This window comes from Coregonus clupeaformis, chromosome 8, assembly GCF_020615455.1.
Source record: "Coregonus clupeaformis isolate EN_2021a chromosome 8, ASM2061545v1, whole genome shotgun sequence".
Classification (NCBI taxonomy): Eukaryota; Metazoa; Chordata; class Actinopteri; order Salmoniformes; family Salmonidae; genus Coregonus; species Coregonus clupeaformis.
This window is the reverse complement of record NC_059199.1, coordinates 53304278-53362673: the sequence shown is the minus strand read 5'-3', so window position 1 is coordinate 53362673 and position 58396 is coordinate 53304278. Positions and strand designations below refer to the sequence as shown.

Genomic DNA, 58396 nt, shown 5'->3' with positions numbered 1-58396 from the left:
AGAAATCAGCCAAGACCTCAGAAAAAAAATTGGTTGACCTCCACAAGTCTGGTTCATCCTTGGGAGCAATTTCCAAATGCCTGAAGGTACCACATTCATCTGTACAAACAATAGTACTCAAGTATAAACACCATGGGACCACGCAGCCATTATACCACTCAGGAAGGAGACGCGTTCTGTCTCTTAGAGATGAATGTACTTTGGTGCGATAAGTGCAAATCAATCTCAGAACAACAGCAAAGGACCTTGTGAAGATGCTGGCGGAAACAGGTACAAAAATATCTATATCCACAGTAAAACGAGTCCTATATCGACATAACCTGAAAGGCTGCTCAACAAGGAAGAAGCCACTGCTCCACAACCGCCATAAAAAAGCCAGACTACGGTGCTGTGGGGCTGCTTTGCTGCAGGAGGGACTGGTGCACTTCACAAAATAGATGGCATCATGAGGAAGGAAAATTATGTGGATATATTGAAGCAACATCTCAAGACATCAGTCAGGAAGTTAAAGCTTGGTCGCAAATGGGTCTTCCAAATGGACAATGACACCAAGCATACTTCCAAAGTTGTGGCAAAATGGCTTAAGGACAACAAAGTGAAGGTATTGGAGTGGCCATCACAAAGCCCTGACCTCCATCCTATAGAAAATGTGTGGGCAGAACTGAAAAAGCATGTGTGAGCAAGGAGGCCTACAAACTTGACTCAGTTACACCAGCTCTGTCAGGAGGAATGGGCCAAAATTCACCCAACTTATTGTGGGAAGCTTGTGGAAGGCTACCCGAAACGTTTGACCCAAGTTAAACAATTTAAAGGCAATGCTACCAAATACTAATTGAGTGTATGTAAACTTCTGACCCACTGGGAATGTGATGAAAGAAATAAAAGCTGAAATAGATCATTCTCTCTACTATTATTCTGGCATTTCACATTCTTCAAATAAAGTGTTGATCCTAACTGACCTAAGACAGGGAATTTTTACTAGGATTAAATGTCAGGAATTGTGAAAAACTGAGTTTAAATGTATTTGGCTAAGGTGTATGTAAACTTATGACTTCAACTGTACATACTGCATGGATGTCCTTCCTACCATTGAGTCATATTTGTTTTACTTCATGGGGAGGTTTCACAGTCCCAGATCTGCAGTACCAGTCAAAAGTTTGGACACACCTACTCATTCCAGGGTTTTTCTTTATTTTTACTATTTTCTACATTGTAGAATAATAGTGAAGACATCAAAACTATGAAATGACACATAGTGTAAAACAAAGCAAAATATATTTTATATGAGATTCTTCAAAGTTGCCACCCTTTGCCTTGATGACAGCTTTGCACACTCTTTGCACATTCTCTTTGATGTTATGTGGCTATTTTGCTTCAACTGGTCCTGGGGCCCTTGTTAAGGTCAACGGCATCGTGAACTTTACCAAGTACCATTGCCTCTGCTAGGAGGCTGACACTTGAGGCAGACAAAATATATCAAGGATCTGGAAAGATTCTGTATGGCAGAATGGTCTAAGATCCCTCCCAACGTGTTCTGAAATCTCATAAAACATTTTAGAAAAAGTCTGTGTTGGAGTTTTGAAAACAAGGCTGACAATGATTTTGCCCCCTATCTTTTTTTACTTTTTATTTTTACTTGTTAAACAAAATATATTTCTCTGAGCAATTGTATTAATATAAAATAATATAATGTCCCTTTCTTTTTTGCATACAATATACTGTATCTCAGTATTTGTATTATTTATTTTATACAGTCTTTTTTGCTAATCTTTATCAAGGGTGCCAATAATTATGGACCTAGCTGTATCTGTTTCAAAGTATTTTGAATACATATGAGTACATACAGTACATTCGGAAAGTATTCAGACCCCTTTCCTTTTTCCACATTTTGTTTACGTTACAGCCTTATTCTAAAATTGATGACATTACATTTTTTCCTCATCAATCTACACACAATACCGCATAATGACAAAGCAAAAACAGGTTTTCAGAAATTTTTGCAAATCTATTAAAAATAAAAACCAGAAATACCTTAAATACATTACATAAGTATTCAGACCCTTTGCTATGAGACTCGAAAATGAGCTCAGGTGCATCCTGTTAACATTGATCATCCTTGAGATTTTCTACAACTTGATTGGAGTCCACCTGTGGTAAATTCGATTGATTGGACATAATTTGGAAAGGAACACACCTGTGTAAATAAGGCCCCACAGTTGACAGTGCATGTCAGAGCAAAAATCAAGCCATGAGGTCGAAGGAATTGTCCGTAGAGCACCAAGACAGGATTGTGTCGAGGCACAGATCTGGGGAATGGTACCAAAATATTTCTGCAGCATTGAAGGTCCCCAAGAACACAGTGGCCTCCATCATTCTTAAATGGAAGAAGTTTGGAATCACCAAGACTCTTCCTATAGCTGGCCGCCCGGCTAAACTGAGCAATCGGGGGAGAAGGGCCTTGGTCAGGGAGGTGACCAAGAACCCGATGGTCACTCTGATAGAGCTCCAGAGTTCCTCTGTGGAGATGGGAGAACCTTCCAGAAGGACAACCATCTCTGCAGCACTCCACCAATCAGGCCTTTATTGTAGAGTGGCCAGACGGAAGCCACTCTTCAGTAAAAGGCATATGACAGCCCGCTTGGAGTTTGCCAAAAGGCACCTAAAGGACTCTCAGGCCATGAGAAACAAGGTTCTCTGGTCTGATGAAACCAATATTGAACTCTTTGCCCTAATGCCAAGCGTCATGTCTGGAGGAAACCTGGGACCATCCCTACAGTGAAGCATGGCGGTGGCAACATCATGCTGTGGGGATGTTTTTCAGCGGCAGGGACTGGAAGACTAGTCAGGTTCAAGGGAAAGATGAATGGAGCAAAGCACAGAGAGATCCTTGATGAAAACCTGCTTCAGAGCGCTCAGGACCTCAGACTGGGGCGAAGGTTCACCTTCCAACAGGACAACGACCCTAAGCACACAGCCAAGACAATGCAGGAGTGGCTTCGGGACAAGTCTCTGAATGTCCTTGTGTGGCCCAGCCAGAGCCCGGACTTGAACCTGATCTAACATATCTAGAGAGACCTGAAAATAGCTGTGCAGCGACGCTCCCCATCCAACTGACAGAGCTTGAGAGGATCTGCAGAGAAGAATGGAAGAAACTCCCCAAATACAGTTGTGCCAAGCTTGTAGCATCATACCCAAGAAGACTCGAGGCTGTAATCACTGCCAAAGGTGCTTCAACAAAGTACTGAGTAAAGGGTCTGAATACTTATGTAAATATAATATTTCCGTTTTTTATTTTGTATACATTTGCAAACGGTTTTTGCTTTGTCATTATGGAGTATTGTGTGTAGATTTATGAGGGGGGGGGAAATAATTGTATCCATTTTAGAGTAAGACTGTGACGTAACAAAATGTGGAAAAAGTCAAGGGGTCTGAATACTTTCCGAATACACTGTATATGTTGTAATTTGTAACCTGGTCTTCAACTAGAGTTTCCAAAGAGCAGTACTCTTTCTGAAATGTCAGGATATTTCCCTCAGTCCTTTTTCAAATATTTACAACTTTGATTTGTCCCTGAATATGTCATTCAGCCCCAGTCATTCATGATATCAGCTGCTCCATATCAACTACCCCTGAAGGTCACACTTTATTTGGATAGGCCAGATAGTCCATCTGTAGATGCTCTACAGATGTTCATACTATCAACAAACTGTATGTTGACAAGCAACCACTTGCTAAGGTTACGGTTAGGGTTAGTGCTAGGGTTAGGATTAAGTTTAGGGTTAGGATAAGGGTTAGGGTTAGTAGGTAGTTAGTTGAAATGTTACTGATAGTCTGTAGACTATCCAAATAAAGTGTTACCCAACTGAATTCCATCTCACTCTTTTTGATCAATAACTTGAATAATCAGATGATATCATCCAGTGAAATGGCTAATGCCGCACTCAGACTGTTCTGTGGGACTGACCATAATATGTGTATCAGTGTTGACATAGTATTATAATTGGTATGTTGTGTGAATGGTGGATAAGTAGTTTTTTCTAACCAGCTAGCAACATTTTCAGACAAACAGGGAAATGTACAGTATATGAGAGTACTGAGTAGTAACAGGTTATGTAGAGAGAGGAGTTGTGTTTCTCTAGCTAGGCCAGGGGCCTAATGTAATAACGTTGTGTACCCACATAATATGCCCCAAAACATGCTTGCGCCAGTTTTCACGCAAAAGTTGGCGTTTAGAAAAACTGAACTTGAGGTGAGAATGTGTTTATCCTCCCGCAAACTTTAGACTATGCATACGCACAGTGATGCAACACATGTTGATTCAACACTTCAAGTTTTTCAAATTAAATTATTATACAACATTTTTGCCACCAACAGAATGCTATATATATGGGGCATACAACAATCTCAGCTCTGTAGATTTTGCTGCGAAGAGACAGAATCACTAGATCATTTATTCTGGTATTGCCCCTATGTAGCTTGTTTCTGGTCACAGGTTCAGGAATGGTTAAAAAATCACAACATTCACTTAAAATGTAACTTACAAATAGCAGTGTTGGGCGATTTGGAACACCATAGTCAGTCAATAAATAATATAATAACACTCGTAGGAAAGGTTTTCATCTGTGGATACTATACGATTAGAAAGGTTCAATATTTATGTCAAACATCACAGCACAATTGAAAAATACATGGCACGAGGGTGGTCTATGGTGATAGGTGAGATGGGCTGAGAGTGGCTGAGGGGTGGGATTAAAGCGCTTTTGTTTGGTAATGTATTATTGTTATGTGATTGCTTTATATAAAAGTACCATGTATGTAAAATGTATGTATATGTAGCAGAAAAGCTGTGAATAAAAAAATTCAAAATATATGTGAAGAGGGATGGGTTAATATTTGTTTTTTTATTTTTTAAAACAAAAAACAACCTCCAAAAACATTTGATCAAGTTTGCCATTGATATTTCCTTTAGAAATACTGTCTTGGCCTAATTCCAAAAATGTCCAAAGTATACAGCAAATAAGGGTGTTATTGTCACCATAAAAGGTGAATGATGGGCGTTATTCAGGCAGAGTTATAATGCTCCTTCACGCGTGCACAGTTTTCCGACAGGTCTGATTTATAATAGGAAACATGCGTATGTATGGCGTGCGCCATTTCAATATTTCTGTGCGTGCGCAGTCTTTTCGGAAATAGCGCAGGCAGATATTTAGTGTAAAATTTACGCAACGGTTATAAATGAGGCCTCAGGTCCTTATATTGTTGTCTGTAGAAAAATGCAGTGTGTTGTGTGTGTTAGCAATGAGGTGAGCAACAGCAACAGAAAAGGTACTGTATATGGATAAGTACAGCGGAAGGCAAAACTGTGGCTTGGTCATAGCTGTTCTCGAACATAAACATACACACAATAGACATTCATTAATTCACTGAACAAAAATATAAAAAAATATGAACGCAACATATAAAGTGTAGGTCCCATGTTTCATGAGCTGAAATAAAAGATCCCAAAATTGTATATACACACAAAAAGCTTATTTCTCTCAAATGACTGTCTGTAATAAAGCCCTTTTGTGGGTAAAAACTCAGCCTGGCTCCCCAGTGGCTGGGCCTGGCTCTCCAGTGGGTGGGCCTGGCTCCCAAGTAGGTAGGTCTATACCCTCCCAGGCCCACCCATGGCTGTGCCCGTGCCCAGTCGTGAAATCTGTAGATTAGGGCATAATTCATTTATTTCTATTGACTGATTTTCTTATGAACTGTAACTCAGTAAAATATTTGAAATTGTTGCATGTTGCGTTTATATTTTTGTTCAGTATATATATACAGTACTAGTCAAATGTTTGGACACACCTACTCATTCAAGGGTTATTCTTTATTTTTACTGTTTTCTACATTGTAGAATATATGTGAAGACATCAAAACTATGAAATAACACATATGGAATCATGTAGTAACCAAAAAAGTGTTTATATTTGAGATTCTTCAAAGTAGCCACCCTTTGCCTTGATGACAGCTTTGCACACTCTTGGCATTCTCTCAACCAGCTTCATGAGGTAATCACCTGGAATGCATTTCAATGAACAGGTGTTCATTTGTGGAATTTCTTTCCTTCTTAATGCGTTTGAGCCAATCAGTTGTGTTGTGACAAGGTACGGGTGGTATACAGAAGATAGCCCTATTTGGTAAAAGACCAAGTCCATATTATGGCAAGAACAGCTCAAATAAGCAAAGAGAAACGACAGTACATCATTACTTTAAGACATGAAGGTCAGTCAATCCGGAAAATTTCAAGAATTTTTAAAGTTTCTTCAAGTGCAGTCGCAAAAACCATCAAGTGCTATAATGAAACTGGCTCTCATGAGGACTGCCACAGGAAAGGAAGACCCAGAGTTACCTCTGCTGCAGAGGATAAGTTAATTAGAGTTAACTAAACCTCAGATTGCAGCCCAAATTGTTGTTGTTTTATTCTTACTTTTTTTGTTTAAAATAAATGCACTGTTGGTTAAGGGCTGTAAGTAAGCATTTCACTGTAATGTCTGCACCTGTTGTATTCGGCGCATGTGACCAATAAAATTTGATTTGATTTGATTTGATCTGAAATGGGCTCAACATCAACTGTTCAGAGGGGACTGTGTGAATCAGGCCTTCATGGTCGAATTTCTGCAAAGAAACCACTATTAAAGGACACCAATACGAATAAAATACTTGCTTGGGCCAAGAAACAAGAGCAATGGACATTAGACGGGTGGAAATCTGTCCTTTTGGAGATTTGTGTCTTTGTGAGACACAGAGTAGGTGAACGGATGATCTCCGCATTCGTGGTTCCCACCGTGAAGCATGGCGGAGGAGGTGTGATGGTGTGGGGGTGCTTTGCTGGTGACACTGTCTGTGATTTATTTAGAATTCAAGGCACACTTAACCAGCATGGTTACCACAGCATTCTGCAGTGATACGCCATCCCATCTGGTTTGCGCTTAGTGGGACTATCTTTTGTTTTTCAACAGGACACTGACCCAAAACACACCTCCAGGCTGTGTAAGGGCTATTTGACCAAGAAGGAGAGTGATGGAGTGCTGCATCAGATGACCTGGCCTCCACAATCACCCGGCCTCAAACCAATTGAGATGGTTTGGGATGAGTGTGACCGCAGAGTGAAGGAAAAGCAGCCAACAAGTGCTCAGCATATGTGGGAACTCCTTCAAGACTGTTGGAAAAGCATTCCTCATGAAGCTGGTTGAGAGAATGCCAAGCATGTGTAAAGCTGTCATCAAGGCAAAGGGTGGCTATTTGAAGAATCTAAAATCTAAAATATATTTTGATTTGTTTAACACTTTTTTGGTTACTATATGATTCCATATGTGTTATTTCATCGTTTTGATGTCTTCACTATTATTCTACAATGTAGAAAATAGTAAAAATGAAGAAAAACCCTTGAATGAGTAGGTGTGTCCAAGCTTTTGACTGGTGCTGTATATATATATATATATATATATATATATATATATATATATATATATATATTAATTTTTTTACAAGCAATTCCCAATCTTCTCTCTTACTTAAACTCACTCCAATGCCATTTTTAATACCACCCATTTGACTAATAATGAAAAAATAACATAGTCAAGATTTCTTCTTTCTTCTTCTTTTAATATTATTACATTTTTTAGGTTGTTCATTGAATTATACAGACAAATTAGCCACACAAGTATGTTTGATTGTATTTTGTTATTCTTTAACTTTTTTATGTTAATGATTTCTATTATTCTTCCTTTTTACACAAGAACTAACACACTGTTGTCTAACTTGTGCTCTAACTGGGACGGGAAACTAACACTTCACGTAGTAAAACAAAATTGTCCAAAATAAAGTTGGAAAAATAATATGATCGAAGGAAAAACAAGAATAAACAGAAAATAAATGGACAAATGTACATTCACACAGCCCTAGTCCACTCAAACAATAAGTTCCACCCCCTTTTCTTGGTAAACTATTAAGCTTCACCCGTTTTCTTTTTTTTTGGTACACCATGCCAGATTGGTTGATTCTCAATGCAAGACTGGGAGGAGCCTAATCATTCCTTCTATTCTTCAGTCTTCATCACCCTTCTCCTCATCGTCAACATAACATTCCTGTTAATATCTAGAAATATCATCACCATCACCACCACCATCATCATCAAAATACCCTTCTCATCCGACTTAACCTCAGATTCTTCAATATCATCAACCATCCAACCCGCTCTACTAAATGTATAAGAAAGTGATGTAGGGGGAGGAGCTCTGTAGAGAAACGGAAAGAAACAAGCAAACCTCAAACAGGTTTGGAAAGTTCAAAGTCATACTTTTTTTAAATGCGACATACGCCATTATGAATGACTGCGCACAACTACAGAATCCAAACAGACAAGCACACACTCTCTCTCACACACACACATACACACACACACAAACTCAAAAACATACACACAGCTCTCTAAGTGTTTTTTGTTCTAATTGGGTCCTTCAACAGTGTGTTCTGTCCATTGGTTTGGATCAGGGCAGTGTTGAGCTCCACATGGATGTGCTGCTATCGTAATACTTTTAGTCTTTTAGGTTTTAAATCATGATAATATTACATTCCTAGAAAACAGTTATGAGCATAGATTTTGAGTCTATAACACTTCAGCTCTAACTGTGATTCGTACACACAGAGAACAGTTCCTATAGTACAACTGCTGGGCGGCAGGTAGCCTAGTGGTTAAGAGCGTTGGGCCAGTAACCGAAAGGTCGCTGGTTCGAACCCTCGAGCTGGCTAGGTGCAAATCTGCCGTTGTGCCCTTGAGCAAGGCACTTAACCCTAATTGCTCTGGATAAGAGTGTCTGCTAAATGACTAAAATGTAAAATGAGCGTGGACAGTCAGGATTCTAGGTTTAGGGTTCAGGGTGTAGTAGCTGGCTATACCCTGTTGGCAGATCATAAGAAGGTCCAATGGGACAGTGGGTGTCCTTTCCTCACCTCTCCTCTTAACATTTAAAATTTTTAGTCATTTAGCAGACGCTCTTATCCAGAGCGACTTACATGATCTTAAATTGTGCTTAGAAGGTTTGAGAGCTTTCAAATAAACATACTTACAAACAAGCACACACACAACTTAAATAATGCCTTATTCACACTCTCTACCCAGTACCTTCCACTGCATGACAGAATTACAGATAGCATTAATTCCCGCTCACATCTTCTAGAACAATAGCTCCTACATAGGTCCTACTTCAGACATGCTATTGGTTCTCTCAGCTGTCAGTCTGACACACAGACATGCTATTGGTGCTTTCAACTATCAGTCATGATCAGTGCATCACTCTAGGGCTATGCAACACCTACATCTAGCGATCACACAACACGTACAGCATGCTTGTTCAAGAAGGTATTAGCTAACTTATCTCTTTGATATGTTAGTAGTGTATGTATGCAGGTACACGTATGTCATCATAAACCCAATAGCACAGTGACCCCCAAAGAATATGTTATTTTTACAGGGTCAGCCATAGTAGTAGAGAGCCCCTGGAGTAAATTAGAGTTAAGTGCCTTGCTCAAGGGCACATCGACAGATTCTTCACCTTGTTGATGGTCAAGTCTGGAACTGCCATCAGCATTGGAAGCACTTGTTACTGATTTACTAGTATAGGAGTTCACTCACTCTAACAAGGTCACTCTTCATCATCCGTCCTCATCTTCATCATCATCCTCACCCATCAGTTACATCACAAACACACACACGTACCAACAAACTCATCGCATATAAAAGAAAAAGGAAACATCTAGTCTATTTTCACATGGGCTGAAATCAGATCAGGTATAGATACTCCACACAGTCAAATGACCACACACACACACCCTACCCGCCCAACCCAAGCCCCTCATGGGAACAAAAATTACAGTCACTTTTAAACAGGGCCAATGGAAGAAATGATCTACCTGGCAACAGCAAGGAGGAAGTAGACTCTCACTGGCCGTTGCTATGGTTAAGGATCAAGTGACCAATGAGAAACTTCACGCCTTCACTGAGGCAGGTTACAAAAATAAACAATGTAAAATAAACAAAAAAAAACCACTTTTTTTATTAGAGTTGACAGACACACATTTTCAGTTTAAGTATTTCTGCTATAGTCTTTTTTCCCTTCTATTTCATACTTTAAAAATAAAGAGATTTAAAAAATAATAATATTACTATGACATTATTGTCATTGTCATTATTAATAGTGTTAATATCATCACAATCTTTCCCATTATCATAATTATTACTACTGGTGAACACTAAGGTGAGATCACTACAGGCCATTCCACTCTCTAGGTTAATAGGCTCTATTGGCTGCAGATGTTCCGATAGAAGGAGAGAGAGGACTGGCTGACGCCCCTAAAACGCCCTTTCCTTGCTACCCTTTTCCCTATATTCCCTCCCTTGTTCCTAAATACTTCCTTTTTTCGTTTATCCATTCCCTCTATCCTTCGCTTTCTGGGTGAAGAGATTCATAAATGACAGTGTTTAAGTAACTGTCTTTCACTCTCCCTCTCCTTTACATTCACGTTCCCAGAACACACTCTCTCTCTCTCTCTCTCCCTCTCTCTCTCTCAGCTGGTCCTCCGCCCTCCACCCATCCCTCTCTCTCCATTCCTCTCTAAATCCACCTCTCTCTCCATTCCTCTCTCTATCTCTCTCTCTCTCTCACACACAAACTCTCATTCTCTGTCTCTCTCTCTCTCTCTTTCTCTCTCTCTCTCTCTTCAGCAGGACACCTCCATGGTATGGGAGGGGCTGGGGGGCATCTGCCCACCCTGAGAACTCTGAGACAGGGTACGAGAACGCTCGCGCTCCCCCTCCATGGAGTACGAGGAAGACAGCGAGGTGGTGCGCGAACGAGACAGACGGGTCATGACGGACGATGCCACTGTGGTAGAAGGAGAGGGAGCAAGAGGGAGGGGGAAAAAGAGCGAGAGAGGGGGAGAGGGAGGATAATTCGATTAATACAGAGAGACAGTAACACAAAAGGTCACAGTAGGTCGTCATAGCCACATATTACAAACTAAGGCAAACTTACTGTAGCCCATCCCCTGGATGAAGTACTTGAAAGCCTCGGTCAGTTTGCTGGGCTGTAAGCAAACACAGAAGGTACATTACATTTTATCCATAAAATATGTTATATAAAATCGATATTTGTACAATAACATGGACATGCAGGAATTACAATAGTTACTGGATGGTTAGTTGTATTCATCATGATACGTGCTGTATTTCTGTATTGGCACCACAACACATGTTAAATTCACAACTTGTGTGAACTAAATATATATATATATATTTAACGACTTGGCATGTTTAATGTGTCTTACCTGGGTAAGCTGGGGAAGACCACCAGCATCTGCCATCTGAGGAAGAAGATGTGGATAATTTAGTGTTTAGTAGCAACTGAATGCCTGAGGAAAATGGCTTGTGTGTGTGTTTTTTTTTTTGATGAATGAGGGGGTGATGAGTACCTTGAGGAATGAGGTTGTTGTTGGGTCCAGTTTGCTGTTGCACTCCACCTGGTGGACATGGAGGGGAAAATGTGAATTAATCAACATCACTACATTCGCTTTACCTGGGTGTGTTCGATGGCTACATGGTTGGCCTACATTAAAATATATAATGTAGAAAACGTACAGCAGCCTCCTCATAAGGTGCCTGATCCCCAACCACCAGCATCACAGGACACCTGAGAAAGAGAAGAGACAGAGAGATAGATTGAGAGAGACAGAGAGACTCTTAGGTATATTCAATGGAAAGAGTGAGAGACCTATTCCATACTATTGTCACAGCAGATGTAAGTGGTTTGATGGTCCTCTGTAGCTCAATTGGTAGAGCATGGCGCTTGTAACGCCAGGGTAGTGGGTCCCCGGGACCACCCATACGTAAAACATGTATGCGCACATGACTGTAAGTCGCTTTGGATAAAAGCGTCTGCTAAATGGCATATTATTATTATATTATTATTATGGTGAAATGCTTACTTGAAGTTACTGGTACGGTCAATGATCAGATCTCTGCGGCTGGAAAAGAGGAAAGGAAGGTTACACTATTGTAGGTTTGTTAGTGTGTGTGTGTGTGTGTGTGTGTGTGTGTGTGTGTGTGTGTGTGTGTGTGTGTGTGCATGCGTGCATGTGTGCCTGTGTGTGTGTGTGTGTGTGTGTGTCCAGTGTGTGTGTGTGTCCAGTGTGTGTGTGTGTGTGTCCAGTGTGTGTGTGTGTCCAGTGTGTGTGTGTGTGTGTGTGTGTGTGTCCAGTGTGTGTGTGTGTCCAGTGTGTCCAGTGTGTGTCCAGTGTGTCCAGTGTGTGTGTGTGTGTGTCCAGTGTGTGTGTGTGTCCAGTGTGTCCAGTGTGTGTGTGTGTGTCCAATGTGTGTGTGTGTGTGTCCAATGTGTGTGTGTGTGTGTGTTCAGTGTGTGAGAGTCCAGTGTGTGTGTGTGTGTCCAGTGTGTGTGTGTGTGTGTCCAATGTGTGTGTGTGTGTGTCCAGTGTGTGTGTGTGTGTGTGTCGGTGTGTGTGTGTCCAGTGTGTGTGTGTCCAGTGTGTGTGTGTGTGTGTGTGTGTGTGTCCAGTGTGTGTATGTGTGTCTGTGTGTGTATGTACCTGTTGTAGCCCCTCCAGAAAAGCTCGATGTTGATGAGGTTGGGGGCTTTAGAGATGCGATCTCTGTGTGACTTCACCAGGTCTGCATTAGCTGACATCTCCTCCTATAAAACAAGACAGAAATGATACAATAACAATGTGAGTTTTATAAGATCAAGAAAATAGCTCCATAGTCAAAAAACACACATAGGGTTCCAGTCTATGATAACACACACAGACTTTGATACCACCCACGCACACACAGACACACGCACACATATGCACGCACGGGCGCAAGCACGCACACACACACACCTGACTGAAGAGATGACTCAGGATCTGCTCTGTGAGGGAGGATGTCAGGGTAGTGATCTGGAGACAGAAAGAAAGAGAGATAGAGAGGGAGAGAGAAATAAAGGGAGACAGAGAGAGAGAGAGAGAGAGAGAGAGAGAGAGAGAGAGAGAGAGAGAGAGAGAGAGAGAGAGAGAGAGAGAGAGAGAGAGAGAGAGAGAGAGAGAGAGAGAGAGAGAGAGAGAGAGAGAGAGAGAGAGAGAGAGAGAGAGAGAGAGAGAGAGAGAGAGAGAGGGGTATAGTTAGGACAAATCAATAACAGCTCAGTCAATATCATATGTACAGTAAAACCAGCATGAATACAATTCCACTATGTATTTTCCTCATCTAAATGTTACTTTATCAAATGGTCAAAATCAAAATATCCCATTGTCCAAGACAGTAATGACTGTTTATTAACTGCTAGATCAAGAGTAATGGATATATGTACTGGTAATTGAGTATCTACTTGAATTGTAATGTAGATGTCAACACAACAACACAGAAGAGTAATGGTGATATTGAATAGGATATTGGATTGATATTGAATCTAAAAGTCAAATTGATGGAAATGCTGCTAGTACTCATGAACATATTCAAAAATCCTCTGGGCTTCTGAGTGATGATAATGATAATATTTAATACTAATCTTGCCTGTATTATACAGATGTAGGATCTTAATTTGATCACTCCTTTGTTGCTGAGAATTTTCCTGCATGGCAGGAAATGCAAACTTGTAGTATATTTGAGTCTTAAAAAGGCTAAAGTTTGTAATTTCCAGTATGGCAAAGTGGCTCAAATTAAGATTAAGCATATTGAAGAGACAGTAACCTTCTGGGCAGCCCAGTCCATCCACCCTCTAGCCTGAGGGTCGATGTTGACGAGAACGAGACCTTCAACTGAGTCTGGGTGGGCCATCTGAGAGGGCGGAGGAGAGAGAATGAAAGAGAGAGAGAAAAAATAAGTAAATTGTACATTGAGACTGTTGAATTGTATGAATTGACAAAAAGAAGCAAGCATTGGTATACACTGTGGAGAGCACCATTAAAAAAAATGTTTTAGTCATTTTAGCAGATGCTCTTATCCAGAGCGACATACAGTTAGTGAGTGCATACATTTTTCATACTGGTCCCCCATGGGAAACGAACCCACAACCCGGCCGTTGCAAGCGCCATGCTCTACCAACTGAGCTACAGGAGGGCCACCATATAGCAAATATATGCTAACCCATGTTAGTTCAATGCACAGACTACCAAGAGACTGCATAACAGAAGCTAACAGAATGGTACACTGTGATTTTTCACAGGGCAGCTGTATGAACTGATACATGGGGCAGTAACATGACAAGGTGAAATCAGACACTCACTGTGAACCTGGAGAGAATGTAAGCCCCAGCTCCCACTCCAACTCCGATGACAGTACGGAAACTAGAACAGTGAGAGAGTACAAACTTAGTGACAGATATTCTATTAGTGCCAACATGTCTGTATTGCAGATGTTTGTGAATACTACGTTATAAAATAAAATAACGATTACGGTGGACATGCTGGTAAACAAGTGAGTATTATGTAATGATGATGAAATAAGTCTGATTCACTTGAAATATGTCAGGACTGCAGGGATCATCTCTGCAATTTGTTCCATGGATGGATACTGGTATCTAAAAAACATGAGCGGGAACATATGTTTATTAAATACACACACACACACACTCACACTCACACACACTAGGCGTAGGCGGTATACTGTACATAGTGAGGTATTTTGAAATACTGACTGTATGATTTTCAATACCGTCAACAAAAATATACAAAATAAATTGAGCCAGTCACATGGTATGTTTTCTCACATGGAGCAAACGGAAGTTTCAAGATAAACTTGAAATTCAATACTAATGTTTTCCAGCTAAACGTTAACTAGCTATCTAAAATGTGCCAAATACATGTCCTCCTGCTCAGGGCTCCAGCTATCCATTTGGTTTGCTAACTTGCTAGCTATAGGTGGCTAGCTTGCAAGATCAAGCTTAATGGTTACAGCAGAGACAATCAATCTCCTCCTGGATCAAGTGTGAGTAGCCTTTTGAGATAGTTGTATAACTTTATGAGCTGGGTTGTCTGTCCTTGCATTTAGTTTATGTTTGCTTGCACTTGTTAGCATTAAGCTAGCGTCCGCTATGGGAATTCCCTAGTACTTTGTTAGCATAAATTTTGTTTTTAAAAAACGTTTGGAAAGAAAAGGCGCCCCTGGTGTGCACTAACGTTAATACCGTATGCCCCAGTATGGTACAGTAACAGTATTATAGTTTTTCTCAATTGCTAAAACACTCAAATCCATTGGCTGAACAAAGTTCTCAGTTGCCTGGACTCATTTAGCTAATTATGCAGTCTGTTGTCAATACCTTAAACTATTTCACATGGTAAAACACAATTTGCAGATCTCACTTAGACTTTTCAGCAAAACTCTAAACACATTCTCATTCTCAAAACACATTCTGCACTCTAATGCACATGTCATCCATACTGGTAAACACAAGTGGCAACAATCAAATACAAATAGAGAACACATGTCATTGATTGAACACAACCACTCAAAATTGATTTAACCTGTGTCAAATGATGCGACACAACCAATATAAGCCAGTTCAGAGAGCAAACAGGTTGTTGAAGGTGGGAAGGAGAAAGTCTGAGAATGGATAGAAGAAACAATGTGAGAGGACGAGGACGAGTGCGTATGCGAGGTGGGCGACGAGGAGGAAGAGGAGGAGGAGGGCAAGAAAGAGGAAGAGGAGGAGGAAGAGGAAGAGGAAGACAAAGAGTGGAAATATCTGATGAAATTCGAGCAACAGTCATAGACCATGTTCTTGTCCATGGACTGACAATGAGGGAAGCAGGACTTTTGTGTCCACCATAGTAAGGACATTCAGAGAAGAGAACAGGTACAGTATACTACTGTATTTTTGTAATTGCAAATGTACTGTACTACACTATTTGCAGCTGTTTCAATAGACATTTGTAAAGTTAATCACTGTATGTATTGTACTGCATGAATATGTTTTGTAACTGCACAGCTACTTTTTGTAGAATTGCAAGGCTGCCACATGCAGGTGGAAGGACAGCTATATTCATTCAGGAGCAAGAGGCCGTTATAGTTGGCATGGTCCTTCAAGATAATGCAATACGACTCAGAGAAATCCAGGAACGAGTGATACAAGACAACACACACTTCCAGGGAATCGACAGTGTGAGCATTTCCACAATTGACCGTGTCCTCCATCGTAACAGGATGGGAATTAAACAAGTATACAGAGTACCTTTTGAGCGCAACTCACCAAGGGTGAAAGAACTGCGAGCTCAGTATGTGCAAGTTAGTGTACATTCAGAAACATTTACTGTAATCCAGATTGTCTACAGTACTAACACATACTATGTGAATGACATTACTCTTCAGTACATACAATGTATGTGAATCAGAAGTGCATACAGTAGGCCTAATTGTACTCTACAGTATAGCACTGTCTCTGTACGACTTACAAAATCCTACATACAGTATATTGTATTTCTACACAGACAATATTTGACTTGGAATCCTTGGACAGACCCCATGAGTTCATCTTTGTCGATGAAGCAGGCTTCAATCTAACAAAGAGGAGAAGGAGAGGCCGAAACATGATTGGACAGAGGGCCATTGTTGAAGTCCCTGGTCAACGAGGTGGCAATGTCACAATCTGTGCTGCTATCAGCAACCATGGTGTTCTACATCACCATGTTACACTCGGGCCATATAACACCCAGCACCTTCTAAGATTTATTGCCAATCTAAGAGATATTTTATTTGAGCAGCAGGTTCAAGAGCAGCAGGGTCAAGAGCTAAATGAGAATCCCATTCCCACCTATGTGATAGTGTGGGACAATGTCAGTTTCCACCGAGCTGCTCAGGTAAGGGAATGGATTAACATCAATGGGCAGTTGATGAACTTGTACCTCCCTCCATACTCGCCTTTCCTGAATCCGATTGAGGAGTTTTTCTCCTCTTGGAGATGGAAAGTGTATGATAGACAACCCTACACCAGAGTAAATCTGCTGCAAGCCATGGATTTAGCCTGTGGTGATATAGGTGAGGAATCATGTCAGGGCTGGATACGGCACACAAGAGGCTTCTTCCCCCGTTGCCTCAGGAGGACAATATTGCTTGTGATGTTGACGAAGTGCTCTGGCCTGACCCAGCCCAAAGACAAGAAGAAGCACATTGATCACGTTTACTCCTTTGATTTTTGTCCCTTTTAATATTGTAAACTGTAGTACAGTGCATTGTAGGCTTTTTTTATTTTTTTTATTTCACCTTTATTTAACCAGGTAAGCCAGTTGAGAACAGGTTCTCATTTACAACTGCGACCTGGCCAAGATAAAGCAAAGTAGTGCAATAAAAACAACACAGAGTTACATATGGGGTAAAAAAAAACATAAAGTCAGAAATACAACAGAAAATATATATACAGTGTGTGCAAATGTAGCAAGTTATGGAGGTAAGGCAATAAATAGGCTATAGTGCAGAATAATTACAATAGTATTAACACTGGAATGCTAGATGTGCAAGAGATGATGTGCAAATAGAAATACTGGGGTGCAAAAGAGCAAAATAAATAACAATATAGGGATGAGGTAGTTGGGTGGGCTAATTTCAGATGGGCTGTGTACAGGTGCAGTGATCGGTAAGGTGCTCTGACAACTGATGCTTAAAGTTATTGAGGGAGATAAGAGTCTCCAGCTTCAGAGATTACTGTATACTGTACAATGGACAAATTGTATGGCCCTGAACATTGTGCTTTCCATTTGTTAACAGTACTGACTGCTCAATAGATATTGACTGGTTGCAGGTTCATATCAACAAAGAACAAGAATTACAGTATCACAGAGACAAAGGACAAGTTTGTGAGATGCAGGGTACAGTACTGTAAAAATAGGGGTACAAGGAGGAGGAAGAACAAAAAACTAAATTGCAAAAGAGCAAAGCAGAGTAGTAATTTCTGATCAATTTTGAGCTACTATGATAGAACATGTTTTCGTTCATCAAAAGACAATGACGGAAAAATATGAAATTTGTTTTGAGATTAAAAATGTACTTTTCCCTGAGAACTGTATGTTTTGAACAATGTGTTTTCTATTTTTCGGTGTATTGTTTACTGACTGCTTGAGAGTGTATATCATTTTGATCACTTTGTTTATGATTTGAGAGCAGTGTTTGATTTTGAACACAGGTAAAACTGTTTTGAGGCGAATGTTTCATTTTGCGAGAGGAGTCAGAGGTTTTGTAAATAGTGCTTGAAGATGAGGTTTTGTGTTTAATGTTTTCAGGAAATGGAGCAAGGTTTCAGAAATTGTGTTTTAGCAATTGAGAAAAACTGTAAGTTATGAAAATCTGGATACAGCCCAACCCTAACACACACAAATGCACACACGCACGCACGCACACAACACACACACATTCACACACACGCTATGCATACCCCATAGGATAGGTGGCGGCCCCCTCCTCTTGGCCAGGAGCATCAATGTGGACCAGAGTGAAGTTTTTCACTATCTCCTGCATCTCCTCAAACTTAAACAGAGGAGAGAAGCAGCTTTTACCTGTGAGAGAGAAAGAGGGAGAGAGAGAAAGGGCGAGAGAGAGAGTGAGAGAGCGAGAGAGCGAGAGAGCGAGAGAGAGAGAGAGAGCGTGAGAGAGTGAGAGAGCGAGAGAAAATGAGAAAGGGAGAGAGAAAGAGAACGAAAGAGAGAGAAAGCGAGAGAGAGAGAGAGAAAGTGAGAGAGAGAAAGCGAGAAAGAGAAAGTGAGAGAGAAAGCGAGAGAGAGAAAGTGAGAGAGTTAAAATTTGAAAAGCTTCCAAAACATGAAAAGCATAAATGAAGAAAGACCAGGCACTGAACTGAAAGGGGAAACTCAAAATGAAAGGGGACAAATTGCTGGAGGGGATGAGCGGGGAAAGGGATACAACAAAAGATAGATGAAAGGGAAAGACAGAGTAAGAGAATGAGAGAGAGCGAGAGAGAAATACAGACATTGTCATCCTACAAGAAACATGGTATAGAGGAGATGGACCCACTGGTTGCCCTCTAGGTTACAGAGAGCTGGTAGTCCCATCCACCAAACTACCAGGTGTGAAACAGGGAAGGGACTCAGTGGGTATGCTAATTTGGTATAGAGCAGACCTAACTCACTCTATTAAATTAATCAAAACAGGAACATTTTACATTTGGCTAGAAATTCAAAAGGAAATTATCTCAACAGAGAAAAATGTCCTCCTGTGTGCTACCTATATCCCCCCACTAAAACCCCATACTTTAATGAAGACAGCTTCTCCATCCTGGAGGGGGAAATCAATCATTTCCAGACCCAGGGACATGTACTAGTCTGTGGCGACCTAAATGCCAGAACTGGACAAGAACCTGACACCCTCAGCACACAGGGGGACAAACACCTACCTGGAAGTGACAGCATTCCCTCCCCCATATGCCCCCCTAGGCACAACTACGACAACATAACCAACAAAAACGGGTCACAACTCCTGCAGCTCTGTCGCACACTGGGTATGTACAAAGTCAATGGTAGGCTTCGAGGGGAATCCTATGGTAGGTACACCTATAGCTCATCTCTTGGCAGTAGTACTGTAGACTACTTTATCACTGACCTCAACCCAGAGTCTCTCAGAGCGTTCACAGTCAGCCCACTGACACCCCTATCAGACCACAGCAAAATCACAGTCTACTTGAACAGTGCAATACTCAATCATGAGGCATCAAAGCCAAAGGAATGGAATAATATAAAGAAATGCTATAGATGAAAGGAAGGTAGTGTCGAAACCTACCGAAAAAACAATTAGGCAACAACAAATTCAATCCCTTTTAGACAACTTCCTGGACAAAACGTTCCGCTGTAATAGTGAAGGTGTAAACATGGCAGTAGAAAACCTAAACAGTATATTTGACCTCTCAGCTTCCCTATCAAATCTAAAAATCTCTAACAGAAAACCGAAGAAAAGTAACAACAGTGACAAATGGTTTGATGAAGAATGCAAAAACCTAAGAAAGAAATTGAGAAACCTATCCAACCAAAAACATAGAGACCCAGAAAACCTGAGCCTACGCCTTCACTATGGTGAATCACTAAAACAATACAGAAATACACTATAGAAATTTGACCCAAATAACTACAGTGGGATATGCATCAACAGCAACCTTGGGAAAATCCTCTGCATTATCATTAACAGCAGACTAGTTCATTTCCTCAGTGAAAACAATGTACTGAGCAAATGTCAAATTGGCTTTTTATCAAATTACCGTACGACAGACCACATATTCACCCTGCACACCCTAATTGACAAACAAACAAAACAAAACAAAGGCAAAGTCTTCTCATGCTGTGTTGATTTCAAAAAAGCTTTTGACTCAATTTGGCATGAGGGTCTGCTATACAAATTGATGGAAAGTGGGGTTGGGGGAAAAACATACGACATTATAAAATCCATGTACACAAACAATAAGTGTGCGGTTAAAATTGGCAAAAAACACACACATTTCTTTCCATAGGGCCGTGGGGTGAGACAGGGATGCAGAAAACCCACCCTCTTCAACATATATACCAACAAATTGGTGAGGGCACTATAACAGTCTGCAGCACCTGGCCTCACCCTACTAGAATCTGAAGTCAAATGTCTACTGTTTGCTGATGATCTGGTGCTTCTGTCACCAACCAAGGAGGGCCTACAGCAGCACCTAGATCTTCTGCACAGATTCTGTCAGACCTGGGCCCTGACAGTAAATCTCAGTAAGACAAAAATAATGGTGATCCAAAAAAGGTCCAGTTGCCAGGACCACAAATACAAATTCCATCTAGACACCGTTGCCCTAGCACACAAAAAACTACACATACCTCGGCCTAAACATCAGCACCACAGGTAACTTCCATAAAGCTGTGAACATTCTGAGAGACAAGGCAAGAAGGGCCTTCTATGCCATCAAAAGGAACATAACATGGATTACAATGAATCAGTTATAGAACCCATTGCCCTTTATGGTTGTGAGGTCTGGGGTCCGCTAACCAACAACAACAACAACACAATTAGACCCAACCAAATCATGAGAAAACTAAAAGAGAATTACTTGACACATTGGAAAGAATTAACAAGAAAACTGAGCAAACTAGAATACTATTTGGCCCTAAACAGAGAGTACACAGTGGCAGAATACCTGACCACTGTGACTGACCCAAACTTAAGGAAAGCTTTGATTATGTACAGACTCAGTGAGCATAGCCTTGCTATTGAGAAAGGCCACCGTAGGCAGACCTGGCTCTCAAGAGAAGACAGGCTATGTGCACACTGCCCACAAAATGAGGTGGATACTGAGCTGCACTTCCTAACCTCCTGCCAAATGTATGACCATATTAGAGACACATATTTCCCTCAGATTACACAGATCCACAAAAATTTGAAAACAAACCACTCCCTTATCTACTGGGTGAAATACCACAGTGTGCCATCACAGCAGCAAGATGTGTGACCTACTTCACTTGCTTTGGCAATGTTAACATGCCAATAAAGCCCTTAAATTGAATTGAGAGAGAGAGAGAGAGAGAGAGAGAGAGAGAGAGAGAGAGAGAGAGAGAGAGAGAGAGAGAGAGAGAGAGAGAGAGAGAGAGAGAGAGAGAGAGAGAGAGAGAGAGAGAGAGAAAGAGAGAGAGACAGACAGACAGACATATTAAGAGAGAGAGAGAGAGAGAGAGAGAGAGAGAGAGAGAGAGAGAGAGAGAGAGAGAGAGAGAGAGAGAGAGAGAGAGAGAGAGAGAGAGAGAGAGAGAGAGAGAGAGACTCACTGTCTAGGCCCACATCGTGGAATGTGAGGATGGCAGGACGGCGTGTGTTGGAGGTTCCATGGAGAGTCACGTGGAGGAGACCATGAGGCGTCTCAATACTGTGTTCCTGGAGGATGACAAAGAGAGAGAGAAATGTATGACCATATTAGAGACACATATTTCCCTCAGATTACACAGACCCACAAATAATTCCAAAACAAATCCAATATTGATAAACTCCCATATCTATTGGGTGAAATACCACAGTGTGCAATTACAGCAGCAAGATGTGTGACCTGTTGCCACAAGAAAAGGGCAACCAGTGAAGAACAAACACCATTGTAAATACAACCCATATTTATGTTTATTCATTTTCCCTTTTTTACTTTAACTATTTGCACATCGTTGCAACACTGTATATAGACATAATATGACATTTGAAATGTCTTAATTTTTTTTGGAACTTGTGTGATTGTAATATTTACTGTTCACTTTTTATTGTTTATTTCATTTTTTTTTATCCATTTCACTTGCTTTGGCAATGTAAACATATGTTTCCCATGCCAATAAAGCCCCTTGAATTGAATTGAATTGAGAGAGTTACACACACACGTGCACATATGAACATACAGGCACTAATACACACAGTGAACATACTTTTACATACACTATGTAACACCTACACACACAAACATATGTTGAGAAAACATACTTTCACGTGACACGAGACACAAGCACACACATACCGTACATACAGTAACAGGAAAATAAACTATCTTACCTGGCCCTGGTCCAACAGTATCCGAGCCGCAGCCTCAGCATCCTAGCAAGATGGATAGAAACCATAAAGGTCAGGACTAAAAAAGAAGCCAAAACAAGACACATTTCCGGCCACACAAGACCATTGTGAAATACATATGGGAACCTCCCTGGGAAGCTAATTGTGAAAGTAATATCTGCAGCTGTTCATTGGCAAAGACATTTCACAGTATCAACCCACTAACATGTGTCCTGGTCTCATATTCACAAAGATTCTCAGAGTAGGAGTGGTGATTTCGGATCAGTTATTATATGAATTATGATTATATGGACAGATCAGCACTCCTACTCCGAGCCATTTTTTTAATATGACCCTGGTTCATGCCTTTGAGTCTAGAGTTTCCCTAGTTGTCCACCGCCAGCAGTTGGCAGCAGTGAGAGTATAAATCTCCACCATACTCTCCAGCTCTGCTGTGTACAACAACATCAGGGAGAGAGGAGCCTCTCCTCACATACCCTCAGGGCTTTGACATCAACCAAGCTCTCATATCTGAGCCATCCTAGCAACTACACACAAACACATACACACACAAGATACAGAATATGCATGTATGTGTCAGCCTGCATGTATGCGGCATTTGGAGATAGCGTGTGACAGCATGTATGTATGATGAGGCAAGAGGAGGGGGTATGTATCTAATGTGTATATGTGTGAGAGTTGAGGTTTCGAGCATGTGTGTATGACAGAGGGTGGGAGGTCCTGTATATACATGTGGGTGTGTGTACAGTCTCTGACCTTTGCGGGATCGGGCTGACCCGGAAGTAAAGGCTTCTCCTCCGTAATGGCAATCTCCTGCATCTCGGTCGTCATGGCGTCACTTGTTCACGTCCTAGAAAGATAAATGAATGTATTCATGAAAATATATTATAATATTATAGCATCTCTCTCTTTTTCTTTTCCCTCTCCCTGTCTGTCACACACACAGAAACATAAACACACACACACGCACGCACACTCACGCACACACACACATTTTGATCTTCTATCCTCGTGGGGACCTAAAATGGATTTCCATTCAAAATCCTATTTTCCTTAATCCCTAACCCTGACCTTAACCCGTAACCCTAACCCAAACCCTAAACCTAACTCCTAACCCTACACCCTAAGCTTAAAATAGCCTTTGTCATCATGGGGATGTGAGAAATGTCCCCAGGAGGGAGAATTGTTCTTGCTTTCCTATCCTTGTGGGGACTTTTAGGGATTTTAGGTCAACACAGTCTGTCTGTCTGCCTGTCTGCCAGTCTGTCTGTCTGCTAGTATGTATGTCTGTCTGTCTGCCAGTCTGCCAGTCTGTCTGTCTGTCTGTCTGTCTGTCTGTCTATCTTCCTGTCTGCCTGTCTGTCTGTCTGCCAGTCTGTCTGTCTGTCTGTCTGTCTGCCAGTCTGTTTGTCTGTCTGTCTGTCTGCCAGTCTGTCTGTCTGCCAGTCTGCCTGTCTGCCAGTCTGTCTGTCTGTCTGTCTGTCTGTCTGTCTGTCTGTCTGTCTGTCTATCTTCCTGTCTGCCTGTCTGTCTGTCTGCCAGTCTGTCTGTCTGTCTGTCTGTCTGTCTGTCTGTCTGTCTGTCTGTCTGTCTGTCTGTCTGTCTGTCTATCTTCCTGTCTGCCAGTCTGTCTGTCTGTCTGTCTCCATCCCTTTATCTCTCTATGCCTTCATTCTTTTTCTTCCTCTTGTCTTGCCAGTTAATTATTTTGCTAACTCTAATTATTAATTAACCTCAAGAGTCTCATAGAACTGTGAAGGTCCCAGATTAGTAAACCATCGAAATTGTAGCTATTAAAATCAGATCCAACAATAATATCAAGGGGCTAGAAATCCAAGGCTTAAAAACAAAGGTTTCATTGTACGCTGACGATTCATGTTCTCTTTTAAATCCACAAATTGAATCCCTCCACAGCCTCATAGAGGATCTAGATACATTTTCTAACATCTCTGGATTACAACCAAATTATGATAAATGTACTATATTACGTATTGGATCACTAAAAAATAAAATGTAGTTTACCAATAAAATGGTCTGATGGTGATGTGGATATACTCTGAATACATATCCCAAATGAAATAAATGATCTCGCTCCAATAAATTTGAATAGAAAGTTAGCAAAAATAGATAAGGTCTTGCTCCATGGAAAAGGTAAATACCTGTCTATTTGTGGAAAAATCACCCTGATGAACTCTTTAGTATTATCCCAGTTTACCTATTTGCTTATGGTCTTTCCTACGCCTAGCAAACACTTTTTTTTAATTATATGAGAAAATAATATTCCATTTTATTTGGAACAGCAAGCCAGACAAAATTAAACGGGCCTATTTATATCATGAATATGAATTCGGAGGACAGAAATGATTAAATATTAAAGCATTAGACCTATCACTAAAAGCTTCAGTCATACAAAAGTTATACTTAAATCCGAACTGGTTCTCTAGCAAATTAGTAAGATTGTCTCACCCCATGTTCAAGAATGGCCTTTTCCCCTTTATTCAGATTACAACCTCTCACTTTCAGTTATTTGAAAAGGAAATAATCTCCCAAATATCACTATTTCTAAAACAAGCAATAGAAAGTTGGTTGCAATTTCAATTTAATCCTCCAGAAACGACAGAACAAATAATGCAACAAATATTGTGGTTAAACTCAAATATACTAATTGATAAAAAACCATACTTAAAAAAGGTACAGTGGGGAAAAAAAGTATTTAGTCAGCCACCAATTGTGCAAGTTCTCCCACTTAAAAAGATGAGAGAGGCCTGTAATTTTCATCATAGGTACACGTCAACTATGACAGACAAAATGAGGGAAAAAAATCCAGAAAATCACATTGTAGGATTTTTAATGAATTTATTTGCAAATTATGGTGGAAAATAAGTATTTGGTCAATAACAAAAGCTTCTCAATACTTTGTTATATACCCTTTGTTGGCAATGACACAGGTCAAACGTTTTCTGTAAGTCTTCACAAGGTTTTCACACACTGTTGCTGGTATTTTGGCCCATTCCTCCATGCAGATCTCCTCTAGAGCAGTGATGTTTTGGGGCTGTTGCTGGGCAACACAGACTTTCAACTCCCTCCAAAGATTTTCTATGGGGTTGAGATCTGGAGACTGGCTAGGCCACTCCAGGACCTTGAAATGCTTCTTACGAAGCCACTCCTTCGTTGCCCGGGCGGTGTGTTTGGGATCATTGTCATGCTGAAAGACCCAGCCACGTTTCATCTTCAATGCCCTTGCTGATGGAAGGAGGTTTTCACTCAAAATCTCACGATACATGGCCCCATTCATTCTTTCCTTTACACGGATCAGTCATCCTGGTCCCTTTGCAGAAAAACAGCCCCAAAGCATGATGTTTCCACCCCCATGCTTCACAGTAGGTATGGTGTTCTTTGGATGCAACTCAACATTCTTTGTCCTCCAAACACGACGAGTTGAGTTTTTACCAAAAAATTATATTTTGGTTTCATCTGACCATATGACATTCTCCCAATCCTCTTCTGGATCATCCAAATGCACTCTAGCAAACTTCAGATTGGCCTGGACATGTACTGGCTTAAGCAGGGGGACACGTCTGGCACTGCAGGATTTGAGTCCCTGGCGGCGTAGTGTGTTACTGATGGTAGGCTTTGTTGCTTTGGTCCCAGCTCTCTGCAGGTCATTCACTAGGTCCCCCCGTGTGGTTCTGGGATTTTTGCTCACCGTTCTTGTGATCATTTTGACCCCACGGGGTGAGATCTTGCGTGGAGCCCCAGATCGAGGAAGATTATCATTGGTCTTGTATGTCTTCCATTTCCTAATAATTGCTCCCACAGTTGATTTCTTCAAACCAAGCTGCTTACCTATTGCAGATTCAGTCTTCCCAGCCTGGTGCAGGTCTACAATTTTGTTTCTGGTGTCCTTTGACAGCTCTTTGGTCTTGGCCATAGTGGAGTTTGGAGTGTGACTGTTTGAGGTTGTGGACAGGTGTCTTTTATACTGATAACAAGTTCAAACAGGTGCCATTAATATAGGTAACGAGTGGAGGACAGAGGAGCCTCTTAAAGAAGAAGTTACAGGTCTGTGAGAGCCAGACATCTTGCTTGTTTGGAGGTGACCAAATACTTATTTTCCACCATAATTTGCAAATAATTTCATTAAAAATCCTACAATGTGATTTTTTGGAATTTGTTTTCTCAATTTGTCTGTCATAGTTGACGTGTACCTATGATGAAAATTATAGGCCTCTCTCATCTTTTTAAGTGGGAGAACTTGCACAATTGGTGGCTGACTAAATACTTTTTGTTCCCCACTGTATAATCTTCGTAAATGATATCATAGGTTGGACTGGTGGAGTTACGTTGCACATGCAGCAAACAAATACATATGGAAATGTCTGCTCTACCCAAAATTACAACCAAATAATTGCAGCATTACCGCAAAATTGGAAGAGGAAAGTGGAAGGGGGAAAAAGTAAGGAACTTGTCTGCCCTGCATTAAAGAACATAATTGGTTCATAATCTATTGCTACCAATAGAATGTTATTTATATGGGGGATACAATCTTCCCAGGTCTGCAGATTTTGCTGTGAAGAGACAGAATCATCAGATAATTTGTTTTGGTACTGTCCATTTGTAGCTTGTTTTTGGTCACAGGTCCAGGAATGGCTGAAGGATTGCAATATTTAACTGGAGCTAACCCTGCAGATAGCACTACTGGGTGATCTGAAAAGGCACAGTCAATCGATCAATAATATAATAATACTTTTAGCAAAAATGTTTATTTTCATTTTACAGTCTGTAGAAACAATGAGAATAGAAGGGTTCCGAACTTTTGTGAAACATCACATTATAGTTGAAAAATATATGGCAAATAGAAATCCAATATGGATTGTGTTAAGAGATAGATGGGAGGTGTTGAATGGAGCTGAATGATGGGACTAATAACAACTAACAACAACTAATAACAACAAGATAACTAATGTAAAGCATACTGTGTCTATAATAAGTATATAGGTTATAGGTTGAGAGCTTTTGTGAAAGAGCACAGTTAGAAAGATATGGCATATAGAAGCAAACCGGATGGACATCATGAAAATGATCGGAGAGGTTGAGGGTAGAGGAAGTTCAGGAGTAAAAACAAACAAAATATAATTATTGTAAAATTGACTGTGTCCATAAAATGTATATAGTATGTATAAGCTGGAAGTAGAGGCCTAAGCGTTGTTGTTTACTAGTTTACTCCAATTAGGGAAGGGGTGGTGGTGTTGGAAAGTAATAAAGGGAAATATATCTTTTTAAAGGATATGAAAAGGCACAGTCAATCGACTGTGCCTTGCAAAAGTATTCATCCCCCTTGGCGTTTTTCCTATTTTGTTGCATTACAACCTGTAATTTAAATGTATTTTTATTTGGATGTCATGTAATGGACATACAAAATAGTCCAAATTGGTGAAGTGAAACTTGTTTCCAACAATTCTAAAAAATAAATAACGGAAAAGTGGTGCGTGCATATGTATTCATCCCCTTTGCTATGAAGCCCCTAAATAAGATCTGGTGCAACCAATTACCTTCAGAAGTCACATAATTAGTTAAATAAAGTCTACCTCTCCAAACAGGTCAGGGACAAAGTTGTGGAGAAGTATAGATCAGGGTTGGGTTATAATATAAAACATTTTTTTATCAGAAGCTTTGAACATCCCACGGACCACCATTAAATCCATTATTAAAAAATTGAAAAAATATGGCACCACAACAAACCTGCCAAGAGAGGGCCGCCCACCAAAACTCACGGACCAGGCAAGGAGGGCATTAATCAGAGAGGCAACAAAGAGACCAAAGATAACCCTGAAGGAGCTGCAAAGCTCCACAGCGGAGATTGAAGTATCTGTCCATAGGACCACTTTAAGCCGTACACTCCACAGAACTGGGCTTTACAGAAGAGTGGCCAGAAAAAAGCCATTGCTTCAAGAAAAAAATAAGCTAACACGTTTGGTGTTCTCCAAAAAGCATGTGGGAGACTCCCCAAATATATGGAAGAAGGTACTCTGGTCAGAAGAGACAAAAATTGAGCTTTTTGGCCATCAAGGAAAACGCTATGTCTGGTGCAAACCCAACACCTCTCATCACCCCGAGGACACCATCCCCACAGTGAAGCATGGTGGTGGCAGCATCATGCTGTGGGAATGTTTTTCATCGGCAGGGACTGGGAAACTGGTCAGAATTGAAGGAATGATTGATGGCGCTAAATACAGGGAAATTCTTGAGGGAAACCTGTTTCAGTCTTCCAGAGATTTGAGACTGGGACGGAGGTTCACCTTCCAGCAGGACCAGGGGCGGTGTGTTCATTAGGGCGATATGGGCGACGCACTGCCAAACGGGAAAAGGAAGGGATTTTTTTTCTAATCAATTATATCACGGCAACAGTAGTTATCAGTGTTCTAATCTAGACGTCTGATCTGCCACTAAATGTCCAATCAGGCTAAAGTCATGCTTCAAATGGCCCCGCCCATTTTGGGGCGATTTCAGTCAGGTTGAAAATCGCCCAGAAGTCTTTCATAGCCTCTCATGTAAAATCTTTTTTTTTCTCAAATATCAGAGCTTTCAATACAATCTCTATGGGTTCCGGGAGGGCTTGCACTTACGCGCTTTCGTCATACGTAACATAACCATGAACGTAACTAAGAAAAGAGCGGGTAGCAGCGTCAATCAATTCACGTACAACTGTCAAGATGGCTAGAAGAACCGCCACATCCTCAGCCGGCTAATCCAGTGTGTGAAGTTTTTGCGGAGTGTTTGAGTTAGCTTTGCGAGGCAAAGATGAAACTGAGGGCTCCACCAACCCTGGTATTTTTCTTGGACTTGTCAACATTGTGGCACAATTAGATGAGGTGTTTGATGACCATCTTAAAAATGCTAAAGTTTTCAAGGGCACATCAAAGACCATTCAAAACGAGCTACTGGAGTGTATGCTAGCGGTCATGAGGGAACATATTGTGGAGGAGGTGAAGTCGGCGAACTTCGTAGCTATCCAAGCTGACGAGACCACGGACGTTTCTACACAGACACAGCTGGTGCTTGTGCTGAGGTACATAGATAGCAAGAAGATTTAATTTTTTTCCTGGGGCTTTTTCACAAAATCATGCCCCACGTCGACATTCTGTACCAGAAGCTACAGAAGAAGGACATCGATGCTGTCTTCATCAAACGTGCCCTCGACAGCTTCACAAGCAGTGTGCAGGCCATAAGGTAAGATTAAACAATATCATTCGATCTTTCTCAAAGCAGAGCTTTATTTGAAAATGCATGAAAGGAGACATCATCATATTTACAAATCTATACAATTGGCCAGAATATGGTTGTTCATTTTTACAAAGCCATACAGATAGCTGTGTTTACCTTTTCTAGAAATTATTTTCAAATTCTGTTTTCAGGCAAAATGTCTATCACTGTTCATTTTCACAAATCTATACAAGAGGGCAGAATATGGAAGTCTATAAAAATGTCTTATTACCAATAACTTGCATCAATGTTTTCAGTAGCCTCTATCAAAAGCTCCTGCTTGCTTGTTGTGAATTATGCTCAGGTGCACATATTTCCAATTCAACCATGAGGCCTTTTTGAAGCAAGTAATGTGTATATCAGTATTGACTTATATGCTGCCCCTGTCTTCATGTTGTTGCTGGACATATCTTTTTTTTAAATGTGTGTAGGTCACCTAAATCATCAGAAAAATTGCCCCCCCTGAGAATTTTTTCAGGAGCCGCCACTGAGCAGGACAATGACCCTAAGCATACTGCTAAAGCAACTCTCTTGAGTGGTTTAAGGGGAAACATTTAAATGTCTTGGAATGGCCTAGTCAAAGCCCAGACCTCATACCAATTGAGAATCTGTGGTATGACTTAAAGATTGCTGTACACCAGCGGAACCCATCCAACTTCAAGGAGCTGGAGCAGTTTTGCCTTGAAGAATGGGCAAAAATCCCAGTGGCTAGATGTGCCAAGCTTATAGAGACATACCCCAAGAGACTTGCAGCTGTAATTGCTACAAAAGGTGGCTCTACAAAGTATCGACTTTGGGGGGGTGAATAGTTATGTACGCTCAAGTTTTCATTTTTTTTTCTTTTTTTCTTTTTTGTTTCACACCCAAAAATATTTTGCATCTTCAAAGTGGTAGGCATGTTGTGTAAATCAAATGATACAAACCCCCCAAAAATCAATTTTAATTCCAGGTTGTAAGGCAACAAAATAGGAAAAATGCCAAGGGGGGTGAATACTTTCGCAAGCCACTGTATATATGTATGTATGTGTATATGTATGTGTATGTGTATGTATGTGTATATATATATATATATTTGCGAGAAAAAATACATATGGGGGATTGGAAGTGATGCAGACAATTACATTGATGGAAGTTACAATCTATCTGCAATATTAAAACTGATCTACCCCCGTAAATATATATATATATATTTCGGCTGTGTGTGTTCGGGTTTGACTGTTCACAGCTAGAGCTGTGTGTGTGTGTGGCCCCTAGGGTGTCTTTAATTAGTCATCAGAGAGCATCACCCCAACACACAGTCTTCACACCTCTGTCTGTCTTTCTCTCAGCCCCTGTTGCTCTATTTCCTTCACTCAGTCTTTCTCTCCTTCTCTCTTTGTTTCTGTCTCTTTCTATATTTCTCTCCTTCTCTCCTTCTTTCTCTCTTTCAATTCAATTTCAATTTCAATTTAAGGGCTTTATTGGCATGGGAAACATATGTTAACATTGCCAAAGCAAGTGAAGTAGATAGTAAACAAAAGTGAAATAAACAATAAATATTAACAGTAAACATTACACTCAGAAGTTCCAAAAGAATAAAGACATTTCAAATGTCATATTATGTATATATACAGTGTTGTAACAATGTGCAAATAGTTAAAGTACAAATGGGAAAATAAATAAACATAAATATGGGTTGTATTTACAATGGTGTTTGTTCTTCACTGGTTGCCCTTGTCTTGTGGCAACAGGTCACAAATCTTGCTGCTGTGATGGCACACTGTGGTATTTCACCCAGTAGATAAGGGAGTTTATCAAAATTGGGTTTGTTTTCGAATTCTTTGTGGATCTGTGTAATCTGAGGGAAATATGTGTCTCTAATATGGTCATACATTTGGCAGGAGGTTAGGAAGTGCAGCTCAGTTTCCACCTCATTTTGTGGGCAGTGTGCACATAGCCTGTCTTCTCTTGAGAGCTAGGTCTGCCTACGGCGGCCTTTCTCAATAGCAAGGCTATGCTCACTGAGTCTGTACATAGTCAAAGCTTTTTATTTAAGTTTGGGTCAGTCACAGTGGTCAGGTATTCTGCCACTGTGTACTCTCTGTTTAGGGCCAAATAGCATTCTAGTTTGCTCTGTTTTTTTTGTTAATTCTTTCCAATGTGCCAAGTAATTCTCTTTTTGTTTTCTCATGATTTGGTTGCGTCTAATTGTGTTGTTGTTGTTGTCCTGGGGCTCTGTGGGGTCTGTTTGTGTTTGTGAACAGAGCCCCAGGACCAGCTTACTTAGGGGACTCTTCTCCAAGTTCATCTCTCTGTAGGTGATGGCTTTGTTATGGAAGGTTTGGGAATCACTTCCTTTTAAGTGGTTATAGAATTTAACGGCTCTTTTCTGGATGTTGATAATTAGCGGGTATCGGCCTAATTCTGTTCTGAATGCATTATTTGCTGTTTTTCATTGTACACTGGGGATATTTTTGCAGAATTCTGCATGCAGAGTCTCAATTTGGTGTTTGTCCCATTTTGTGAATTCTTGGTTGGTGAGCGGACCCCAGACCTCACAACCATAAAGGGCAATGGGTTCTATAACTGATTCAAGTATTTTTTGCCAGAACCTAATTGGTATGTCGAATTTTATGATCCTTTTGATGGCATAGAAGGCCCTTCTTGCCTTGTCTCTCAGAACGTTCACAGCTTTGTGGAAGTTACCTGTGGCGCTGATGTTTAGGCCGAGGTATGTGTCGTTTTTTGTGTGCTCTAGGGCAACGGTGTCTAGATGGAATTTGTATTTGTGGTCCTGGCAACTGGACCTTTTTTGGAACACCATTATTTTTGTCTTACTGAGATTTACTGTCAGGGCCCAGGTCTGACAGAATCTTTGCAGAAGATCTAGGTGCTGCTGTAGGCCCTCCTCGGTTGGTGACAGAAGCATCAGATCATCAGCAAACAGTAGACATTTGACTTCAGATTCTAGTAGGGTGAGGCCGGATGCTGCAAACTGTTCTAGCGCCGTCGCCAATTTGTTGATATATACAGTGGGGAGAACAAGTATTTGATACACTGCCGATTTTGCAGGTTTTCCTACTTACAAAGCATGTAGAGGTCTGTAATTTTTTATCATAGATACACTTCAACTGTGACAGACGGAAATCCAGAAAATCACATTGTATGATTTTTAAGTAATTAATTTGCATTTTATTGCATGACATAAGTATTTGATACATCAGAAAAGCAGAACTTAATATTTGGTACAGAAACCTTTGTTTGCAATTACAGAGATCATACGTTTCCTGTAGGTCTTGACCAGGTTTGCACACACTGCAGCAGGGATTTTGGCCCACTCCTCCATACCCTTCAGGTTTCGGGGCTGTCGCTGGGCAATACGGACTTTCAGCTCCCTCCAAAGATTTTTTATTGGGTTCAGGTCTGGAGACTGGTTAGGCCACACCAGGACCTTGAGATGCTTCTTACGGAGCCACTCCTTAGTTGCCCTGGCTGTGTGTTTTGGGTCGTTGTCATGCCTGAAGCCCAAGCCACGACCCATCTTCAATGCTCTTACTGAGGGAAGGAGGTTGTTGGCCAAGATCTCGCGATACATGGCCCCATCCATCCTCCCCTCAATACGATGCAATCGTCCTGTCCCCTTTGTAGAAAAGCATCCCCAAAGAATGATGTTTCCACCTCCATGCTTCACGGTTGGGATGGTGTTCTTGGGGTTGTACTCATCCTTCTTCTTCCTCCAAACACGGCGAGTGGAGTTTAGACCAAAAAGCTCTATTTTTGTCTCATCAGACCACATGACCTTCTCCCATTCCTCCTCTGGATCATCCAGATGGTCATTGGCAAACTTCAGACGGGCCTGGACATGCGCTGGCTTGAGCAGGGGAACTTGCTTGCGCTGCAGGATTTTAATCCATGACGGCGTAGTGTGTTACTAATGGTTTTCTTTGAGACTGTGGTCCCAGCTCTCTTCAGGTCATTGACCAGGTCCTGCCGTGTAGTTCTGGGCTGATCCCTCACCTTCCTCATGATCATTGATGCCCCACGAGGTGAGATCTTGCATGGAGCCCCAGACCGAGGGTGATTGACCGTCATCTTGAACTTCTTCCATTTTCTAATAATTGCGCCAACAGTTGTTGCCTTCTTACCAAGCTGCTTGCCTATTGTCCTGTAGCCCATCCCAGCCTTGTGCAGGTCTACAATTTTATCCCTGATGTCCTTACACAGCTCTCTGGTCTTGGCCATTGTGGAGAGGTTGGAGTCTGTTTGATTGAGTGTTTGGACAGGTGTCTTTTATACAGGTAACGAGTTCAAACAGGTGCAGTTAATACAGGTAATGAGTGGAGAACAGGAGGGCTTCTTAAAGAAAAACGAACAGGTCTGTGAGAGACGGAATTCTTACTGGTTGATAGGTGATCAAATACTTACAGTGGGGGAAAAAAGTATTTAGTCAGCCACCAATTGTGCAAGTTCTCCCACTTAAAAAGATGAGAGAGGCCTGTAATTTTCATCATAGGTACACGTCAACTATGACAGACAAATTGAGGGGAAAAAATCCAGAAAATCACATTGTAGGATTTTTTATGAATTTATTTGCAAATTATGGTGGAAAATAAGTATTTGTTCACCTACAAACAAGCAAGATTTCTGGCTCTCACAGACCTGTAACTTCTTCTTTAAGAGGCTCCTCTGTCCTCCACTCGTTACCTGTATTAATGGCACCTATTTGAACTTGTTATCAGTATAAAAGACAACTGTCCACAACCTCAAACAGTCACACTCCAAACTCCACTATGGCCAAGACCAAAGAGCTGTCAAAGGACACCAGAAACAACATTGTAGACCTGCACCAGGCTGGGAAGACTGAATCTGCAATAGGTAAGCAGCTTGGTTTGAAGAAATCAACTGTGGGAGCAATTATTAGGAAATGGAAGACATCTAAGACCACTGATAATCTCCCTCGATCTGGAGCTCCATGCAAGATCTCACCCCGTGGGGTCAAAATGATCACAAGAACGGTGAGCAAAAATCCCAGAACCACACGGGGGACCTAGTGAATGACCTGCAGAGAGCTGGGACCAAAGTAACAAAGCCTACCATCAGTAACACACTACGCCGCCAGGACTCAAATCCTACAGTGCCAGACGTGTCCCCCTGCTTAAGCCAGTACATGTCCAGGCCCGTCTGAAGTTTGCTAGAGTGCATTTGGATGATCCAGAAGAGGATTGGGAGAATGTCATATGGTCAGATGACACCAAAATATAACTTTTTGGTAAAAACTCAACTTGTCGTGTTTGGAGGACAAAGAATGCTGAGTTGCATCCAAAGAACACCATACCTACTGTGAAGCATGGGGGTGGAAACATCATGCTTTGGGGCTGTTTTTTCTGCAAAGGGACCAGGACGACTGATCCGTGTAAAGCAGGGTTCTTCAATCCTGGTCCTGGAGGGCCGAAACACTTCTGTTTTTTATTTCTACCTGGTAGTTAATTGCACTCACCTGGTTTTCCCAGGTCTGAATTAGCCCCTGATTAGAAGGAGAGGATGAAAAACAGAGGTGTTTCGGCCCTCCAGGACCAGGATTGAAGAACCCTGGTGTAAAGGAAAGAATGAATGGGGCCATGTATCGTGAGATTTTGAGTGAAAACCTCCTTCCATCAGCAAGGGCATTGAAGATGAAACGTGGCTGGGTCTTTCAGCATGACAATGATCCCAAACACACCGCCCGGGCAACGAAGGAGTGGCTTCGTAGAAGCATTTCAAGGTCCTGGAGTGGCCTAGCCAGTCTCCAGATCTCAACCCCCATAGAAAATCTTTGGAGGGAGTTGAAAGTCCGTGTTGCCCAGCGACAGCCCCAAAACATCACTGCTCTAGAGGAGATCTGCATGGAGGAATGGGCCAAAATACCAGCAACAGTGTGTGAAAACCTTGTGAAGACTTACAGAAAACGTTTGACCTGTGTCATTGCCAACAAAGGGTATATAACAAAGTATTGAGAAACTTTTGTTATTGACCAAATACTTATTTTCCACCATAATTTGCAAATAAATTCATTAAAAATCCTACAATGTGATTTTCTGGATTTTTTGTCCCTCATTTTGTCTGTCATAGTTGACGTGTACCTATGATGAAAATTACAGGCCTCTCTCATCTTTTTAAGTGGGAGAACTTGCACAATTGGTGGCTGACTAAATACTGTTTTTCCCCACTGTATGTCATGCAATAAAATGCAAATTAATTACTTAAAAATCATACAATGTGATTTTCTGGATTTTTGTTTTAGATTCAGTCTCTCACAGTTGAAGTGTACCTATGATAAAAATTACAGACCTCTACATGCTTTGTAAGTAGTAAAACCTGCAAAATCGGCAGTGTATCAAATACTTGTTCTCCCCACTGTATGTTGAAGAGGGTGGGGCTTAAACTGCATCCCTGTCTCACCCCACGGACCTGTGGAAAGAAATGTGTGTTTTTTTTGCCAATTTTAACCGCACACTTGTTGTTTGTGTACATGGATTTTATAATGTCTTATGTTTTTCCATCAATTTGTATAGCAGACCCTCATGGCAAATTGAGTCAAAAGCTTTTTTGAAATCAACAAAGCATGAGAAGACCTTGCCTTTGTTTTGGTTTGTTTGTTTGTCAGTCAATTAGGGTGTGCAGGGTGAATACGTGGTCTGTCGTACGGTAATTTGGTAAAAAGCCAATTTGACATTTGCTCAGTACATTGTTTTCACTGAGGAAATGAACTAGTCTGCTGTTAATGATAATGCAGAGGATTTTCCCAAGGTTGCTGTTGACGCATATCCCACTGTAGTTATTGGGGTCAAATTTGTCTCCACTTTTGTGGATTGGGGTGATCAGTCCTTGGTTCCAAATATAGGGGAAGATGCCAGAGCTAAGGATGATGTTAAAGAGTTTATGTATAGCCAATTGGAATTTGTGGTCTGAATAATTGATCATTTCATTGAGAATACCATCAACACCACATGCCTTTTTGGGTTGGAGGGTTTGTATTTTTTTTGCAGTTTGTTCTTTGTTACAGGGCCAAAAAGATTGGAGAAGTGGTTTACCCATACATCTCCATTTTGGATAGATAGCTCTTCGTGTTGTTGTTTGTTTAGTGTCTATGGATTCTTCAATTACATTGAGCTGATTTCTGACATGCTGTTCCTTCTTTTTCCGTAGTGTATTTCTGTATTGTTTTAGTGATTCACCATAGTGAAGACATAGACTCAGGTTTTCTGGGTCTCTATGTTTTTGGTTGGATAGGTTTCTCAATTTCTTTCTTAGGTTTTTGCATTCTTCATCAAACCATTTGTCACTGTTGTTACTTTTCTTCGGTTTTCTGTTAGAGATTTTTAGATTTGATAGGGAAGCTGAGAGGTCAAATATACTGTTTAGGTTTTCTACTGCCAAGTTTATACCTTCACTATTACAGTGGAACGTTTTGTCCAGGAAGTCTAAAAGGGATTGAATTTGTTGTTGCCTAATTGTTTTTTCGGTAGGTTTCGACACTACCTTCCTTCCATCTATAGCATTTCTTAATATTATTCAGTTCCTTTGGCTTTGATGCCTCATGATTGAGTATTGCACTGTTCAAGTAGACTGTGATTTTGCTGTGGTCTGATAGGGGTGTCAGTGGGCTGACTGTGAACGCTCTGAGAGACTCTGGGTTGAGGTTTGTGATAAAGTAGTCTACAGTACTACTGCCAAGAGATGAGCTATAGGTGTACCTACCATAGGATTCCCCTCGAAGCCTACCATTGACTTTGTACATACCCAGTGTGCGACAGAGCTGCAGGAGTTGTGACCCGTTTTTGTTGGTTATGTTGTCCGTAGTTGTGCCTAGGGGGCATATGGGGGGAGGGAATGCTGTCACCTCCAGGTAGGTGTTTGTCCCCCTGTGTGCTGAGGGTGTCAGGTTCTTGTCCAGTTCTGGCATTTAGGTCGCCACATACTAGTACATGTCCCTGGGTCTGGAAATGATTGATTTCCCCCTCCAGGATGGAGAAGCTGTCTTCATTAAAGTATGGGGATTCTAGTGGGGGGATATAGGTAGCACACAGGAGGACATTTTTCTCTGTTGAGATCATTTCCTTTAGCCAAATGTAAAATGTTCCTGTTTTGATTAATTTAATAGAGTGAGTTAGGTCTGCTCTATACCAAATTAGCATACCCCCTGAGTCCCTTCCCTGTTTCACACCTGGTAGTTTGGTGGATGGGACTACCAGCTCTCTGTAACCTAGAGGGCAACCAGTGGGTCCGTCTCCTCTATACCATGTTTCTTGTAGGATGACAATGTCTGTATTTCCGATTTCTTTGGTGAATGACCTCAGGCCTTGGATATTCCAGGATGAAATAGTGAAGGCTTTGTGTTCCATAAAGTGTCTAAGGTTGTTGGTCGTGTGGTTTGGCCTCAGGCCAGTAATTGTGAGCAGAGCCTGCTGAGCATCTGGTACATGCCATTGGCTTGGGCTAGTGTAAGAGTGGGGGTTGGGCCTGTTTGCCTGCTCACGGCCTGGGCGTATGTGTGACTTTCATGTTGAGGCCCTCTTTGCGGGAGTGGGGGGCACAGGGTGGGTAGCTCCCCCCTATATATCTCTCTCTCCCCCCTGTATATCTCTATCTCCCCCCTGTATATCTCTCTCTCCCCCCTGTATATCTCTATCTCCCCCCTGTATATCTCTCTCTCCACAGCGACTTGGTCTTATCAGGCTCATTAGAGTGCTGTGGTCTTGCCAAGGAGTTTGGTGCTACAATGTGGAAAAAATGACTTCATTACTTATCAGTAACACACAGACAAAGACATACACTCACACGCATACACACAAACACACACACACACACACACACACACACACAAACACACGCACACACACAAACAGTAGAAATACACCTTCAACAATAATGTAATACTCCTAAATCTCAGATATAAGCATCCTAGATATACGAATCAATATTTCAGTTTGACAAATACCACATCATCAACTTGTGCCATATACTTTCTATTTTCATTAGGCCATATCAAATCGACCGTGCCCGAAATTGTAACTTGTGGCTAACTAGTAGAGAATCCCTCCCATTGAATTATCTTGCCTATTCTGTCAGGCTGTGGAAATTTAGAAACAGGATATCCCTCAGAAGCAGAGAAGAAGAAGAAGAAGAAGAAGAAGAAGAAGAAGAAGAAGAAGAAGAAGAAGAAGAAGAAGAAGAAACTCATCCATCATATCAGAAATGAACCAGCCAGTTACTTAAAAAATAACAATTCATCTTGCAATATTTACTATAATATACTGTCAGTGTTCTACTCTATTATTGTGAGATAGGGGTTGTAACTAAACTATAATCTGTTTTCCCTTCAATGTAGATGTACATTAGTATGAAATATTGAAATTAGCATGTTAATTAGCATGTTAGCAAGCGACTGGATGTCAAAGGCCACATTACTGCAAACTCATTATATGGAAGGATTAGGCTATCAGAGAGAAAATCATAAAATCCAATTGGTTATACACAAGAAAATACAAACCATAATCATAAATAACAATGTGAATGTAAATCAGCTCTCTGCAAATCAACTCAGACAATGACATTCCATCACAACAGTAAATAAAATGATCAGCAACAATGTGTTATGTGTTATCTACTGCCAGGGATTGTTAATTAGCTATCGACTGGACAGGGAAAATCATTCAGTCATAAGACCGGCCGGTGGGATGATTACGCATTAACATCAATATTCACACATACTGTACTTCCCTCCATTACACGTCATCTCCATGTCGACTCAGTCCCTGCTATAGAACTTGAATCCTCCCTAAGTCCCTCCCTACCTCCCTCCCTCTATACATCCATCTCCCTTTCCCTCTATACATCTCTCTCGCTCTCTCTCTTTCTTGTCCTCTCCTTCTCTCTCTCTCAAACAAACTCTCTTCCTTTCTCTCTCCCTCTCTCAAACACACACACTCTCTCTACCTCTCTCCCCCTTTTTCCCTCTATCTCTCTCTCTCTCTTTCAGTGAGTCAGTGTGTTTTAGAGCGTGTAATAACTGTTCATCTGCACAGGGAATATGTCACTACAGAGAGAGAGGGAGAGAGATGGAGAGAGAGGGGCGGGCTAAGAGACTGTTGCCAGCTGAAAAACAACCCAACACATACACAGTCTCTCTCCCTCCTTCTCCCTCCTCTCTCTCCCTCCTTCTCCCTCCTTTCTCTCCCTTTCTTTCTCCCTCTCTCTACAGTTTGTTATTGGTATAATGGATGTTTTTCCAACAGCTGCTTAGCTTCTGTTATCACTTCCTGAAGCGCTGGGCAGGCTGACACGCTAATCAGCTTTTAAGCACCAGAAATTAGCTCTCACTGGATAATTGTGTATGCACAGGTTTTTCATATACTCTGATTGTTCGGTGGAGTAGTCAGATTAGCTGCAAGATGTCACTCTATACGTTGGGTAGAAAACCATGAGGCTTAGGTAGGAGGCATGGTTGTGTTTAGTAGGGTGCAACATTCTGTACACTGTAGATACAATTCTGGTGTTTCCATATCACCCTTGACACAGAATCATATCTCTCCTATATCATTTATTTATATCTCATCGTTCTGAAAAGTTGTACTCCAGTGAATGGTATGAGGTATCAGTGTAGCTTCAGTGAAGTACTTGTGGATTCACCATCAGATACACTGATATTACTCTATATTAAAATAGTTCAGCTCTCTACTTCAAGTGAGCTTTGATTGCTATCTCTTTGAACTGCTATCAATCAGTCTTGGATCACTTTACAAAATGTCAACAATGTTTTTTCCTCACTATTGTGACTGCTGGATAGACTTATTGCACTAAAGAGACTACCAAGTGTTACAGTAGTGACACAGATATGGGCCCGTATTCATCAAGCGTCTAATGAGTAGGAGTGCTGATCTAGGATCAGGTATTCTTTCTCTGAGACGCTTGATATGATAAACACAGGCCCTGCTCTCTCTATTGGCTCTGTGAACAGAAGAGGATCATGAGTGGATTTGATAACAAACACAGAAGCATAGCTAAAGGATTAGCAAGTTATCTGAGGAAACATCCTTCTGGCCGCTATTCTCTACACAGAGACGCATCTTTCTCAGTAGAGAGATGAAAAAATCATTCTCTGATGCAAGGCTAATACAGGTCAGTGCCTTTGAGTTTCGCTGTGTGCCTCTCTGGTCTCTGTTGGTTCTCTGTTCACCCTTCATTGATCAATATTTGACTGACTGACCACAGAGTCCACTCCACTCCACTCTAGACACCTGGCCTACAGTCAGCAACACACACCTGACCTACTATAGGCCATAGTCAACAGAGCATGATGGAAACCTCTGGACTCTACAGACCCCTCAAGGACCAGAGTTAGGGACACCTGCTCTAAAAGCTTGCACTACCCTTACAGAGTTGTCTGCCTAAATAAAGTGATAAACTAGAAAATAAATAGTATTTCTATGAAAAAGCACTGTTACAATAAGTGAATCCCTGTCGGAGAATATCAGAGTTGTGGAGTCGCATTACTTTCTCCATATGTCTTATTTCTGGGTGGCTTCAGGATTTTCAGGATCTATAGCTCACATCCTGCTGCTCTCTGAGGTGTGTCCAGTGCTGCTGTGTTTCTGTGCTGCGTGCTAACACTACTGTACAGATGTATGAGTGTGTTGCCTACTCACCCTGCGGTGCCCCTCTGAGAGGCCAATCTGTCTCTAACACACCTGCAGTCAGACATGAGCTTAATAACTATCAGTTCACGTTGATATATTCCTCGCTTTCCCTCTTTTTCTCAATAATATATCTCGGTTTCATCTCTCTACTTCTGTCTGTCTCTGTTTTATCTCTGTCTGTATCTCTCTCTCTCTCTCTTTTGCCCACTACTTCAGTCTTTCTCTCTCCTCTTGTTACTACCTTTGTCTATCTGCCTGTCTCTGTTTTTCTTTGTTGGTTTTACTCTCTCTGTCTGTCTCTCACCCTCTCGCTCCACCTTTCTGTCTCTTTTGTCCCTCTCTTTCTATTACTCTGCCCCCCACTATTCACATCTCGCTCCATCTTTATTCCGTTCTCTCTCATCCCCTCCCTCTCTTTTTCTTGTTATCTCCCTCCATCCAACAACAAGCTTCCAGTGAAAAGGGAAACAGGGTAAACAACCATGTTGGCAGGAGCTCCCCTCTCTCATTTGTCCCCTCTCTCTCTATTGCCCAAGCGCCAGACAAACACACACACATGAACACTAAGGGGAGTCTAAATCTGGAATGTAGGCTGAAAGGTTGAGATGATAAAGGTTAAACTATGTGTTGTGTTGTGTAGTGTAGTGTGTGTGTGTGTGTGTGTGTGTGTGTGCGCACGCGTGTAGGTGTCTTAAGGATATGTCGTGGAAATTCTACACAGGGACACTCTAAGTCAATCTTAAATGAATTATTCTTTATTATCATCTTTATTATCAGGTTCCAACCAACTCAATGCACCAAGTACACATGTTGATCAGGAGCTCCCCTCTTTGAGGAAGTCCTGTTATCCCTTATATACTGGCTACAGACACGTTACATAGTTCATAGGGTTGGTTCCGGCATGTGTCTGGCACCGTCTCCTATCTTATAGAACATATTCTGGGTGTTCTGATGGTCCTAAAGAGGATGTCATGTCGTTCGTATGAAGTCCTTTCAGATGCTTATAGATGCATTATGAATGCTCTATGTATAGCCATTGTAAGTCATTACATGAGGTGCTGAGGGGTTAAACTGCAAGAGTACCCTGGAGCCAAGCAGCATCATGCTCTAATACTCTAGTGGTACCACACCTGAGCTGCACCATATGTATTTATACATAGTCTTATGGAATAGGTTAGGTAGTTTAGGCAGCACACTACAGCTCACTACCAGTTCCACACTCCAGGGGGCAGCAGCAACCTTGTCCAAGTGCTGAGCCTGGTTAATAAGCACATCAGGTGCTGCCAATTAAGGGGGTCTTCAGTCAGAGTACCAGCTTGCAAACTATGAAGCAGCTGGTTGGTTTGGTGGCCCTCAATTTGGGCTTGCCTGTTTGTAGTTTCCTTTTTGTAAATATTTATGTTTCGTCACCATCTGAACAAATAATAACTTGCAAAGACTGGCCGACCAAGAGGTCAAGAGAGACAGAGCTGGCCATGGACCAATGTAAGGTTGCTGTCTCCCTGGGCACAGTACATTCAACACCTTCGGCGCATATGCTAGCCCTATAAAATATGATATATTTTTTACCTGATTCTGTTCTTTCCCAAATTCCATTTTGTTTTTCCAGGTTTCTGTTTCCCCCTGGGTTTTTTCCAGGTTTTTCACTCTCAAAATCACACTTTTCTAATAGAAATACAACTTAATTGGAAGTTCTAAGTCCACAACAATGCTTAAACCACATCAGGCAACCACATTTGAGGTCTGGAATTTTCTTTCTTCGAAATTTAGATTTTTGAGTGTAGTTAACCTTTAATTCCTGTGTACACCTAGCAAGAGGCTGTTGTGGTGGGGTTTCTTGCGCACATGTGATGGTTAAAAAAAAAAACTTTCCATCTACCAGAATACTTTTCATTAGCATCATCGCTAATGGCTACACAAAGTGGTGGTGAATCGCACATACAGACAGTGGGAATTCTCATTGCCTCTTCAGAAAGTTGCAGGAAATACGAGTCACTGATGTATACTAATACATTTGCCCAAGTGTATCATAAGACATGAACAGATCACAATACATTTAGTTGATTCCCTACTAATAAGTTCAACACATTTTTGAATATTGTCAAATTCCGTTTTAATGTCTGGATTCTGTGATTCCGTCCAAGTTTTCCGCATCGCAGATTTTATAGGGCCCTAGTATGCCTTTGAGAAGAGGCAAACAGAGAGCGAAAAAGCAGGGACCGAGAGAAAGAACATTTCTAAAGGAAAAGAATGAGCAACTCTAGCCACCATGGAGATAACAAGAGGTGCCAAAGCTCTCCCAGTTGTTTTTCTTTCCTCTCCCCTCTCTATTCCAACTTTTTCTCTCAACTCTTTACACTTTTTTTTTCTTTTTCTTTTTTCTAAGAGACCATAATGGTGAACCTTTCATGAATATGACTCAGTAGTTTACAGTGATTCAAATCAGGGCTAACCACTGTGCTACAAGCACTACACACACAAACACTCACACACATGCACACACACACACGCGCGCACACACACACACCTACGCCCAACACACACACACAGATTTGACCTTCACGCTAGGGGATATCGCTAGGCAGGAGCTGATCCAGATATGAAAAGTAACTGTAGGAGGCCACCGTGGAGCTGCAAGATGTCATGGCTGCGTTCGGTTTTCAACGAGGAGGTCAGCAAAGCCAACATTAATCCAAGGCCTACCTGCTGTGTGAATGGCAAACTTGAATCTAACACAAGAGTTGTATAATGTTATTTGGTTATCAGTGAGGAAGTCAAAGACACCAAGTCCAATATCAACCAGGTACCTGTAGTGTAAACCACAACTTCAATCAGTTATCTACCAATCAACTTACATCAGACAGTGGCATCACAACAACATTTCAGAAATGTTCAACGGCAAAGTGTTATCTGTTATCTACTGCCAGGTCTTGTTAGTTATTTTATTCATGGATGCCAAGGGAAGCCAGGTTTCCCCAAAAAATGTACCAAGAAAAAAAAGAAAAAAACCTACACAATTATGTATCTTTCATCTCTCTGTGTTTCGTAATTTTTCTTCAATTCGCAAGAGGCTGAATGCATCTCACCGGAGAAAGCATCTGAGCAAGCGAAACAGCACCACTCTGTATGTGTAGGCCACCTATTTGATGCTGTCTGGTCAAAAAGATTGTGACATTGCTGCCGCCCGTAGCACTGAATGCAAGGGAAGCCAGCGAACATTTGGCCTCCCTTGATAAAAAAAATATGAAATAATAGACAATCGCCTCCCGAGTGGCGCAGTGGTCTAAGGCTAGCTGTGCCACTAGAGATCCTGGTTTGAGTCCAGGCTCTGTCGTAGCCGGCCACGACCGGGAGACCCATGGGGCGGTGCACAATTGGCTCAGCGTCGTCCAGGGTAGGGGAGGGTTTGGCCGGCAGGGATGTCCTTGTCCCATCACACCATAGCGACCCCTGTGGTGGGCTGGGCGCAGTGCATGCTGACTCGGTTGCCAGGTGTACGGTGTTTCCTCCGACACATTGGTGCGGCTGGCTTACGGGTTAAGCGGGCACTGTGTCAAGAAGCAGTGCGGCTCGGATGAGTTGTGTTTCAGAGGATGCACGACTCTCGACCTTCGCCTCTCCTATGTCCGTATGGGGGTTGCAGCAATAGGACTGTAACTACTACCAATTGGATACCAAGAAAAAGGGGGTAAAATACCCACAACATTTGTACAAAAAAATTATAATAAAAAAATAATAGACAGTCAGCGTTGAGCTAAACTGAGTGAGCTCAACTATTAACGGTCCTGGCGCACCAAAGAAAAGTGTCAAGGGAAGCCAGTTTGGATTTGGCTTCACTCCAATCACATCACACCGAGAGCAATACGTCATTGACAGGAACAACTTGAATTGTTGCATCTCGTTGTGTTGTTGTCATCCAGTGGCTAGCTAGCTAGCTAGCTAAAATTGGCCCTTGCCTAAATTAGCCATGGATGGAGATAGGGATTTGGAATTGTGGTTTTACTTAATTCTCCGTACTGGCCAATGATTATAACGCCGATTCTAATCCAACCATAAATTCATACATTGTGCCCCTGGCCTGAGAGGATGGAAGTTCAATATGTAGCTAGATGTAGAAGGCTAATGTTAACTAGCTAACATTGCCAATGAAAGGAAGTTAGGCTAGCGAGCAACCATTTTAGCTAGGTAGCCTAGGACAACAGAAAATAAAAGTGGGTACTGTATGACAGCCATAGACCGTTTCATCAACATGAAAGAGAGGAGGATGGCATTGCCGTTTCTCTACAAGTAGGATGAGTCAACATGTTTTTCTAATTGCACGCACACATGCACACACACACACACACACACACACACACGAAGCCAGTGACTGTTTTGCTAGCACAGACTGGAACATGTTCCGAGATTCTTCAGATAGCATTGAGGAGTACACCACATCAGTCACTTGCTTCATCAATAAGTGCATCGATGACGTCATCCGCACTGAGCTAAAGGGTAGAGCTGCTGCTTTCAAGGAGCGGGACTCTAACCCGGACACTTATAAGAAATCCCGCTATGCCCTCCGACGAACCATCAAACAGGCAAAGAGTCAATACAGGACTAAGATTGAATCGTACTACACCGGCTCTGACGCTCGTCGGATGTGGCAGGGCTTGAAAACTATTACAGACTACAAAGGGAAGCACAGCCGCGAGCTGCCCAGTGACACAAGCCTACCAGATGAGCTAAACCACTTCTATGCTGGCTTCGAGGCAAGCAACACCGAAGCATGCATGAGAGCACCAGCTGTTCCGGATGACTATGTGATCACGCTCTCCATAGCCGATGTGAGTAAGACTTTTAAGCAGGTCAACATTCACAAGGCCGCAGGGCCAGATGGATTACCAGGACGTGTACTCCGAGCATGTGCTGACAAACTGGCAAGTGTCTTCACCGACATTTAAAACATGTCCCTGACTGCGTCTGTAATACCAACATGTTTCAAGCAGACCACCATAGTCCCCGTGCCCAAGGACACTAAGATAATCTGCCTACATGACTACCGACCCGTAGCACTGACGTCTGTAGCCATGAAGTGCTTTGAAAGGCTGGTCATGGCTCACAACAACACCATTATCCCAAAAACCCTAGACCCACTACAATTTGCATACCGCCCCAACAGACCCACAGATGATGCAATTTCTATTGCACTCCACACTGCCCTTTCTCACCTGGACACCTATGTGAGAATGCTATTCATTGACTACAGCTCAGCGTTCAACACCATAGTGCCCTTAAAGCTCATCACTAAGCTAAAGATCCTGGGACTAAACACCTCCCTCTGCAACTGGATCCTGGACTTCCTGACGGGCCGCCCTCAGGTGGTAAGGGTAGGTAACAACACATCTGCCATGCTGATCCTCAACACGGGGGCCCCTCAGGGGTGCGTGCTCAGTCCCCTCCTGTAATCCCTGTTCACCCATGACTGCATGGCCAGGCACGACTCCAACACCATCATTAAGTTTGCCGACGACACAACAGTGGTAGGCCTGATCACCGACAACGATGAGACAGCCTATAGGGAGGAGGTCAGAGACCTGGCTGTGTGGTGCCAGGATAACAACCTCTCCCTCAACGTGACGAAGACAAAGGAGATGATTGTGGACTACAGGAAAAAAAAAAGGACTGAGCACGCCCCCATTCTCATCGACGGGGCTGTAGTGGAACAGGTTGAGAGCTTCAAGTTCCTTGGTGTCCACATCACCAACTAACTATCATGGTCCAAACACACCAAGACAGTCGTGAAGAGGGCATGACAAAGCCTATTCCCCCTCAGAAGATTTGGCATGGGTCCTCAGATCCTCAAAAAGTTATACAGCTGCACCATCGAGAGCATCCTGACTGGTTGCATCACCGCCTGGTATGGCAACTGCTCGGCCTCCGACCGCAAGGCACTACAGAGGGTAGTGCGTATGGCCCAGTACATCACTAGGGCCAAGCTTCCTTCCTTTAACTCTACCCATATGTACATATTACCTCAATTACCTCAATTAGCCGGTGCCCCCGCACATTGACTCTGCACCGGTACCCCCCTGTATATAGCCTCCCTACTGTTATTTTATTTTACTTCTGCTCTTTTTTTCTCAACACTTTTTTGTTGTTGTTTTTTTTTACTTTTTCATTAAGAAATAAATGCACTGTTGGTTACGGGCTGTAAGTAAGCATTTCATGGTAATGTCTACACCTGTTGTATTCGGCGCATGTGGCAAATAAAATGTTATTTGATTTGATTTGACACACACACATAGAGAAAGAAATCAGAACCATGGTCAAATCATATTTAGCTTACGCTGATTGGACTAAATCATTTTTGGTATCTTTTAGTTTTTACTGTATTAGACTAGGCATATGTGATTTGATGATGTTGAAATGTTGAAGTTGAAATGGTGCTGGAATAGTGGAGGCAGCTCCTGTTTTCTTTGCGACTTGCGGTAACTCTCTATGGTTCTAAATCAATAGTTGTTTAGTAGTCAGAAAATGTCGGAAACATTAACTTGCTTGACCATGCTGTAGGTCATGTACATGTAACCGTTTGTTACATGCAATATGCTTTGTAGACTTCACCGGACAGAGGTTGCTCTCTCGTTTTGTGATGAAACAAAGGTGTGGTTGAATTTATTCTGCCACTGTGTCTTCTTAATATCTCAGCCTTAGGCCTATATATATCACGGTCACAAGGCATATGAACCAGCAGGTTATAGAGCAAACAACGCAAATATCACAACACATAGGTTGTAATATGGCATTTTTTTCTTGCTTGGCTTCCTTAGTGATTTTACCCATGCACCACTACTGTTGACTTACAGGAAAAGCAATCAATTACAGAGAGCTGTGATTATGGACTGGTAGTACAGTAGCCTATGACAGGGCTGATGGGAAAGGAAATTAGACTTTACTTTATCCTTTTGATTCCCTTTGGGAGCAGAGGGCTTTAGCTTAGTGGGCTAACACAGTCTTGTGGTGGGCAGAAGACCTGGGTTTGAATCCCTGTTTGTTACAGGAATGTAGGGCATCCACCATGCAGGTGACACGCAGAGACACAAAAAATCTGGACATCTAAACCAGATAGCATTTAAGAGTAGCAAATAGTGAATGGTAAGACATTAACCTTCTTTCTAAGACCAAATGTGGAACATATTACTGTTTTCTGATTAAGAGGGAGTCTCCCTTTCCCAAAGTCACTTTGCATTACTGTCTGTAGACTAGCAGATGCACCAACAAAACCCATTTTACTTCCAGATATATTTGAAAATGCTTTAGTTCAAAGCGTTGGAGTACTGAATTGTTGTTGTGTTGTTCTGGATGGCATCTACATTCATATCGTTAATTCAAGCAGACGTGTGTGTGTGTGTACTTGGGTGTGCGCCTGTGTGTGCGCTTGCCTGCGTGTGTATGTGTCTGTGTGTGTCTGTGTAGTCATGGACACCAATTACCAGTAAAGCCTCTAAATTAACAACTAATAAAGAGATTAGTGCGCTGGTGAAAATCACATGTAAATGAAAAGGAGATATGCATGTACACAACAACAGATTGTGTGGCCTGACGGAAGAGCCAAAACAGATACAGCAACTAATGGGTGTTGTTACAGTAGCCTACACTGTAAATCACCCTAGTTAAGTAGTGGTAGTATTTTCTAAGTATCCCTGCCTGCACATTGATATAGTACTGGTACTGACCCTGTATATAGCATACATTTTCGTGAAATTATATTTGTGCTGTGTTTGTATTTGATCTTATTCTCTTAAATTTGATATTGAATATTGCATTGTTGGGAAAGAGCATGCAAGTAAGCGTTTCACTGTACTGTTTACACCTGCTGTATCCTGTGCACGTGACAAATAACCTTTGATTTGAAAATGGAATACATTGCTCGTTGAGACTGGGTTGCAAAACATGAGTCAGTACGAGTTGTGAAAGAGATGATTTTATACATTTGGGGATCTAAAATGTATCCACCCACACATCAACAAACAACACATACCTTTCAGCACTATACCAGCCTCCACCCCACACAAACACACCGGCACACACACACAAACACACACCACTTCCACAAACCCCCACCCCCCACCTACACACACGCACGCACGCACGCACACACACACACACACACACACACACATATCTGAGGGCTTCCCACCGAAACACCATAAGGTACCACCCTACCACCCATAGCTAAATGGACCCAGCGAGAGAAACATGAATGAAGGAGGAAAGCACGGAGGGTTTTGATGGTTATAAATATGGTTGTGCTGAGCGGCTGTGAACGCTGTGTGTGTGTGTGTGTGTGTGTGTGTGTGTGTGTGTGTGTGTGTGTGTGTGTGTGTGTGTGTGTGTGTGTGTGTGAGTGAGGCCGGTGTGGGAACAGACAGAGTATTGTACTGCCTGGCCTATCTGTGTCTGGCTCTGAGCCACAGCTAAAAGAGACATGCTGTACTGTACATGGATAGAGACAGACAACTCACTGATACAGTGAACAACACGGCTAGACAGACATACTGTAGAACTGCATTGATACAGTCAACACAGCTAAAGGAGGGACATATTGTACATGGATACAGACAGCTCACTGACACAGCAACCACACAAACACAGTCAACACAGCTATAAGAACACAATCAACTCACTACCACAGTCAACAGCTAAAAGAGACAGCTAAAGGAGGGACATATTGTATACTGACAACACAGTCAACTCACTGACACAGTCAACACAGCTATAAGAACACAATCAACTCACTACCACAGTCAACACAGCTAAAAGAGACAGCTAAAGGAGGGACATATTGTACACTGACAACACAGTCAACTCACTGAAACAGTCAACAATAGAGCTAAAGAAGAGACATAGGCTGTGTCTGAAATGGCAACCTATTCTCTCAGCAAAGCAAAATGAGACACATACTGCACCATAACATAGTGAAGACACTCAAGGAGACACATACAATAACAACACAACACCATTCCAAATACCCCTCCTAGTGGTAACTGGAGACATCAGTAGTGGGCTTTGTAGAGATTCCCAATGCCTTAACATCCAATAATAGTAGGGTAGACCTACCCCGACCTACTTAAAATATGCCACTCCAAAAGGACCTTCAGCACCCCACCCACCCACTGCTGGGAATGCCAATGTCTCAATATCTCTATGCGAAATATGTTTACAAGCAGGTGTGTGTGTGTGTGTGTGTGTGTGTGTGTGTGTGTGTGTGTGTGTGTGTGTGTGTGTGTGTGTGTGTGTGTGTGTGTGTGCATGTAGGCTATTTGCTGTAGCCTACATATCTGAGATGTTTGAAATGTACAGAAAACAACATGAACGTCGATGAGTCGACATGCAGTGCGAGCTGTGCGACACACCTCCGTTTGACATTGACACACATTTCTCCCGTGGCGCGCGCGCGCCAACAGCCTCGCAGCCTGGGGTTGATCCCCATCCCCCAGCCATAGACACACACAGATACAAACACATAAAGTATAGTAATATGACATGAACACCGTTACAAGCCTATAGATTTAAATTTTGGCCAACATTTTTATGCACAAACAAGAGCGTCTGATTGGAATATGAGGAAGGGGTTGAGGGGGGCGGGGGCATCTTCAGAGTTCAAGTTCATGCGTATTTAGTGTAATTCAATCAATGTCAGTATTCGGAAAGAAGCTTCCCGTGGTTGAAAACGATGAACAAAGACCGTAAATTGCAGCGCCACATGTGACTGTCGATAAACATACTCTCTCACACACACGCCGCGCGCGCACACACACCACAAAAAGGCTTTAGCCTATAAACCGTCGTGAAAATATGACATTTGTTTCCCTATCCCATTGCTATTGATGATAAACAGAGCATCTGCTAAACCATTTCTTTCTTGTTTTTTATGCTACTTTGTTGTTGTTGTTTTTTTTGGGGGGGGGGGATTATTTGTGTATTAGTATTGCACTGTTAGACACTTAATGCACAGATGGAGCTAGAAACATAACCATTTCGCTGCACTTATTTTAACATTTGCTAATCTGTGTAAGCGACAAATAAACTTTGATTTGATTTGACCAGACACTGCAATGTTTACAAGTAGGCTAGACCAGTGCATGGTTTGACTCAGCTGGGTAAAGATTGGGGTCACAGCTCAAATTATCATAAAAAACTGTAACATTCTCACCATGTACACTTTGCAGAATTTAAAAAATGCATTTACATCTGAATTTGGTGAATATATCTCACTTTGTCCAATCTTGTCCTAAATGGGTTTTTTTTTCTTGCATTGCTGCAAGACTGTTGATATGTTATTTGAAAATTAAGACAAAATACTTGCCTAAAATAACATGAGAAAACAAAACACCAACAATGTTATTAACATCTATTACATGTAATAAAAATAGGCTACTTACCCTAAGTCAACAAAAAGGTTCAGACAAAATAAGGACTTATTTATAAAATATATGCAAATGTCACAACTCTCGTCTCTTCTTCAGTGATTTATTGTTTTTCACACTTGTACCTCGTCGGAAGATCCCGAAAGTCTGTGTTGATATTTCACTTTCCTCCACCTTCGTTATTTTTCGTAGATCGTTATTTTTTTTTACGGTCCTTTCTCGAGTATGAAGAAAAATCCTACAAAAAATATGGACCCGTCAATCAAGCGACAAGTTACTTTACTACGATTTTAGGGGAGGACAACTATGTTGTTATCAAACGTATCCGTTAGGCTGCCAATATTTAGCATCTATTTTAATAAAAGCTTCAAACTGCAAGACTGTATCTTAAACTGATAACTACAGCGGATATCTAACGACTAAATGGCGATGTGATATTGGCGAAAGCTCTTCGTCTCGCTCTCGGCTCCCCCTCTCTCGGTTATGGAAGGCGCCCGTTGAAATGACTTGTGGAACAAAACGCGAACGCATTCCAAGGTTCTGGTTACAGAGGCAGATATGATGAGGTGAAAAGCAGCGTGCTATTTGGGGATGTGCCAAAGGACAAATATACACACCTCTAAGTAAAACAGAGAAAGAAAGGCAATGGATTTCGGGAAGGATGTCAAGGGATACCAAGGAAGGCAATGGTGTTTGAAAGAAAGCTTATAGTAGTCAGAGTGCGAATTACAGTGACATTTGGGGGTTCTCTATTGGGTGCACTGCACGAAAAAAATGTATGGGACTAATAATTAAGACATGATTTAACGGTAAAAATGAATTACCTTTTCATGTGGAATGAACACAACCAGCTTTCATCTGATTGACAAACAAATCACTTTAAAAAAATAGGCTACTGTGCATGTTCGGGGCTGAAACTGTCCCTGGAAAAAGGGAATGGTCACCCTAACACACACAGTAAATTTACTAGACTAGGCTACAATGGGCAGGCCTATTACCATGATCTTCAAATCGGTCTACTGGTAGCCAGTGATGTAGGCTAGTGGTAAAATAATAGGTGGCTAAACTCTGATAGCCGGTTGCAGTGAAAAAAATAAGCTCCCTATACTTTCAATGCATTTTTCTGATAAAGGTGGGTAAACTGCATTTAGTTGCGTTTACCCTCTACTAGGCCTACACCGTTGCCGGTAGCCTACCCTCTCAGATGAGGCAATTTGACACAAATGAACACACGCAGAACAGGTAGCCTACATTCAATATAATACACAAGTTTAATCAAAACATGTTTACATCCTAGTTCATGAGATGTCCATAATTCATGAGTTGAATGCTTGGAGTCTTCACAGATCGTGTGACATAAAACACTACTTTTCTTTCCTTACATTAATGACATTTATGACACTGTTGAATTAGAACACTGAACTTAAACCCTGTACGATTCCTGGATCTTGGAAAACTTGGAAATTGCGCTATAAGTGTAACTATGCCTACGTAAAATTGTATTATGTTTTGCCATGAAAACAGTTCTTCATGGGCAAACAAATCCCAAATAATGTAGGTTTATGCCATTGCAAAATCGAATGCTTCTAACCGAAAGAGTCAGCTATAGGCCTACTGTCATTAATGTTGGATGGATTGGATGTGCATTGGTGTCTAGCTGTAGGCTAGTTGTCTAGTGATATTGTCAACCATCATCAGCTGATCCAGGAAAGGAAACAGATATTGATAGAAAATAATGAAGCTAAATAAAAGGTCTACTACTTCTGGCCACAGAACAGAGAACACCAATACCCTAGCGCACCTGAAAAACAAAGCTGACTGACAAGAGCAAACACTGATAAATCAACAGATAAATCTAATGCATTGGAATAAAGGCTATTTTTATCAAGGGCGCATGGCAAACAAATGGCGAAAATGAGCAAGTACAAAGGGAAATCTATGCGTTTAAAGGAGCTCAGCTGAGGCCGAAATTCAGTACTACTGAGTGGACAGCATGGTAGACAGGGGAGACGCTTGTGCAGCCATGTATAATTAAATTGTTATACCATGACAGAGAGGTGGGGGTGTTCGTTTCATTTGGAAGCTTTTATTTTCATATTTAACACTGTAAAACATATTTACCACTGCATTTAAACAAATAGGAGAATGGTTAAATTAGCATTATTTAGAGACCACCCCCAAAGTTTGACTTTTGTTGCATTTAGGGGAGCTAATGTCTCATTCAGGGGAGCTGAGCCCCCCCCTGGATTCCCCATAATTCGCACCCTGATAGTAGGTCAACAGAGGTGTTGGTGGTGTTGGAACGGTTTGAGATAATGGATTAAAGGTTCTTCTTGGAGAGAGAAAACATTATTATTTGAGACCTTTTGTTTTGTGTGATTTTATGTGATTGGGGTGTGACACGTTGGGTATCCAAAACAAAATACACTTCTCGCTCTCTTTCGCTCACACACACACACACACACACACACACACACACACACACACACACACACACACACACACACACACACACACACACACCATTAAGTTACAGTGACACACCACCACAGACTCTCAGTTCTGTTTCTAGGACGCACCACAAACACCCCGCCTCTCCCAGTTTCCCTTCAGTTACCTCAAACTCCAGCCAATAGCAGCATCTGACGAGCCATCCTTTCAGTTCTCCAAAAAATGAGTTGAGGTTTATGGTTTAGTGAATGATTTGTCCCAAATACAATGCTTTTAGTTTTTGAAATATTTAGGACTAACTTATTCCTTGCTACCCATTCTGAAACTAAATGGAAGATATGGAAGATAGTAGTGGCAAAAAACATCCAAGTGTCAGACCCCGGTAGCTTGTCATTGTTGATAGACAACAATACTTTTTTCACCTCTTCCACACTCACTTAACGGAATTCTAAATTACAATTCTTGTCTTTCATAATTTGGTCAGATATACTTGGATGTGTAGTGTCAGCGTTTGTTGCTGGCATGTCATGCCTAAAACTTGCCTATCCTGAGGTAGAATATATACAGCAGTCATGATAACAGATGAAAACTCTCTTGTAAGGTACAGTTGAAGTCGGAAGTTTACATACACCTTAGCCAAATACATTTAAACAATTCACAATTCCGACATTTAATCCTAGTAAACAGTTCCTGTTTTAAGTCAGTTAGGATCACCACTTTATTTTAAGAATGTGAAATGTCAGAATAATAGTAGAGAGAATGATTTATTTAAGCTTTAATTTTTTTCATCACATTCCCAGTGGGTCAGAAGTTTACATACCCTAAATTAGTATTTGGTAGCAATGCCTTTAAATTGTTTAACTTGGGTCAAACGTTTCAGGTAGCCTTCCACAAGCTTCCCACGATAAGTTGGGTGAATTTTGGACCATTCCTCCTGACAGAGCTGGTGTAACTGAGTCAGTTTTGTAGGCCTCCTTGCTCGCACGCGCTTTTTCAGTTCTGCCCACACATTTTCTATAGGCTTGAGGTCAGGGCTTTGTGACGGTCACTCCAATACCTTGACTTTGTTGTCGTTAAGCCATTTTGCCATAACTTTGGAAGTACGCTTGGGGTCATTGTCCATTTGGAAGACCCATTTGCGACCAAGCTTTAACTTCCTGACTGATGTCTTGAGATGTTGCTTCAATATATCAAAATAAGTTTCCTTCCTCATGATGCCATCTATTTTGTGACGTGCACCAGTCCCTCCTGCAGCAAAGCACCCCCACAGCATGATGCTTCCACCCCCGTGCTTCACAGTTGGGATGGTGTTCTTCGGCTTGCAAGCATCCCCCTTTTTCCTCCAAACATAACGATGGTCATTATGGCCAAACTGTCACGATCGTTGTAAGAACCGGACCAAGGCGCAGCGTGATAGGCGTACATCTTTTAATGAGTACTTAATACAACAACAAAACAACAAAACGATACCTGAAGTCTAAAGGTTCACCAACACAAACCTATACAGAACAAGATCCCACAATTAACTGTGCAAAACAGTCTGCCTAAGTATGGTTCCCAATCAGAGACAACGAGAATCAGCTGCCTCTGATTGGGAACCACCCTGGCCAACATAGATCTAAACGATCTAGAATAAACACATAGAACAACTAAACATAGGAACTAACAACCTGGCTCAACATTAAAGAGTCACCAGAGCCAGGGCGTGACAGTACCCCCCCCCCAAAGGCGCGGACTGCGACCGCGCCAACCAAACACCACAGGGGAGGGGCCGGGTGGGCATTCCGCCTCGGAGGCAGATCCGGCTCCGGGAGTGACCACCACTCTCTCTCTCGCCCTCGTGGTCTGGCCCTGCTGGCCGGAGCTGGATTGAACACCGGTGGAGCGGATTTCTCTGGCTCCGGCGTGGAGCAGCTGACCGGTGCCGGACCAGGCACAGGTGGAACAGGCACGGACCGTGCCGGACTGACGACGCGCACCACTGGCTTGGTGCGGGGAGCGGGAACGGGCCGGACCGGGCTGACGACGCGCACCACTGGCTTGGTGCGGGGAGCAGGAACGGGCCGGACCGGGCTGACGACGCGCATCACTGGCTTGGTGCGAGGGGCAGGTACAGGCCAGACCGGGCTGGCGACGCGCACCACTGGCTTGGTGCGGGGAGCAGGAACAGGCCGGACCAGGCTGGCGACGCGCACCACAGGCTTGGTGCGAGGGGCAGGAACAGGCCGGACCGGGCTGGCGACGCGCACCACTGTCTTGGTGTGGGAAGCAGGAACAGGCCGGACCGGGCTGGCGACGCGCACCACTGGCTTGGTGCGGGGAGCAGGAACAGGCCGGGCTGGCGACGCGCACCACAGGCTTGGTGCGGGGAGCAGGAACAGGCTGGACCGGGCTGGCGACGCGCACCACAGGCTTGGTGCGGGGAGCAGGAACAGGCCGGACCGGGCTGGCGACGCGCACCACAGGCTTGGTGCGAGGGACAGGAACAGGCCGGACCGTACTGGGAACACACACCACTGGCCTTGTGCGGGGATCAGGAACGGGCCGGACCGGACTGGTAACACACCCCAGTACCTCTCGCCGTGCCTCTACACTCTCCTTCCCCTTCATGACCAATGGCCCCCGTAACCTGGTGGCCTCCTCTCCTAGTCCACAAACTCGCCCTGTAGCTGTCTCCAGCAGCCCCGTCGTCCATGCCGTGTGCCCCCCCAAAAACATTTGGGGTTGCCTCTCGCCTGTCCGACGACGGCACGGTTGGCGCCGTACCTCCTCTCTCGCCAGGGCTTTAACTTTTGCCCATGGCCCTTTGCCCGCGAACATGTCCTCCCAAGACCACTCTTCGCCCACCTGGGACATCGCCAACTTCTCCTCCTGGGCACGCTGCTTGGTCCTCTGGTGGTGGGATCTTCTGTCACGATCGTTGTAAGAACCGGACCAAGGTGCAGCGTGATAGGCGTACATCTTTTAATGAGTACTTAATACAACAACAAAACAACAAAACGATACGTGAAGTCTAAAGGTTCACCAACACAAACCTATACAGAACAAGATCCCACAATTAACTGTGCAAAACAGGCTGCCTAAGTATGGTTCCCAATCAGAGACAACGAGAATCAGCTGCCTCTGATTGGGAACCACCCTGGCCAACATAGATCTAAACGATCTAGAATAAACACATAGAACAACTAAACATAGGAACTAACACCCTGGCTCAACATTAAAGAGTCCCCAGAGCCAGGGCGTGACACAAACAGTTCTATATTTGTTTCATCAGACCAGAGGACATTTCTCCAAAAAGTACGATCTTTGTCCCCATGTGCAGTTGCAAACCGTAGTCTGGCTTTTTTTATGGCGGTTTTGGAGCAGTGGCTTCTTCCTTGCTGAGCGGCCTTTCAGGTTATGTCGATATAGGACTTGTTTTACTGTGGATATAGATACTTTTGTACCTGTTTCCTCCAGCATCTTCACAAGGTCATTTCCTGTTGTTCTGGGATTGATTTGCACTTTTCGCACCAAAGTACGTTCATCTCTAGGAGACAGAACGCGTTTCCTTCCTGAGCGGTATGATGGCTGCGTGGTCCCATGGTGTTTATACTTGCGTACTATTGTTTGTACAGATGAACGTGGTACCTTCAGGTGTTTGGTAATTGCTCCCAAGGATGAACCAGACTTGTGGAGGTCTACAATTTATTTTCTGAGGTCTTGGCTGATTTCTTTTGATTTTCCCATGATGTCAAAAAAAGAGGCACTGAGTTTGAAGGTGCCTTGAAATACATCCACAGGTACACATCCAAATTGACTCAAATTATGTCAATTAGCCTATAAGAAGCTTCTATAGCCATGACATCATTTTCTGGAATTTTCCAAGCTGTTTAAAGGCAGTCAACTTAGTGTATGTACACTTCTGACCCATTGGAATTGTGATACAGTGAATTATAAGTGAAATAATCTGTTTGTAAACAATTGTTGGAAAAACTACTTGTGTCATGCACAAAGTAGATGTCCTAACCGACTTGCCAAAACTA

At 42.2% G+C, this 58396-nt stretch overlaps 1 protein-coding gene across 2 annotated transcripts; it reads right to left on the bottom strand.

The window, feature by feature from the left end:
- Window positions 1-10686: 10686 nt before the first annotated feature.
- On the bottom strand, window positions 10687-52514 carry LOC121571345 (protein NDRG2). 2 transcript variants are annotated; one of them, XM_041882754.2, is made up of 16 exons: window positions 52046-52514; window positions 23351-23444; window positions 22577-22618; window positions 21817-21922; window positions 18453-18573; window positions 14547-14609; window positions 14316-14376; window positions 13781-13867; window positions 12934-12990; window positions 12640-12743; window positions 12022-12060; window positions 11675-11726; window positions 11509-11556; window positions 11365-11400; window positions 11073-11124; window positions 10687-10922 (listed from the first exon to the last, which is right to left on the bottom strand). In XM_041882754.2, exons 2-16 carry the CDS (start codon window positions 23423-23425, stop codon window positions 10759-10761), a joined length of 1107 nt encoding a protein of 368 aa, XP_041738688.1. In that variant the 5' UTR covers window positions 23426-23444; window positions 52046-52514; the 3' UTR covers window positions 10687-10758. The 2 variants fall into 2 exon arrangements, with proteins under 2 accessions (XP_041738688.1, XP_041738687.1); XM_041882753.2 differs by having other exon boundaries at window positions 51936-52511.
- Window positions 52515-58396: the final 5882 nt, after the last annotated feature.

What these genes read in the sequence shown, in the direction of transcription:
- LOC121571345 (XM_041882754.2), bottom strand. Translation starts at nt 23,425, where the DNA reads ATGACGACCGAGATGCAGGAGATTGCCATTACGGAGGAGAAGCCTTTA. An exon ending in CCACGATGTGGGCCTAGACA is followed by an intron (nt 18,574 to 21,816) that starts GTGAGTCTCTCT and finishes TCTCTCTCACAG; the next exon opens with GTAAAAGCTGCTTCTCTCCT. An exon ending in TGAGTCATCTCTTCAGTCAG is followed by an intron (nt 12,744 to 12,933) that starts GTGTGTGTGTGT and finishes CTTGTTTTATAG; the next exon opens with GAGGAGATGTCAGCTAATGC.